The sequence below is a fragment of the Mesoplodon densirostris genome, chromosome 17 (genome assembly GCF_025265405.1).
Source record: "Mesoplodon densirostris isolate mMesDen1 chromosome 17, mMesDen1 primary haplotype, whole genome shotgun sequence".
NCBI lineage: Eukaryota > Metazoa > Chordata > Mammalia > Artiodactyla > Ziphiidae > Mesoplodon > Mesoplodon densirostris.
Genome location: NC_082677.1, coordinates 65454678 through 65526766, shown reverse-complemented (window position 1 = coordinate 65526766; position 72089 = coordinate 65454678). Strand labels below are relative to the sequence as shown.

At 39.7% G+C, this 72089-nt stretch overlaps 1 protein-coding gene across 1 annotated transcript; it reads right to left on the bottom strand.

Annotated features, from left to right (window-relative positions):
* Positions 1 to 31232: 31232 nt before the first annotated feature.
* Positions 31233 to 67757, bottom strand: RAP2A (RAP2A, member of RAS oncogene family). The gene is made up of 2 exons (XM_060080101.1): positions 67361 to 67757; positions 31233 to 34976 (listed from the first exon to the last, which is right to left on the bottom strand). Exons 1-2 carry the CDS (start codon positions 67672 to 67674, stop codon positions 34739 to 34741), a joined length of 552 nt encoding a protein of 183 aa, XP_059936084.1. The 5' UTR covers positions 67675 to 67757; the 3' UTR covers positions 31233 to 34738.
* Positions 67758 to 72089: the final 4332 nt, after the last annotated feature.

Genomic DNA, 72089 nt, shown 5'->3' with positions numbered 1-72089 from the left:
GTTGTAGAAACTAAAAAAGGCATGGATTTATAAAATAAACCATGCATGGAAATAAAATAAAGAGATGATACTGTGATGCCACAAGACCAAGTGATGACAGAGGTGTAAGCAGGAGGGCAGAAGGAGTTGTTTTCAGCATAGAAGACTTTTGTCTGGTGTAAATGATAAAATTTTAAAAGAGAAAAGAAAAACAAAAATTTGTTTATTTTTAAATTTTTTCTTTCTTTATTTAGTTGCACCACATCTTAATTGCAGCAGCTGGGCTCCTTTGTTGCATCTTCTGGGCTCCTTAGTTGTGGCATGTAGTTGCAGCATGCATGTGGGATCTAGTTCCCTCACCAGGGATAGAACCTGGGCCCCCTGCATCAGGAGCACAGAGTCACCAGAGAAGTCCCCAAAACAAAAATTTAAGGCAATTTCTGAGTGAGAGATGTTAACATTTTTTGAGGAAGAAGTGCTGCCTGGAGTTGTCAAAGAATGAAGAAAAAAATATTGAGTACAACATGTTGAGGATGTGAAGCTTTCTACTGACCTTTCACTGTAAGAAGGAAGCACACATTGTCAACATGCTAATCATTGCCTAAATTGGGTCTAGTATGGCTGATATTAATATAACTACACTAGCTTTCTTTCAGTTAATGTTTATCTGATGTATCTTTTCCCATCTGTTTGTATTCAGTCTGAATCATTTAAGTATTTCAGTGTTACCTCTGTAGAAAGCACACAGCTACATTTTGTAAACCCAACCTGGTCATCTTTTGCTTCATAACTAAATAATTAGGTCCATTTACATTTGTTATAACTACTGGGTTTATAAATTAGGCTTATTTTTGCCAGTTTGTTTTGTGAGTGTGTGTATGTGTGTGTGTGTGTGTGTGTGTGCTTGTCCCTATTCTGTTTCATTGCTTCCTTTTCTCACCTTCTTCTTCTTCTTCTTCTTTTTTTTTTTTTTTTTTGTGGTACGCGGGCCTCTCACTGTTGTGGCCTCTCCCATCGCAGAGCACAGGCTCTGGACGCACAGGCTCAGCGGCCATGGCTCACGGGCCCAGCCGCTCCGCGGCACTTGGGATCCTCCCGGACCGGGGCACGAACCCGTGTCCCCTGCATCCGCAGGCGGACTCCCAACCACTGCGCCACCAGGTAAGCCCTCCTTTCTTATTTTTCTTTTTCTTTTTTTTTTCCAGTACGTGGGCCTCTCACTATTGCGGCCTCTCCCATCGCGGAGCACAGGCTCCGGACACACAGGCTCAGCGGCCATGGCTCACGGGCCCAGCCGCTCCGCGGCACGTGGGATCTTCCCAGACTGGGGCACGAACCCGTGTCCCCTGCATCGACAGGCGGACTCCCAACCACTGCGCCACCAGGGAAGCCCTCTCACCTTCTTTTAGACTGATTATTTTTTTCTCATTCTGTCTTTTTCCTCTTCTAGTTTAGAAGTTACATACACTGTAGTCTAAAGTAAATCAGTATTTTTATACTTCTCCCCAAAAAGAAGAAATTTAGACTATTATTTACTTCCAACTTATATTTTAGTTCTACCATGTTTTTCTAACTTCACAAGATATTTTCATTATGTTTTACTCAGTCAGTATTAGCTCTGGTTTTCCTATGTTTGCCATGTCCTTTGTTCTTTAATCCTGATACCTCAGACTTTCCATCTGGGATCACTTTGTTCTGGCCAAAAAATATCCTCTAGAATTTCCCTTACTGGGTATCTAAATGGGGCAAAGTCTCAGGTTTTGCCCTCACTCGTGAGAGCTGCTGTTGCTGAGGCGTGCTCTTCCAATTTGGCCTTTATTTTCTCTCAGTTCGTTACCTGGTGTTTCCAGGTTTCCATTGTTGCTGTTGAGAAGTGAGCTGTCAAAGGAAGCCTCACTCCTTGGAAGGCTAAGTCTTCTCTCTAAGGAAGCTTTTAGCATCTTCTCATGGTTATTCAGTTTTCATGTTGCTGTGGCTAGGAATGGATTTCTTTATATTTATCCTGCTTTGTGTTGATCTTTTTGAATCTGTAGATGGATGTTCTCAAACCTTCTCAACTCTTCTCTCGTCAAATATTGTTTCTGATTCTTTTTCCTTCTGGTGCTCACCTTGGACCTGTGTTAATTGTTTTCATCCTACCATCCATGATTCTTAAAAACTCCTTCCTATTTCCCATCTCCTTATCTCACTATGCTTCATTCTGTGTAATTTATTCAGCTCTATTTTCTAATTCAGTATTCTTTTTTGGGCCAAATTTTACCTTCTGTCTCTGGAATGTAGGTAGTTCTTCGAGAAAAGAACTATATTTGGTTCTGCCAGGCAACTGGTACAGCTACATTCTGGGATCACTTTAAACTACATTTTGACGGTGGTTTTTGGGCAACATAGGTTGTATGAATTGGGATTGGAAACCATGTGAAGATTGCCATGTGGCCGCTAATTTTAGGGAGACTTTCCCCTTCTACTCAGTGACAAGGTTCCAGACAGTATTTGTCCTTACTGCCCCTGAGGAGAGGGGCAGAGAATAAGCTTACTTCTAGGGTATGCCTTTGGAGGATAGCCTTTGATGTCCAGGGTTTATGGAGGGGTTTTCCATTAAGTCACGCTTGGATGGGTCCCGGTCCTTGCCAGCCTTTTTTCCAAACCCTGCAAGATCTTGAACACCAAGGCTCAAGTTCATGGCAAATATGCTCAATGCAAAAACTATCTCTGCTTTTGTTCTTGGCTGCCTGTCTTTACTTAGTTTTTAATCAGAATTCTTTACATTTTGCCAGCTTGTGAATATAGTTAAGTTTTATTTGCTTCTTTATTTTCATTTTATCCACTGTATTTCGTTGTTTTAAATGGAAACTAGTCAAACTGGATGTCTAATCCATCATTGTTTCTTCAAATCCACAAGACCAATAAGAAGATAATACAAAAAAGGGGACATGATAGCTGCTGCTGTGGGAAATTTCAGAAACCAACCAGAATGGCCAATGGATGGGGTTAAGGCAGAGCGAAGCCCCCTGTTCACAATAACAGCCATTGCTAGGGAAGCCAGCAGCACCAAAGGAAGGTTCTGGGGAGATTACTGATGAATCTGTCAACAGGTTATGCTTTCTGATTGACATGTGTTTATAATACCTGCAAGACCTGTCTCTAAATAAGTGGGGATTATTATTTTATTCAGCGATCATTTAATAAGTATCCACACCACTCCCAACTCCAGACACTTAGTGACACAGGATAAATTTTCTGAATTAGCAGAGCTCTGAAAATAAAGCCTGCCAAGTGTGCAGCCTTGATTAGTTGATCGCCCATGTCATGGATTCCAAGCTTTTTAAAAATGCAGTGAAATTTGACAGAGGCTTAAATAATTACTCAATCCATAAGAAGGACTAAATTTGTAATAAGATTACATCAATCTTTTGATTTTCATTTTCTAAAATAGGAGGGATTTTTCACCATCCCCACAACTGAGAGATCACACTGATCCCATTTACTCTCTGCTTTAGACACAAGTAATAGACAAACTTCCTCCAACAAATGGATGTCATGGTATTGTTTTTAGCGATGTTGAACAGATGTGCCTGGATTCAACGTGTTATTTTGTCCAAATTATCATAAGAAGTGGAACTCCTGGTTTTGATGGTGAGCTCAGGAAACATTAAAAATTTCCTGGATGCTGTTGTGGGTTTCTCAGCTGGATCTTAAATCCAGTTATAGAGTGTGTCAGACTATAGTGATTTCCGGGTTCTATCTGGTCTGTAGGAACTGGCATCTTTTTGTTCATCTATCCCCATATGTGACATTTCCTCATGCCATCTATCTTGGGATTTTCTTTTCAAAAGTAATAACAATGCTTCAACTTTTAGGGACCTCACAAATGCTTCTGCCAAGTGCCAACAGATTTGAATTTATGGATTAAGGTTAGTATGTTTTGCTTCTTTCCTCCTTCTCTCCTTTCCAACCTCTCCCTTCTTCTTTCCTCTACTTTATTCTTCTTTCTTGTCCTTTTTTTCCTGTTGCTATTAGAAAGCTAATGACTCTTTTGGGCATTCCTGGAGCTTTTTTTTCCTTTTTTTTTTTTTTTTTGCGGTACGCGGGCCTCTCACTGTTGTGGCCTCTCCCATTGCGGAGCACAGGCTCCGGACGCGCAGGCCCAGCGGCTGCGGCTCACGGGCCCAGCCGTTCCGCGGCATGTGGGATCCTCCCGGACCGGGGCACGAACCTGCGTCCCCTGCATCGGCAGGCAGACTCTCAACCAGTGCGCCACCAGGGAAGCCCTCCTGGAGCTTTTAACTTCTTTCTCCTACTGAATTTTTATCTTATACCCTCTCCTCATTAAATTGTTTACTATTTTGCATATAAGAAAAATATTTCTATCTAATTTTCTTTTTCAATTCAGTAAGACTGTGGCCATTGTGTTTACAAAATAACTATTTTGGCTAATTTGATTAACGATTTTAGACAGTCTTTAAAAAATTATTATTCGTGGGCTTCCCTGGTGGCGCAGTGGTTGAGAGTCCGTGCCAATGCAGGGGACACGGGTTCGTGCCCCGGTCCGGGAAGATCCCACATGCCGCGGAGCGGCTGGGCCCGTGAGCCATGGCCGCTGGGCCTGCGTGTCTGGAGCCTGTGCTCCGCAACGGGAGAGGCCACAACAGTGAGAGGTCCGCATACCGAAAAAAAAAAATTATTATTTGTGGAGCTCAGCTGGCCAGTTGCTTTATATTGGGTAAATGTGACCATAGAAAGTGTAGGGAGAGAACTATCTGTTAATTTCATTATTTAGTCTACCTGAACTGTTGTTCTCTATTAATTTTTACTTGGTTTGATTTAAATAGATTTTGTGTTTTGTTTCATTGTGAGTCCTCTATTTGGTTTTCCCCCTTTCCTGTCTCTCCTTACCACATTGTTCAGACTCTAGGTCTGTGCTGTCTAATTAATTAAATTTAAATTAATTAAATTTGAAGTTCATTTCATGGGTCACACTAGCCACATCTCAAGTGCCCCATAACTACAGTAGGCTCATGGCTCCCATAATGGATGGCGCACATTATCAATGCAGAATGTTCTACTGCAAAGCCCAGTTCTATATTCCACCCCAGTTCTCCCTTTCACTACAGAAGGCAAAGTTTCAGTGCCAAAAAGGAGTCAACCTTTCCTGTGTACCCGCTGGATATTTTCTTCTCAGATCCAAGGCATAACGTACCATCCTGTTTCAGTCTTTGTCCAAGACAGCTTCATGGAAACCCCTTAAAGGGGGCAACACAGACATTACCCCCTACACTCTATTTCAGTGTAAAAAAGCAAGAAGAGAAATTATGATGCAGAAGGTCTAGAGAAGAGCTTCCATTGACAAGTCAGATCCCTGGTGGTCACAAATCAGATCAGTGTTGGAAGAGCAGAAGATCCATTCAATAGTCACAGTTCTAAGCCTTTCTTATAAGGAACATTCTGGAAGGTGCTGGCTGGAGGGCCCATTCCGTACGTTTGGCAGCTTGTATTCTGTATGATTTGCACTTTTCATCTAACAGATCATGGTGGAATTGAAAACTTAAGTATGGGAGCTGCATTAGTGTCCTAGGGCTGCCACAACAAATCACCACAAACGAGGTGGCTTCCAACAATAGAAATTTATTCTCCAACAGTTCTGTAGGACAGAAGTCCAAACTCAAGGTGCTGGTAGGGCTTCCTCTGAAGTCACCGGGGGCAGGTCTTTCCTTGCCTCTTCCAGCTTCTGGAGATGTTATCACCAGCATCAAAATTGAAAATGAGAGTTTGGATTTTTGGAGGGCATGCTTGACACCCTGGTGGATGAGACTTTGAGAGCAGGGCTTCCGTGGACAAGTGGGGTTGACAGGCACAAACTTCGTGGTATGAGAGCAGGAGGTGAGAAGCCAACTTGCTCGGTGAGGAGTGAAAAGCCTGTGTTTCAGGCTGATCACCTTCCTGCTCTGGCTCTATGACCTCTTACTAGGTGTTAAATGGGGAAATAGTATTTACTTAGTTAAAAAATGCAGGCAATTTGGTTATGTGTCAAAATTGTATGAAAATCTTGAATAAGGAGGAAAAAAAATCCTCCTATAGGCCAAAGAGGATTCACTTTTGGTAAAGACATTCTACAGAAAAAGACAATAAATAGATTAGCCTTGTCAGCCTGATGATTAAAAGAAACATAAGTCATTAAGAACAGTCACAAGACTCTTGACTGATGAGTCATCTGTGGTGTGGGTGATGATTCCCCTGAGCAAGTCATAATTTCATTAAAGCTCATCAGAAAACGGCTTAAGCATTTGATCAGTAAAATCCTAATTTCTTTCCAGAACGAGGCTATAAATTACATCAGGCAGACCAGGTTCAGGACAATGTTTTTCTATCATAACTTCATAGAGTTGTTGTGAAGATAAGCAAGATATTACAGGAAAGATGTCTTCGTCCAGCGCCTGGTCCATAGAAAGAGTCTGATTAATGTTCGTTGTTCTGTTGTTTTAGAAGGACCGACCTTCCCTTCACTTTATACCTCTCCCAACTTTGAATGGGCTCTTATTGGTCTGGTCAGGGGCCCTGCTGAAGAGTCAGATGCTGACTCACCTGATTACTTGTTGGTTGCTACAGAAAGAGAGCCTAGGTACAAGGTTTTTGTTAAGCAGGGTCTCCTTAATACAATTGTTGACACTTTTGGATATTTAAAGGTAAATCTAAAACTTTACTTTGAAGGGATAGGAAATTTAATGGAATAATGGAATAAGAATGTGATGGTTGAAGACCGGTAGTTAGAAAATGGAAAAGGAGGTGTTGGAAGAAGCAAGAGAGGCAAGGAGAGGGCAGTAAGCTCAGATCTAAGGGTTTATGTGAGAAACATTGTATTCTAGGAAATGGCCTCTTAATTCTCAGTACAATGATGTCCAATATTGCATTTAAAATCTTTGCCAGTCCTATGGTTTTCTTGGGGAGCAATCCCTTTCTGTTACTACAAGACTTAAAATCTGCCTCACTTATTCCAAATTATGGCTACCTGAGGCTGTGGATTGTAGCCTCCTGAGCTAGTTAACTTGTCTATGTTTGGCCCTGGAGAGCTCACCCTGTAGTACGACAAACATTTTCTACTGGAAGCCCTAAGGAACATGCTTGAAGACGTCTCCATTTGGGGACTGGGTGTTGTGGGCTCCTGGGACATACCCCCATTGGTGCTGGTCTTTTTTTTTTTTTTAGCACTTTTTTTTTTGGCTGCGTTGGGTCTTTGCTGCTGTGCACCGGCTTTCCCTGGTTGCGGCGAGCAGTCTTCTCATTGCGGTGGCTTCTCTTGTTGTGGAGCACGGGCTCTAGGCAGGTGGGCTTCAGTAGTTGTGGTACACGAGCTCTAGAGCACAGGTTCAGTAGTTGCGGCGCACGGGCTTAGCTGCTCCGTGGCATGTGGGATCTTCCCAGACCAGGGCTCGAACCCATGTCCCCTGCATTGGCAGGCGGATTCTTAACCACTGTGACACCAGGGAAGCCCCTTGGTGCTGGTCTTGAAGGAACCACAGTTTTCTGAGATCCAGTGTGGGAGAACTATGTCTCTTTGTTTTTTAATAAGAGGATTCTTTTTAAAATAAAATCAAGGAGTGAAGCATTGATCAAATAATATTGTGGAAGTCTCTAACCTTTCCATCATGCTCAATTTCATTTCCTAGTGGAAACTGATGGGTATCCCTTCAAATATTTCTATGCCTCTATAAACATATTTCCTTTATACATAACTGATGTATATTTTATATACAAATAAAATTATTTGCAAACTCTTTCACAATGGCTTTTTTTTTTTTGCTTTATCTCATTGACACAAATGCAGCATATTATCAGCATACAACCTTGAAATTTATTTTCCTTTGTTTTACTGGTCAATACAAAAAGCATGTAGTTTTGGGCTTACATTTCTTGATTGAATATAGGAGTGAAAACCAAACTAAGATTGGGAGACAACCAAACTGAATACAATGGAAATAAAAGAATGAACTGAATGTTTCAGGGTCCTAGGGAGTGGGTGAGGCTAGGGTGGGTCAAGGCTTGAAGGATGAGTTAGCATTCCTTAAATAGCAGAGAATTGGGGAGGAAAAGGAATCAGTGGGAACAAAGGCTTGGAAGCACATTGATGTTGCTCAGAATTTAGAGGTGAAAATTATGGAGGTTCTACAACCTGCAGCATTCTGACTGGGATTCACAGGGTTCACTCTTGGGTAGGTATTAACATTTACTAGGTGACCTACCTAATGACATCCTCATGTAATGCAAGGTTTGCTTAACAGTTTTGCTTAGCAGTGTTAAGTTTTCTGTTTGTTCCTAAACTCTGTCTTCAGTATGTATTATGGTGAAGGGAGCACAGGCAGAAAATGGACTCAGGGAAGATTTCATTGCAGGTATTTTTAATCTTTGCCAGTAACTCTGGAACAAATCTCCTGTTAAGAAAAGCCCCAAAGGGAGGTGTATAGGAGATTGTACATTGAAGTAAGTTACAATACCCTTCTTTAATTCCAAACCAAGTATTGGGCTTTCACTGACCTAAACCACTTTTCTCTGGAATTTTGCCCTAGGCTGAAAGCCATGGGGAAATTCTCTATCTCCTTAAGAACTGGGTCTTCTCTTTAAAACCTGCCCTCACCTGTCCCACTGCTAAATAAATGACTTCGTGCTCTCTTGTATTCACGGTTAATTTTTATTCCTTTTAATGTTATTTTGTTTGGGGTTATACTTTTCCTACAGTGGGATATTTAGGGGGACCTATTATAAAGTAAATGTGAATTTCACGAAATTACTGATTGTTGACCATTTTTTTACCTACAAAAAAAGCAGTTTCAATATAAATCTTGACGTATGTTGTTTCTTGTTAGTAAAGTTGGGTTTCATCAGTATTTTGTTTCTTACTCATTTTCTCACTTTTAACTTCACGGTGAGTCAAAATGAATTTTCATAAGCCTCAAAACATCTCCCAGCTCAGTGCCTTTTCTCCTTTTGACTGTTATCATACAAGTTCAGGCCCCCTTATCTTTTACCTTGACAGTATGAAGTGTGTTTCTACTTGGCTTCCAGTCTCCTGGCCAGTTTTTCTCAGTGTTATCTCCTAAAACACAATCCCTGATGACCTATCAATTTAAGACCAGGCATGGGAGGCTCCCACAAGAAAATCCAGCCTCCTCTCTTCCCTCTGTCCCTCTTCCTTTGCCCACGTCTTATATCTTGAGTTCATTCTGAATTCGTTTTTGGTTTTACTCCCATTTTGCCACTGAGCTTGCTTTGCCTGGTATCACAGCTGCTTCTGTAGCAATCTTTTCATCCCCCAGGCTACAAGCTCTCTGAAGGCGGAGAGAGTCCTCCTGAGGCTCTGATACAATTGCAGCGTCCAGCGTGCACCCCGGGTGGCTGTTGAGGCTTTGGACAGCACGAGCCTGGGATGGCTGTTCTTAGACACTAGGTTGCGAATGTCTTCCACAGGAGCCGCGTAGCGACACAGCCGTGGTTAGCACGGTGGCTTATGTAGAGCAGATTCTCCAAAGGTACTCACAGAATTCAGCTGAGTCTCAGTTTAGATCTGGCCATGAAAAGTGCTTCCGAAGCACTGAAATCTCCCACCTTCTAACCTGGAGTCCCGCTCTGATCTTACATAGAAACAGACAAGCCTGGGAAGGAAAGAGATCCTGACCACAGCATCTCCACCTGGTCCAGCAAGCTCCCGGATCTGCAGCCAAGTCTGTTGACAAAGTCTCCAAGATTGGAGGATGTCTCTTCACCTCCCTCCCCAGCCCCCAGGCTTAGGCTCCCCAAAACAAAGGGCTTCCCTGACACCACCCTCTGTACTCATTATCTGTCCTGCAGACATTTTGCACCATTTTCTGCCTCACAGGGCTGCCCCTAACGACAATGTGAAGCCAAGAATTTCAGCGTATGTTTCCCTGGCATATTCTGATGGCTGACAAGCCAGATATAAATTAGTTGATTATATATATATTGGGATATTAGTTTCCCAGTCAGGGATTGAACCCGTGCCTCCTGCATTGGGTATGTGGAGTCTTAACCACTGGACCATCAGGGAAGTCCCGAGTTGATTATATTTTTTGACTGGGCTTTTCATCCCCTCAAAATAAAGAATAAACCCTGTAAAATGATCCATCCCCCAGAGTGTTCTAACTGGAAATTTTTCTCTGTGACCATCAGTCACTTCTAGTTTATCTTTATCGAATCTCTATTTCCTTTTGCCGGGGTACTTTATATATAACCGGGAAGCAAACTGTTACTGACTTGGAGAGTTTGATGGGGCTTGCGTCTCATGGCCAGCCCCACAGGGAGCCCTTGGAGCTGTTTTCAGGAGCAAACCATGAGTTTGAGCCTAGGAGAAATGAAAACATAAGGGGGTCTGATCGGCTTTCGGAGATGCTTCTTACACGCGAAGAGGAGTCCTGAACAAGGCAATGGCTGAGATTTACCGAACAAATAAGAAAACTGGCTGCCATGGATCAAAGCACGCAGCACAAGGGAACATATCTCGTGCTGCTGTGAGGTGTCACATTGGCAGAAACGTCCATGATGAGCTGCCCAACGATTTGCTAAAGAGGGAAACGCAGGGAGGAAAAAAAATAAAAAACAATCGATTTAGGAATGCACACTAAGTATAAAGTTTCCTGTGGGAAAAATAAGCAAATATTTAAAACATCAGAAAGAAAATACCATGGGGAATTTCCACCCTTCTTAAATACAGTATGTCTTGGCACAAGTACAAGAAGAGGACTGCAGTTATTACTGCTCCCAAGCAGGGCAAATGTAGCCCAAACGGTCAACACAGGCACCAGGTCACATCCCAACTGTTTAATGGGTGGACGGAAGGGGTGATTTTCTTGATCTACATCTTTAAAAATCTTGAGAACAGTTTTAGGTAACTTGTATTCAAATTTGGAGTCAAGATGAGGAGAAATGAGGACTGGCACGGAGCTAGGGATAAAAAGATTTTTTCCTGCCTCGAGTGTGGGAAAGGGCAGCGACTTGTAGGAGAACAGCAGGGCCCATGCTGTGGAGGGCCCCGGAGGCCGCTCTGTGGGACCAGCTGACCCGAGGAAACTCGATTGCAGAGGCTGTAGGAAGTCCTGACCTTACTGGTGTTAACTTCTGGACTGCGTCCCAGGCCTGGGAAACCCGTGCTCCTGCCCTCACGCTGTGGAGACATGTCGGCTCCAAGGCTGACAGAGGAGGTGGACAAGAGGCCCATGCAGCTGCAGGGAAGGGACTTAGGAACCAAACCTTCAACCAGCACCCTATAGACTGTAAGAACCAGTTCTCCTCCATCCTGCTGAAAAGTGCCCCCAGGAACATCATGGAGGTTTCTGCAGCCCTTCTCCAATCCCACCTTCACCCCACAATTCAGCACATCACCTGGGGTTCTTGGACGGGAGAGTAGGTCATAGAGCATCTTCCCACCCTCTGAGAGATGGAAGTTTGGGTTTAGTTTCAGCTGATACCGACAGCAGCGCTCATAGCCCAGGGCCGGCCAGTTGGTGGTTAGATGTTTATGGTGTGTCTCTGCCTCTGCACAACGCTCTTCAGAATGGCTTTGTGAACCATCCAATCCAACTGGCAAAATCCAGTAAGTTTTCAAGAAGATCATTTCTCATGATTTTCAGTGTCTTCAGAGTCTGCATCAAACTCACAGCCTGTCCCCGGGTCCTGCTTCCTTGCAGAACTTAGCACTGCTGGGTGGGCCTTGGCAAGCACACAGGAGTATTTTCATTGTGGTCATCTGAGCATTCTGATCGGAATTTCTGAAGCACTGGGTCCTTCTGTCTGGCACTGGAAGAAGCCTAATAGAGTGAAGGGAGTGTGAGAGGATAGTTTCCTGGCTCACATGGGCTTCTGGACCTGATAAGAAAATGTCTACGTCAGTGTGGCTGGTCTATCTCCAAATAGCCAACATCAGTCAACTTCTGTGTTCTGTTTCCTGATTTTCTGCGTGAACCAAGGTATTACTTTCACTTGGCCCAGTGTGTTTTATCAAAGGTGCACATAAAGAAGTTCATGGCCGGGATAAATTGCCACTGTAACAGCGCTCACAATTTCAAACCCTAGCAAAGCTGAGTCTTCAATAAATGACTTTTTCCCCTTTCCTCCCTGAAGTGAGGATCAGATAGCCAACTACTTTTCCTAGTGCAATGATGATGCTTCTTCTTATAACGTTGAATGTTAAGAAAGGAATTTACCCACCACATGAGGCAAAGGGTATATCGAATTTCAGATTATCAATAGATATTTCAAACACATCAAAAGATAGTCTACTTGACATTTCCCCATCCGCAGTCTAGCACTCTCTATCACCTTTCCTTGTTTTATTCTTCTCCATAGAACTTATCACCATTTGACCTACTGTTTGTTTTATTGTTGTAAACAAACATTTTTGCCTCTCTCCTTCTCTCTTACACACACACATGAAAGAATGAATGAATGAATGCCTTAGAAGACAGTGTTTCCTCTGAAATGAAGCTTTTCACCTTCTTTCCCAGCCCACACACTTGCAAGCTAGATCAACTGACTTGCAGTGAGGTCTCACCCTTTTTACAGCAAGATCCGGAGAAAGACCCAGCAAATAGCTCAGGGGCACAGTCCAGCCTGAAGGTTACAACCGTTGAGAGACTTTTGGTCAGCTCTGGGGTCAGTCTTCTTCATATACAGGAAACATGCCTGGAGAACAGAGACTGGATGAGAAATGAATTCACTCTGTACACAATTGCCAAGTGCCCCTTTCCTCCTCTTCCTCACACAGTTCAAATCAGGCTTTTCAAATGAAGCGAGGGAGACAGATAAAGAAAAAAATCCCAAACAAAGCCAGTTATGGACAAATACTATAAAATTCCACAGTAAGTAAATGTTCCCTGTCTCTTTAAGGGGAAGTTTCTTTGGAGAATGATGGTGTTGGGTCTAACTTCCTCCCTAAATGCGTATATACTCTGCACACATTTGTTGGACCCCATTCTGTCCTAAGTCCTGTGCTATGAACAGGATGCAGCTAAGAATTGGATATGAAAAACAGATGTATTCGCTGTCTTTTCCCAGTTTGAGTCCAGTGGTAAACATTAACGGGCAGTCACCTCAAACCCGCTGGTGATGTTACCATACATCACATTCTACTCTTAAAACTGACTCTAATTCGGGGCTTGCAAATGTTATTGTCAAGGGCCAAATAGTAAATCAATATTTTAAGATTTGTGGACCATACAGTCTCTGTCACAACCACTCAGCTCTGCTGTCGAGCACAGAAACTGACAGTGTTCATGAATGACCATGGCAGTGTCCCAATAAAACTTTATTTATAAAAACAGACACAAGCTGGATGTGGCCCTTAGGGTATTGTTTGCTGGATCCTGCTCTCATTGCTTTGTTGCATTTTAGTCAGATTCTAGAGATGTGATTCAAATAAAACTATGGTCTTGGTCTCAAATTTCCATAGAGTTTGTATACAGAGATTTATAAAAATACAGATTGGTCAAAGAGTACAGACTTTCAGTTTTAAGATGAGTAAGTTCTGGGGCTCTAATGTACAGCGTGGTGATTAGAGTTAATAATACTGTAGTATATACTTGAAAGTTGCTGAGAGAGTAGATTTTAAATGTCCTCACCATAGAAAAGAAATGGCAGGTATGTGACGTGATGGAGGTGTTAGCTAATGCTAAAGAGGTAATCATTTTGCAATCTATAAATGTATCAAATCAACACGTTGTATATCTTAAACTTATACAACGTTATATGTCAGTTATATCTCAACAAACCTGGAAAAAATTAAATTAAAAATTTTCTTTTAGTTTTCAGTTTATAATTGTCACCTGTGGAAAGTTTAGTCTAATAAAAGGTACCGAAACATTTTTAAAAAGAAAAGAAAAGAAATTATGAGTTTATAAAAGTACTTGCTGTTCACCTACAGCTTTTCAGCGAGCATTTCTGTCGGGGTAAAGGATACAGGTTATACCACAGCTTTGCCTCTGTGATGATGACTGTCAAATCTGTCTGCTTATCCCTGGGTCCCAATGGAGATGGCTTTGTTCTGTTTCCAGATGTTTCCTACATATCATTTAGAGTAGTAAACAGAGACCAGAACAAAATGGCCCTCTGACCCCTAGCCACAGGCCGAGATGCCATGGCTGTTTTATGACTCTCAGCTTGTTATTGTGGCAAAGAGAACAAGGCCATTTTGTCATGGCTCTTGGTCTGCCATGCCTATCTCCTGTGCTGGGTCTCTTCCTCGCCTTCTATCCCTGGGGTGGTCTCTGCCTCAGCTTCAGTCTATTGAGCATCTAGTTGAGCCCCATATCAGATGTTTGCTGTTTCCCTCTCCAGATCCACCCTCCCTCTTCTCCATTCCCTGTTCTCTGCCCTAGAAGGCTGCCTTGTATGGACTTTATCAAAGGACTCTTCATCCCCCTTGCTTCCTTTTGGGTCCAGCCAAGGAGGATTCCTGGCGAGAGATCTGAAGGAGGGAAGAGAGTGAAGATGGAGTATCTACTCCCCTCCTTCTCTTCCTGTAAGCTCACCTCAGGCTGGCCGCATCCCTTAATTGAAGGCCTGTGCTCCTCTCAAAGCAAACAACCGCTTAGAGCCTTCTAGATGCTGTAGCCACTCCCTCTCCTTGTTCCCTGGGTCTAGGGCAGGGCACAGCTCCACTGTTGCTGCTCTATCAGGTTCCTGCACTATCCCTGTATCCTTGTGCTTCCCCATGTCCCACCTTCACCTTTGTACCACAGTCACTTTAAAAATAAGCCCTTCCTGGGCCTCCCTGGTGGCGCAGTGGTTGAGAGTCCGCCTGCCGATGCAGGGGATACGGGTTCGTGCCCCGGTCTGGGAGGATCCCACATGCTGCGGAGCAGCTGGGCCCGTGAGCCATGGCCGCTGAGCCTGCGCGTCCGGAGCCTGTGCTCCGCAACGGGAGAGGCCGCAGCGGTGAGAGGCCCGCGTACCGCAAAAAAAAAAAAAAAAAAAAAAAAAAATAAGCCCTTCCTGGATTATCCTAATTTGATGGTGCCATCTGTTCCTGTGGGGACCCTGATGGATGCAACAGATTTGGGCTCTTGGCTGCATCATTACTGTACCCTCTGGCAGGGAGCAGAAAGGCTGTGGAGGGACTTCTAGAAGCTTCTTAGAAAACCTCCTCCAATAAGCATCTGTGGATAAAAAATGTTGCTTGCCATATCAGCAAACAAAGGATGCTGTGGCCATCAAGCCATCAGCCACTATGCTGCCCCCGATGGTGAGCCTGAGGGAACTCAGGATGGGAAAGAACAGGGTACCCACCCTAGATCGCGAAGGTGCGTATCAAAGGAGTGATTTCAATGAGCCCAGACTCATGCATCTCCCCATACATAGATAAGCGCTAAATTCACACACTTGAGATGTCTGGTTTTCTTTAATTAACAGTAATCTTTTGATGTTCCAACTACCTGGTCTTTGTTGCAAAACTCCTATATATCCTGGTTCCTCCCTTACCTCTTCGGATAAGTCCCTCAGAGCTGTCTGAGAGGCTGTATCCTGGGCTTGAAGTCCTCAGAAAGTCTGCCCAATATTAGGCTGGCCAAAAATTTTGTTCGGGTTTTTCCATAACAACTTACGGAAAAACCCAAATGAACTTTTTGGCCAACCCAGTAAACCATAATTCTCAGGAATGCTGTGGCGGTCCAGTGGTTAGGACGCTATGCTTTCATTGTCGGGGCCTGGGTTCAATACCTGGTTGAGGGACAAAGATTCTGCAAGCCGTGGCCAAAAAGAAACCAAAAACATAATTCTTAAATTTTAGGTTGTATATTTTTCTTTCAGTTGACACATCCCTAATTATTAAATCATCCAAACATTGGATCCTCTTGAATGCAGTTTTTTCCAGCAAGAGAAGTCAAGCATAAGCCTTAAATGAGATGTCATGGAGATCTGTAGGGCTGACTCATGGTTAGCCAGTCTACAGGGCTGTGAATGTGACCATGTATCAAGCAGCCCCAGGAGTTTCTACTCATGAGGCTGAGTTTATAAGCCTCAGCAACTCAACGACCCTGAATCTTAGAGCCAAACCGTTCTCAAGCAGCTTTGTAGACCCCAGTCAGTGGAGAAGGTAGATCCTAGAACAGTTTCTGAAAACAACTTACAGAGTTCAGTTTACTGGGAAGAACTTAGCACCAAGTACCCTTTAAAGAGGTAGTCTGTGTGGTAATTAAGGTGATTAAGGATAGCCTCTAGACTTAGCTCTGTATGATGTGACCTTCAGAACACACCAGTGATGTGATGGTAAGTAACATGGCTTAAGCATTGTGGGTCTCTGTTTCCTCACCTCTAACATAGGAGCTGCTGTGAGAATTCCATTGGCTAATATTTTTAAAATGTTTAGAACAGTGCCTGGTACATAGTTAAGTATGATAGGCATTAGCTATTATGGCTATTGAAGGAGACATCCTCCTTGCTATCTTTTGTGTTGGAATCTGCTTGGTTATGCTTGGAAGACCCCTCACCCCAGAGGCACCTTCTTAAAAAAAAAGGCCCCATTATAAGGCACAATGACCTGCTATGCTTTGCAGAGATTTTTGTATTGGGCCATAATATCCTAGTTTAATTCAACTCTCAGTCAGTGGGAGTAGAATGTGGCCATCTTCACTGTGTGTCTTGCATCACGCTAGCTATGAGAGACTGCAGCTCTGAACAAGAAAAACCAGTCCCCACCTTCATAAAAGTGCTACAGAAATCTATAGCTCAGGCTGGGAGTCAGATGTCCTCACAACTACATTTAATTTAAAATCAAGCCACTTGAGAAAATTCAGCTGTAAGCTTGGCCTTCTCTCAGCTCCATGAGCACAAGGCAGCGAGCGCAGTCAAGCTGTGAGTTACTCAGGCTTTTCCCATCAAGACCTTTAAGTTCTTTCTGTAGATTGCCTTGACACGAGAGTAAATAGAAAATCACATGTCCTTACACCAAGGGGGGAAAAGGGTGGGTTGGTGGGGTGGTGGTGGTGGGATGAATTGGGAGACTGGGATTGACATGTATACACTAATATGTATAAAATAGATAACTAATAAGAACCTGCTATATAAAAAAATAAATAAAATTCAAAAAAAAAATCACGTCCTTAGCACCTCTGTTCCGGAAGAGTCTTCTGGCAGCACAAATGGATTTTCAATTTCAATTGAAATCAGGTGAAAAGGGCTTCTGACTGCTTTTTCTACAATGAACCTGTACTGTTTTTGTAATGAGAGCTAAAGATGTTTTAATTTTTTAAAATTTTACAGTTGCAATAGAGAGTATCCTTGTGAAGCACATCATAAATTAGACACACAAGTTAACACTAATCATGTTCGAATAGTGTCTAAAACAAGTAAGAAAATTCTCAAGTGTTTATGCTTCTTTTTCAACTTTAAGCTGAGAGTTGGGAGCCCCAGGATGACGGGGTAGACTGTTGAAGGCCATATAGGCAGGTACATATAAGGAGTAAGAATATCTCTAAGAAAGTGAAAGGATGTCAGCAAAAATAATTTGTTTATAAATCAAGTCGTAAGACATGCAGAAAATACAGTTAAAATTGCATGACTACATTTCTCACTTGCTTGGTTTGGGAACACCTTGTAGAAAGGTGAAGTCAACACATGTAATCTAACTAACCTTGATCCATTTCACTTCCACCTTTGTTTTCTAGTAGAAGTGAAATTTCCTGCTTCTACCAAAGGGACTGATAGTGGGTCATGCTTGGCTTACCTGGAACTCTGGGACGACTCTTCTCCCTCTTGTCCAAGGTCTGGAGAGCAGAGATTGTATTCTACTTACGCTTTATATCCAAAGGGCCTAACTTAGTATCTTTACATAGTCAATGCCAAATAAACATTTGATGGATAAATAGGTGGATGGATGGATGGATGGACGGATGGGGGTGATATAATTTGGGGATAAGTAAAAGAGTTAAGGTTACTAAGAGAATGCTTCCTCTATTATTTGGAATAGAGCGTATAGGAAAAGGAAGAAGTTTGCTGTACGATTTTTGGCTCTGTGAAACATCTATGGGTCTTAGGCAGTTGTAAACTTCTGGCTTCAGTATCCTCATGGATAAAACTGAGGGTTTGGAGGAGCTGATCTCTAGGTTACCTTCAAGTCTTAAGGTAACTAAGTATGATACTAAGTATAATGCTTAAGGATAAAGAAAAGTAGAATTTACCAAGGTTTAACAATGCCTTAAAAATGTGAGAATGCTCTGTCATCAGCAAGAGGGCAACTGGGTGATGGGTTTTTCTGAAATGTTTCATTTTCTGATACATTCTTCCACTCTTTAAAGTGATATATACCATTTCTGTTTAAAAATAAAGTGAATTCAGCTTGATTTATTTTTAGCAGATAATTCTTGAAATACTTGTCCAGCATGTTGCAAAAATTAGGCTGGCAGTTATTCTTTTAATGTTTGGAGCTGAATTCTAAGAGAGGTTGGAAATGGCTTCTGAGAAATCATTCAGCTAGGGCAGGGCACAACGTTGGGTTGATTAATTAGCAACTACCTTTTTTACTGAATTGAACTTGGATCTGCTTACCTGATGCTCAGCAAAGCCAATCTATTGACATCCAGTTGTGGTGAAGCAAAGTGTAGAATTTATTGCAGGGTGCCAAGCAAGGAGAATGTGCAGCTTAATGCTCAAAAGACATGAACTCCCTGATGGCTTTCAGGGAAGGGGTTTTAAGGGCAAGATTAGGGGTGTGGGTTGCAGGGTACCTGATCAGCTTGTGTCCAATTCTTTGATTGGCTGATGGTGAGGTAACAGGGTGATGTGCTGGGAATCTCAATCATCCACCTTCTGGGTCCAACCTGTCTGGGGTCTACATGCCAGTGGTCTGCATGTAGTTAAATTCTTCCACCTGGTGTGGGCTTTAGTATCTGCAAAATAATGCAAGGATATGGCTCAGGATATTATCTATAGCCCTTGAGGAGGAACTAAAAGTCCTTGACCTTGTTTTATAGCTAAACTATTATTATTTTGTCTTGCTTGACTGCTTTCCTTTGTTTCTACATTTTCTCACTTCTCTGATTAAACTTGCTCTTTGGAACTCAGGGAAGACCTAGGTGGCTACAATTTATTTCCATAGCCTCTTTTCCCAATCAGCAATAAGCGGGGGACATCAAGGCATCTGTCATTGGGAAAGCCCTGCAGAGTCCTGCTCAGTTTCACTCTAATAAACAAGGTCTCTCAAATCTCGTTTAACACTTGGATTTTTTGGTTTTATGGTCTCCACCTACTACCACTGAGCCAATGTTTTCATTGTCCAGGCCCACTATTTTGCAAACTCTACAGCTCTTTCTGACAGAACCAAATGCTATCTCTTTTCTTCTCCCAATATGATTAACTCACACAACCTTGGACAAAATCATACATCCACATGCCAGCAGTCAATGTTTTAGCTTCTCTTCTATCAACATTGTCCCTCTGCCCAGGGCCAAAAAAGTCAGAAAGATGAGTGCCAAACAGAAATGTGCTTTTCTTTTTTAAAATTTTAATTAAAAGAAAAGTTTAGTTTTCTAAAAAATAAATTTTATTTATTTATTTTTGGCTGTGTTGGGTCTTCGTTGCTGCACACAGGCTTTCTCTAGTTGCAGCAAGTGGGCGCTATTCTTCCTTGCGGTGTGCAGGCTTCTCATTGCAGTGACTTCTCTTGTTTCAGAGCACAGGCTCTAGGCACGTGGGCTTCAGTGGTTGTAGCATGCGGGCTCAGTAGTCGTGGCTCTCGGGCTCTAGAGCGCAGCCTCAGTAGTTGTGGCACATGGGCTTAGCTCCTCCACGGCATGTGGGATCTTCCCAGATCAGGGCTTGAACCTGTGTTCCCTGTGTTGGCAGGTGGGTTCTTAACTACTGTGCCACCAGGGAAACCCCAAAATGTGCTTTTCACATTGAACCTCCTGCTTAAAATTAATTTCTTTATAGACTTTTGAATATTTTATTTATATTAATTGTTTTCTTTTTTTTCCTCTTGAGTTCTCTCTCTAGCTGCTTTTTACTTTTTTCAAATACTTTAAAGACAATGGGCTTGGATTTAAAATATGTTCTGCTATGTTCCACTTATTTGTCTAGGCCCTGGTAATTTCTGACTTTCAAAAGGTCAATGTGTACATTTACAATACTAATAAACAAAATAGAAATGCCACAGTATTTAATTTTTATTCATTTTCCAAGACAACTCTCTAAATGTAGCCATTGTTAATATCTAAGTCCTCTATGTATAGCCACATAAAATCTGCCCCAATTTGCTCCTGGTCCAATACAAGAGACTCCCAATGTACTGTAATTTATCTTTTTCCATAGCTATAATTATAACACTTGTTGTCACAAACTCCTATTCAAAAAGTGCATAAAAAGTAGACAGAAAGCCGTAAAGTGAAAATAATCAGGCTTTTATTTACTGTATGTATAAATGATGTTTAAATGGACAACCTGAGACTGTAAGATCTTGAGCTAAGGTTTGAATCTACAGAGATTCAGATACATCTATGATTCCCAGTCTATGATTATGTTCAGAACAGTTTCAGATGAAGTATATTTTATTAAAATGTTGTAGTTATTAGGGAATGTGTAAGCTGTCTTTGGTAGTTATTGTAATATCAATGAATCAGAATATTCAAATTACCAGAAAATTCAATTTCTTAGAGAACAAACATGGACACCAAGGGGGGAAAGTGGCAGGGGGAGGGTGGTGGTGGTGTGATGAATTGGGAGATTGGGATTGACATGTATACACTAATATGTATAAAATGGATAACTAATAAGAACCTGCTGTATAAAAATATAAATAAAATAAAATTCAAAAAAACACAAAAAACGAAAAACAATTTCTAACACTCCTTGATATAAAGGAGAAAAAGGGAGGAGCAAGGTAGGGTGGGGCTGTCCCCCCAAGAAACCAAACTAGCGAATCTAGCTTCAAACACACCCTCTGGTCTGTTATTCCAATTTTAGCCATTTGTTTCTGCTAACTCTGTCCTAAACTTAGTTTTTTCTGTGCTGCTATAAGAGTATGCTCTTATCTTCTAAATACAACACATTTTAAATTTTCACATTGTTTTCTATTTTTTATTTAAAATTTTGTCCTCTAACTTTAGTTCTCTGGGGGCAGAGCCTGGATTTTTAATCCTAGCCACAGGTGTGTCAGGAATTATCTCAAAACAACTCTTAAAATTGTCCCCATTGTTTAGTTTCGATTACTGAAGTTGGTAGAGGTGAAATAATTTGGACAAAGTCAAGACCTGCAGATAGCAAGTGAGTAAATTAGAATTTTTACCAAGATTTGCCATGTCCCAAGGGCCATGTTCATTTCCTTAGTAGTACAGAATATAGGTACTCTGTAATTTTCATTATATAGAGAATCTCCATTAACAAGAATCCAAATACCTGTGATCCTGATTTTTTAAATTGAATTTCTTTTTTAAGAAAAAGAGAAAAATTACAAGAGGGGTAACTCTATTAATAGCAATTAAAATATAAGCATATATATATATATATATATATATATATATATATATATATATATATATATATATACACAATTCCAGGGAGTATTCTGTACTTCTCCTAAAACATATGAGGTGTCTAGGGACTTCCCTGGTGGTCCAGTGGGTAAGACTCCATGCTCCCAATGCAGGAGACCTGGGTTTGATCCCTGGTTGGGGAACTAGATCCCACATGCATGCTGCAACTAAGGGTCTGCATGCTGCAACTAAGAAGTCTGCATGCCGCAACTAAGAAGTGTGCGTGCTGCAACTAAAAAAAAAATCTCACATGCCGCAGTGAAGATCCCACATGCTGCAGCTAAGACCCGACACAGCCAAAATAAAAAAAGTATATTAAAAAAACAAAACAAAACAACATATGAGGTCTAATATTCTACTCTTTAATATTATAAATATTATAGAATGATTAATGTTTTCAGAGATAACTCCAAGGCTTTTAAATAACTCAAATCAATGCCAAAATATTAATTGCTAATTAAACAATACTAACTCAGGGAAGTAGACTTACACATTTTATTCCATTTAAAGAAAGTTTAAATCTTATACTTTAATTTCTTGATTTACAGCAGCTTAACTGTTCTCTTAGATATGCTTTTTTGGGGATTGACATATACACACTGCAATATTTAAAATAGATAACAAGGACCTACTGTATATTGAACTCTGCTCAATATTCTGTAATAACCTAAATGGGAAAAGAACTTGAAAATGAATAGATACATGTGTATGTGTAACTGAATCACTTTGCTGTACACCTGAAGCTAACACAACATTGTTAATCACCTGTACTCCAATATAAAATAAAAACTGTTTAAAAGTGACACATATTTCTAAGTGCTTATTGTAGAATATTTAGAAAACACAGAAAAACATAAAGAAATTCAACATATGCATTCTTTATTCTGCTGTGAGCATTTTACCATGTCATTTGTAATCTTTACTTGCATAAATATACATAACCTAAAATATTCTCATATGAGTATATCCTATATTACTTTATAGTTTCTCTGTTGAATATCTGAATTGTTATTTATGATGAGGTAATTAATATATTTGTGTTAGATTCCTAGAAATACAATTATTGGGTCAAAGGGTAGAAACATGTTTGAAGCTCTTGAGAAGTATTGTTAGATTACTCTCCAGTAACTTCACACCATTTTTCACTCCAGGATGCACCTTATCACACCAGTACCAGCAGTGGGTATTACTGTAGCCCGTAAAGATTCATAATATGGCTTCATTCTAATTATTTGCTTTATCAGGTTTGAAAAATGACCCTTTTTTAATTCATGGAACACATTTCCCTAATGGTTCTGTTGTCTATATAATAACAGTAAAAATGTAGCAGGTATTGTGCTAAGAGATAAAATTATCTCTTAATTCTAATCACACTTCATATAATAATATATATTTATATTAAATATAAATTATATATAAATATAGACTATATAATGTAATATATAATATATAATGACTATATATTTATACATAAATAAATTATATATATAACTATAATGATTTTCTAGATGAAGAAACTGTCTTAGAAAAGTTTAGCCCCCTGGGACTTCCCTGGCAGTCTAGGGGTTAAGACTCTGCGCTTCCACTGCAGGGGACGTGGGTTCGATCCCTGGTTGGAGAACTAAGATCCCACATGCCAAGTGGACAGCCAGGAGGAAAAGAAAAAAAAGAAAAGAAAAGAAAAGTTTAGCCCCTTGCCTAAGATAACCCAGCCAGTAGTAGTTGGTACAGCTTCAATCAGGTCTGACTCTGAAGCGTATATAAAATTTTATTTATTTATTTTTCATCACACACTTTAAGATCAGACACCCAAGATCCACCCCACCAACATTTCTCTACATTATTAAAATGTTCTGATCTCTTCCTTTCCATTTATTTTTCAGATGAACTATATACAATCATTTTATCAGTTCCCTCAAAATTGGCAGTTTGATGTTGCATTAAGGGTATACAGTAAATTTATGAAAAACAGCATCTTAAGACTATTGGATCTACCAGCAGCATGATGTCCTTAGGTGTCTTATTTAATTTTGTGGATCCCTCCAATGTAGCTTCTTCACCTCTCTTGTTAAGGTGTTTTTATTTGCTTGTTTGCTTTTTTTCCCCAAAATCAACAGGAGCTTTTCTTTTTTTTTTTTTAATTTTTATTTATTTATTTATTTTTGGCTGTGTTGGGTCTTCGTTTCTGTGCGCAGGCTTTCTCTAGTTGCGGAGAGCGGGGGCCACTCTTCATCGCGGTGCTTGGGCTTCTCATCGTCGTGGCTTCTCTTGTTGTGGCTTGAGGGCTCTAGACGCGCAGGCTCAGTAGTTGTGGCTCACAGGCTTAGTTGCTCCGTGGCATGTGGGATCTTCCCAGACCAGGGCTCGAACCCGTGTCCCCTGCATTGGCAGGCAGAGTCTTAACCACTGCGCCACCAGGGAAGCCCAGGAGCTTTTCTTTACTATATTTTAATTGAGTGTAGTTAGCATTGATTTGTGTACATTTATTTGTGTTCCTTTTTAGTTATAATAGTTTTCTATTTGATTTTCTAAGGTTTTCCAAACAAACAATTGTGTATCTGCAATATTTTTTCTCTTAATTTCTTAATTTCTATTTCTTATCTCTATCTTTTCCTTGTTTCAATGAATTAGGCAAAACTTCTAGAACAGTGTGATGACATGGTAATTATAAGGAACATCACTTTTGTCCTTTACCATACTGAAATTATTTCTAGTATTTTGCCTTTAAGTTAATGTAGATGTGTGTGTGAGGGTGTGTGTGTATGTTTTAAACTGTAGTAAAACATAGGAATAATGCAGTTAGTAGAAATCCTACCTTGACTTTGGCATTTTGTCAATTTTTAGTTTTCAGTATTTTCATGGGCTGTTTAATGGGGACTTGGAAACAGGTACATGGACTTCAAAACTTGCTGCTACTTTAACTCTGAAATTAAACACATACTTTTTAGGAGGATTTTCAACAAATGATGCAATATATTAATGCCTAATTAACTTATTTTTAAAATAAATAAATTTATTTATTTATTTATTTATATTTTTGGCTGCGTTGGGTCTTCATTGCTGAGCGTGGGCTTTCTCTAATTGCGGCGAGCGGGGGCTACTCTTCCTTGTGGTGTGCAGGCTTCTCATTGTGGTTGCTTCTCTTGTTGTGGAGCACGGGCTCTAGGCATGTGGGCTTCAGTAGTTGTGGTACACAAGCTCAGTAGTTGTGGCTTGCGGGCTCTAGAGTGCAGGCTCAGTAGTTGTGGCACATGGGCTTAGTTGCTCTGCAGCATGTGGAATCTTCCCGGACCACCTGGGCTCGAACCCGCGTCCCCTGTATTGGCAGGTGGATTCTTAACAACTGCGCCACTAGGGAAGCCCCCCTAATTAACTTTAAAATTTGATTCATTTCCTTAAGCATCTCAGTCTTCTGAGGTAAGATTATAATCAGCTTTTCCTAATAAGATTTATCCCACAGGCCATTATTTTCCATTACACATGTTCTTTTCACCTCCCACTAGAATGTATAGTTTTCCAGACTAGGACTAGAGAAAGTCAAACTAGGAGTCAATAAGGAAAAATCCCTTGAGATGAAAGTCTACCATCCATCCCACTTCAGTGCCCTAGAACCCAGTGATTTCTGCTGAGGACCAAAAGCACTTGGTTCTGGCTGTTCTCATATCCTGAACTCAGAATCAGGTAGGAAGAACTCAGCTTTCAGAAGTACAGGGCCATCAGGCATACATTGTGAATAATAACTTCACCCCCCCCCCCCGCTTTTTTCTTTTTTTCTAATTTTTCTACTTTGTATTCTGTTTTCCCTTATTTCCTAGTCAATTTTGCGGTACAATTTTCCAAGGTATAGAAAGGAGAGAAAAATACTTTTAATGACAGTTCAATTCTCAGTATGAGTGTTTCTGGCTTTGCAAATTTTTGTTGGCCAGTTTAATCACATAACTGCCTTCTCTCTGCCATTTGGTACACACTTGAATCACGTAAGCTCACGGAATGCAGCATCAATGTGAATGTTAGCTTAATTCAAACATAATAAGCAATCAAAATTTTCAGAAAAGCACCTCATGCAATGAATTCCCAAAGTAAGTGAAAATGACTTTAGTATTTACTGTATTGTTATTACTAACACTGCTTTTATCTGTGCCATTTTTTTCTTTTTTTGGCAGGTACACTGTACCTACTTAAAAAAAAAATTAACCAAAATTTGGTTTGGAAGAAAACTTTCCCCTTCATAACACAATACACAAATCAGTCAGAATTGTTGCTATATTACTTTTTATTGTTCTTGTTTTAATGTGACCATGGAAACATGGACAGTAGCTAATAAACCCTTGATGATACTCAGGCTGCTTTTGATTTTACTGTCCTCCTGAATCTATCGTTAATCTTGGGTTAATTGAAGCACATAATTTACCAGATGGTAACAGTAGGTTTGTGCCATATAATTTTTTTATTCAGAGCTGTAACGGTGTCCTGTATATAATAGATGCTTCGTGTTTGCTGAATGATTGACAGTGAGAATAAAGGAATGAAAGAATGGTGAATAAAACCAATCAGGCTAAAGCTTAAACATGAGCCCTGGCAAGGCTGTTGAATGGAAAGGAATTCCACTGTGGGCAACTCAGAATCCTTGTTAGAAAACACCTGTTCAAAAGAGAACTCAATTTTCCCTTAATAGTGAAGGTGCCAGGACACAACTGTAGGCTTCTGGAATTCCTGGGAACAGACATTATTTAAACTGAATCCCTGACGAGGGTCTCTGATGAGATGGCCTAAAGGATTCCAGGCACCTAAATTTTATCCCATGTGCCAAATGTTTTTCCTCAGTCTCTAAAGATTATAGGAGAGGAAGTTGAAAAAAACCTGTTACAAGGGAAGGGGAACCAAGAACTCAACATCCAAGTGCCATCTCTTCTGCACAGGACTGGCTATATAATTTGAGGGGAGTCCAGTGCCTAAATGCGAAGTCCCTCAGTCATAGTTATTAAAATTATTAATTTCAAGATTGTGAGAACAGAGCATTAAGCCATACATGGGGTCCTCCTTAAGTGCAAGGCCGTTTATGACACAGTTTGCACACCCATAAACTAGCTTTGCATATGTTTTAAGTCTCTTGTTGTTTCTGAGCAAAGAAAATTGAATAGATCTGATGCAAGCAATTTTTATTCTAATGTAGTGTTATTGAATAGAAATTTCTGTGATGATTGAAATGGTCTATATCTATGCTAATACATAGCCACTAACTACCTAAGGCTATTGAGCACTTAAAATGCGGTTAGTGGGACTTGAAATTCTAGTAATACCACTGAAGAATTATATTTCAATTTTATTGAATATTTAATTTTATCTAACATAAATTTAAATAGCTACATGTGAATGTGGCTAATGGCTGCCATTTTGGACATACAAGTTTAATGAATCAACCAACCTACAGACAATAAAGAAAATAGTTCCATATAGAATTTATAGCAATTTTTGTAGCAATGAAATCTGTAACAGTTTGTAACAATGAAAAGCAAACAATGCCTTTTACGTTAACTGCTCTGAGCAACTGACAACAGATAAGTTTGCCTTGTATCCTAATGGAAAGTTGCAGAGTATCTTCTAAACTCATAAATAGAGCGAGAAATTTCTTTAAGATACAGAACTGTGAAATTTGGAGAAGATCCCTGCCTCTCAAATTTCCTAAGGATAGAGAGTTTCCATGGCAACGAAAAATCCATCCAAATGTAATTAAAAGTGAACGACTAGTGTATCTGTATCATTCAGTTCTAGTACATTTTACCTTTAATTATATTTTTCTAAGCTACTGACGTGCTAATATGTCAGACGATATTTGTTCAGGACTGAGGCTGACAAAGCTTTGTAGGAAGAAAAAAAGAGGACACTGTCATCCTGAAGGAACTCTGCAGACAGAATAAAACAAAAAGAAAAGATGTGTTCCTTTGCTCCTCTTTGGAATTCCTTCAAGTAAGAATGAGAGGGCCAGCCATTATTTTAGGGTTTTCCACTTCTTACTATCATATTTCTCCATCTCGGACTCCCGCCAGGACTTACCCTTGAAAAGACTCTCCCTTGAGTCCCAAGAAGCATCTGTCCTTGTTCCCCAGCTGGTTCCAGTATCCCAGCCAATCCTGCCCCTGGCCCTGAGGCTTCTTTCCGGTCCTTCCCACCTGGCCCCAGGCCATGGCCATGGGTGGCTTTGGGAGGTCCTAGAGGTCACAATCACTAGTGTCCTGCTTTAAAGTAAATGTTGAGAAATCAGTTTTGTTATGTGTGATTGAGGGGAAAAGAAAGTTTGTAATTAAAAAAAAAATTACACAATGAATACTAGAGGTATGAGTGAATGAGAAGAGTTTCTTGTATCTTTGTTTTGTTTTAGTTACAAAGCACAGGTCCCTGATTGGGGAATGAAAACACCGGAAATTGCTGAAGTGAGATAATTTATTGCTAGAAAAAACAACAAGAGCAACCACCAGACCAAAATCATTCTCAAAAGGAAATAATGTGAATGCTTTAAATAGCAACTGTGTTTAGGATGTGGAGAAAATCCAGCCACACAGGGCATGGAAGATATGGTGACAAATGAGGCCAAAGGGAAGAATGAAGGAAGGAAGGAAGAATGTGATGAAGCTCTGAGCTGGTGTAAAGCGGACAACTGACGTCTATCCTAAATCTTCCACTCAGGTTTCACAGGTAAACTCCAAATTTACTTACATGCTCTCGTTTGGCCACAAGGCAACAGTACCCTGGGTTTTCTTTAGTTTGTATTGTTCAGCCATAAAGGTGGGAAAAAAAAAAACCCCACAAGTCCAGCTCTTTGGGCAGCAAGTGTTAAGAGTATCACTCATGTTAATGGAAAAACCTTAGCTAATTCACGGATTCTCAGCAGGAAAGGAGTGGAATACAATCCACAGTGGAAGGAAGTTCCTGAATTTCCAGATCAGGGGAAAGACTGGCTTTTTCTACAGAGCCCAAAACATCGCTTTTGATGTACTCCCTTAGGGGTGGGACCCCATTTTCCTTCTTTTGAGGCGTTCCATATGCAATACAATTTTGTCTGTGGAACCACATTGCACGTGGGAAAGACGAGGAGGCTTTCCCATGTGCAAAGAGTGGAAAAAATGTTTCCACTCTTTAAAATGTCTCTTTAGTTTCCTTAAATCTAGAAAACCCCCCTCTCCCCATTTCTGTCTTTTGAGACAAACCTTCTTGCAGCATTCAAAGTTATTTTTGTGGAATGCCTGTGATGGGGATTTGTCTCATTTCTTCCCCATGATTAGAGGCAGGGTAGATGTTTTTGGCAAGGATACCACATAGGTGAAGCACATGGGGTGCTTCTCACGTGTCACAGCAGAGAACCATTATGGACTTGAGTCTCACTGTGGGTGGTACTAAGTTTGATCACCTGGTTCAGTTGGTGTCAGCCAGATCTTTCCACTGAAAAGCTACATCTGTCACTTAGCAATTAGGAAGTAATTTGTGGAATGCTGTATTGAGACCATGAGAATGTTTCATGTTTCATGAGAATGTTTCCATCTGCAACCCGGAAGAGGGCCTGCTCCAGACACCAAATCTGCCAGAGCCTTGGTCTTGGACTCTGAGGTCTCTAGAAGTGTGAGAAATAGTTGTTTGTTGTATAAGCCACCCAGTCGATGGTATTTTGTCATAGCAGCTTGAAGGAAGCAAGACAATTAAATTGTCTTTTTTATCAGGGGTTATGTGTATGTGCCTATCTGTATGGCTGCACCATGCCAGATGTGAGTAATCCTCAAGGAGTAACAGGTGAATGAGCCTGGAACGAGTGGATACCATATATAAAAAGACATAACGGCAGGGAAAAGGTGATTTAAAGTTAGAAGAGTCTGCATCTCAACTCTGCCACTTTTATTAGTTGAGTGACCATGGGTGATTCATTTTTAGTACTTAGAGCCAGTTTTCTTATAAGCAACATAGAATTATTTATCTCACTACCTGTGTATGTGTATCTGTATATGCAGAGAAATATGTCTAGAATGGTTTACATCAAATGTTAACATGGTTGTTTAGGGAATTTGGAAATTGGGTGGCTTTTCCCTTTATATTTTGTGCTTTTCACTAATATTTGATCTTTTTTAAGATAAAAGTGTAAAGCATACCCCAAATACTGTCAATGTAAAATTGTAATCATATGATAAAATGGAATCTTTCATATTTTTAAGTTTTTGAAATGGGAGAGTCATAAAAATTCCCATAAATCCAACCAAGTATCATTCCTTCAGTTTCTTTTTTCCTAACTTGTGTGTATAAATAGGTCTTCATATTTAATCCTTCCAGCAGACAGTCTTCTACCTTTTTCTCCATTAATCTTGGAGGAATCTTTAGAAGGTAATATGAAGACTACTGTTTTAAGAAAATATTGAAAGAAATAACAAACCACCTTACCTGGAAGAGCAGCAGATCTTTTAAAGCCTAATATTTCAAAGGGAAAGACAAAAACAAAAAGCAGGGGAAAAAAGTTAATATGGAAAAATGTAAAACCAGTTTAAATTATCTGTTTAACAAATGAAGTGCCACTATGTTTTATTCCTAGTTACATGGAAACATAGATATTTTGAATTAAAAAATAAGAGGTTAGCAGCTTTTTTAGGGAGTGTGTGACAATTTTCTCTGCTTCACAGGTCCCAGAGGTCAGATGGGTTCCCAATTGGTGGCAGTTTATTCCTTCAGCTATTTATATTTTTATTCATGAACCTCTAACAATCAATAAATGGTACAACTTGTGAGAATTTCAAAATACTATTTTCCAGCCGCAAAGAAATTCTCCCAACTGAAATTAGACTTTGATAGGCTTAAATACTTTACAAATGTTTCAAATGAGATTATGAAGCCAACCAGTAGATATTTATTTTACTAAAATATAGGCATGTTTTCCTTTAAATATTTGAGATTCTGTCTACAGTGCCTCTGTTATATTCATTCAAATTATTCTTATAATCCAAAACAATGAGGCTTCTAAACTGGTGGAATGTTGCCAGGAAATTTCAACAGAGTTTGAAGGCAACATGACCAAAAGGCACAGTTTAAATTGGCTTAGGGAATGAATGGGCTCCTTATCAGAGCAGCTGAAGGCTGTATATAATTAACAGCATCTGTCAACATTAACAGGGCCGTATATAGAACAAGCAGGCCCTACAGCCCCACTAAACAGCAACCTCCAGCTTCTGGTACCTTAAAATCCACAAGACCTAAACAAAGACAGCCCCAAGCCATGACTAGAAGGACACTGATACATTTTAGTGATACTAGCAGGGCTACAAAGCAACAGCTAATTAATGTTAATTATCTAGAACAATTCTGCACAAGAGCATTGAGATTTCAAATTAGCCAGCTATCATCAAAAATATAAAATACCATTTATGAAGATAACTTTATATTTGAAATTACTGATTTAAAAATCTTTCTCATGTTATTTTAATTTTTAAATGGTGTGAAAATGATCTACTAACCTCCCTTTTTACATGATGAATTTAATTCAATTTAATTCAGCTTGACTATTTCTATAAGAAGAGTATTAAATTCATTCTATGGCAATTTTTAGGTTTTTTTTGAAAAAATACATTAAATACGTTTCACTCATGAACATGTACAAAACAACAAGAACCAAAAAAAACCCAAACCCAGAGGTAATTTCATTAAATAAATTTATTTGTTAAAATAATTTAACTCCAAATACAACTGTTGAATTTGCATTGAGTTATAACTACAATTCATGTTTTAATTGAAATGTCAAGGTTTAACAACTGACATTGTTACAAAACAATAAACTGTTGTTCAATTTTAAATGGTCAGTTGTATTAGAGCTCAACAATTAACTGTGAACTATATTTATCTCTGGGAAATCCCAAATCAATAAGGATAAGTCTGTTTCCAAAACCCACTGCAGTCATTCTTGAAACCCTGATCAAGATTTAAGAGATGCACAATGACACGTTAAAAAAAAAAAAAAAAAAGACCCCCCCAGTCTTTAACATTTGATTGGCTAAGGAGACAATTAAAGCTTACCCAAGTGCTAACACAAGACTACTGAGAAGAACAAAAAACTACAAAACAAACAAAAAACCAATGGCAACAAGCAAAATAAGCACTTTCATATTCATACATATAGACAATACCCCCAGCGGGCAACTCCTGAAAACAAACAGCAGACACCCTTAGGCAACATTTCTTTATACAGAAGAGCAAATATCAGTAGTTTTACCACAGAAAAGTGATGGCAACTGTAGCGATCAGAGTCAAAATTTCAGTCCTAATTCTACAAACCAAAGGAGAAAATCATCAAAGCACCTTTCAATAGTTTAAGGAAGATTTTATGTAATACTTTTGATCAGATGCTGGCTTGTTTTGTATAAGTTGAACAAAATGAAAGGCATCAGTTACCATCACTATCACAGCTTAAAATAACCAAAAAAAAAAAAAGTTGCAATATAGAACGAAAAAACTTAAAAAATGCTGCCTTTGTAGAAAAGTAAAACGAGATGAAACAGAAAAAAAAAAGAAAACCTTATCATCATAGTAGCTAAAGAAAAAGTGGGTCTTTGGATCAAACCATAACATTTTTAAGGCATGTTAGAAAAACTTTCACTTATCTAGTTGCTAGTCTGATCAGGGCATAAAATAAATAGCGACCCAAGGTCACCAACTTTTAGCCACTATTATTTCATGTGCCAACAAATTTCATCTTCCTGTTCTTAAGCTTTGTATTAACATCTCAACAAACACATTCATTCAAGCTGAGTTATATCCATACCAGATGAAATACCAACAGTAAGAGCACAAAAGTGTTTCCACATTTCTGTGTATCTTTGATGCTTTGTCACTAAATATTCAGGGCTGTGTGGAAACACTGATCAGGCAGCCAAATCAGTTATTAACATCTTTACAGTAAAAAACCACCTTATTGTCTGACAAACACGTCTAACTACAACCCAAATTTTTAGATAACCTTTTCCACCTTATATCTTGCCATACCTTTCATATTATTTAACTTATTTTTCTTGTCTGCATAGCAATCCACAATGTAAAACTGTAGAATCTTTATAGGTGTTTTTAATATGTAATCTGTTGCCATAAATTGCTACCAAATATGGAATTCTAAAAACAGAATCGTTCTTAGAAGTTACAGGCTTCAAAACTCAAACAGTGCACTAACAAATATCTCTAATTCAGTTGATAAAATCATACTTCTTGAATCTTTGATTTCTCTACGTGATTGAGTCAAATCACCTTTTACGTGATGAAATTTATTTCAATAAAATTGGTTAGAACTTTCTGTCCTATAAACAAGGTGCTTCATAATTGGGGATCATAAAAAAAAACTATATTGAAGAATGCAAATATTCACAATTCAAAGACTTCTGACAACCACGGCCTGGTTTTACCCACAGATCTGTTTTCTCATCTGTGAAAAGGACTATCCACCTTTTTTCTCTCCTCTAACCTTAATGTCAGGTTACTAAACACTTGGGGGGCTACCAATGATTTCAATAATGTATAAAAACAAATAATTTAAAAGAAAAAAATGGTTTTGATACACTATATTCTGCAGTACAGATTCTCATTATAGGCAATTATCTCTGACTTGTGCCAAATTCACAGGAACAATGAACACACATGCACACGCAAACATACACTCTTCGCTCAGTTACACACGTAAGACCCGAGCTTACTTGCACAACAGCGTGAAACCAACAAAATGTGGGGCGGTATGTATATCACAGGCTCAGTGATACTGAAGTTCTGAAGGCCAAATTTATCTCCAGAGGATCAGCTCAAGATACTCTCTTCAGCATTTGTAACTCTGAAGTTAGTTGAAAACCCTTCTGCACTTGATTGTAAAACTTATGAATAGGTTTTTCATGTGCCTTTAGTCATGCAAATGATAAATACTTTACGGCTATGAAAACCAAAAATGTCAGAACTTGAGCACCTTTTCAAAACAAAATATTCACTCTAGCTTTATTTGCCACTTCAGTAATCAGGGCAAAATTGTTATAAGAAAATCTTTATATAATTCTCCAGGAAAATTAAAGTTTTTTTTTTTTTTTGTCTCTTAACTTCCACTCTATAATTTATGTTCTACTTTTAAGCCCAAATCATTTCTCATGGTTATTCAACTTTTTAAATGCCTGCGATAAAGCTCTGCTATAGAAAACTTGATTTCGAAAGCAGGTTAGCCAAGAATCACACCACAACCATAGCCCTTAAAGGCAAGAAGGAATTTGCTGCTTTAACGAACATAAAAATGCAAGATATCTGTACTGTCCTGTGAGGTTTCTGCAAACGGGAACATGTGGATGCAACATGGCTTCGTTTTCCTTACATGATGGTACTAGTTAACCTACTAGAACACTTCTCATTAGTAAGGCTACACAATCTCTTTCCGTCACAGTTGCTTCCTTCTTGTTCAGTAAAGTAATAAAGACCATCCCTGCTTAGTTAACAGAGGGTAGGTTTGGGGTTTTAATTCGGCTCAAACCCTTGTAAGAGTCTCCACTTTCTGGGCAAAGCAGGTGATGACACATTCTAACACTAGGCTGTATTTTTACACAACCCGTTGTGACTTTTGCTCTATCAAGGACCGATGTGTGAGTTAGTTCCGTGTCACAAATTAGGATAACATCTACCATTAAGCATCGATTTTGAAAAACAAATATGTCAGCTGAGCAAAGAATCTCTCCCTGTAATGCTGTTGGCAGGTCAGCTGTTGTTAACTTACTTGACGTGATACATTGGTTAGAAGCACTATCTCAGTTCCTGAAATTCAGTACTCTTGTAGGAAAATATTTCTCCTTTACTTAATTTTTTTTTTAACAGAAGACAAAATATTTTAATTGTAAGTGGTCACAGGAATTCTTCTGGTTTCTTGCCCATGATTATTTTTAACATACACCATAGTTGCTTCTGTCAACTCGGTGACCATGCCATGATAGCTTTCAAAGGAGAACACTCTGTAGATCGACTTGGCTATGCCTGAAGCTGCAGGTGCCTAGAGAAGACTGAGGACCACGGTGAAGACTGGAGTTACTGAACCCACGTTACTCAGAGACATCAACCGACCGTCACTGCTCCACTCTGAACAAGGACTGCTATTTCACTGGAGGTTCACACCACACATCCTGCAAGCTCCACTGCTGAGCAGACGAGGTGGGTATCGCCTACGATTCAGGGCAGCTCCTGACCAGGACAGCCACGTGTGAATGCTACTGGATGTTACATGCAGAACAGCACGGGTCATCCTTGTCGGGCTGCGCGGCATAGTTCATTTGCCTCACGATTTCTGCGAAGAGTTCGTCCACCATTGTTTTACTCTTGGCAGACGTCTCCATGAAGGGGCAACCCCACTCTTCTGCAAGGGCTCTGCCTTCACTGGAGGACACTTCTCTCTCACTTTCCAGATCTACTTTGTTCCCCACCAAGATGACTGGCACTTTCTCATACCTACGAGAGAAGAAACAAAACACACAGATATTGAAGTTAGCACAAAGTTAAACAGGTAAAGTGTATTTTCTCTTTTTTCACTATATTTTACTACAAATATACTTTTTAGTTACATGAAAAATTATTTGCTCCAGTTGGTTTGACATTTGCCAGAAAGGCATTTAGAAGCAGCTCTCATGGTAGGTGATAAATGGGTTTTTCAAAATGATGTTTTAAATTAATCAATTATACATCTTTTAAAATCAATTTACCTTTCTAGATATACTTGGAAAATTATTCTCAGAATCTCAGAATAAATCCCTTTATATGGATTAATTTAAACTCTTTTCATTATAAGAGATGCTTACAAAAATTCAGATGAGGTAATAGCTCTTGTGACTAAACGAATAATTTATAATTTTATATAATTTCAGCATTTTACTATGTTCTAGAAGTATACACAACTGATCATGTTCTAATAGTTCCTAAATAAGAAAAAACCTAGTAGAACTCATTAGGATGAAACCCACCAAACACAACTACACTCTATCCCTTTATACAAACTGTTATAGATTAGCCTGTTGAAAGACAATCACGGTTCTTTTCATCCTGACAAGGACTTAAACAAGGTTGGGATGACAGAATTGGTCCTCTGTGTGGAGGGAAGCTCTGGAGAAACCTGGATCCTCCTTTAGGAGGATGAGTGAAAAAGAAAAGGGAAAGCAGCAAAGGATGAGCTTGACAGAATAAAGTGAGGCTGTGAGGAAAGTGGTCCTGCTCTCCACTGTGGCTATACGGTACATTAACAAGCAAACCCAAAACACCCAGACCAGGACTCCAGTTCTAGAACTGCCTCTCGCCAGTGCTGTGAATTTAGAAAATTAACTTAATATCTATGTTCCGTGGTTTCTTGGACTATAAAATGAGCTGGACTAGCGAATTTCTAAGGGGTTCTTAAGCCCTGAAGTTGAAAGTCAGCACAGACACAGCAGGTCACTCCCAAGACGACACGTATCACTTACTGAGTGACTGCTGAGAGCCCAGCACTGCTCTAAGGGCAGCACCCAACAGGCTGAGCTTCACAAGAGACGCGGATGGACGCCTCAGGAGTAAGCCCAACGTGCAGGGGTAACCTTGTCAGATTCAGTGGGGCGAAGGCCCCAGGCGGCAGAGCTTTCCGACTTGGCGAGTGGAGCGGGTGCAGTGCACTCCTCCTCCCAGGAAGGTGGAGATGCACTCGGGGCCCCGGCAGCTCCATCTCACTGACGCCACTGTTAAAACCGGAAACGTGGGATGCTTTGAGCTATGCAAGCACTGAAGGCTCTACGGAGAACTGCCTGCTGCTGCGTAAATAACTGGTGATAAGCAATCAATGTGTTGTATATTTCTTCATCCATTTAACACGTTTATCTGATAAGGGCCTACTATGTGCTAGATACTATTCTAGGCACTTATGATACATCAGTGAATAAAACAAAGAGCTCTGCCCTAGAGTCTAGGAGAGGAGACGGTCATCGATAATACACCTAAGTAAATACGTAAATTATTGGTTTACTGAATGGTGTTAAGTGCGATGGAAAAAAACTGCAGAACAGGGAGCACAGGCGCTACTTTAAACCCGATGAGCAGGGTAGGCCTTGGTGGGGATGGTGGCATGAGAGCAAAGGTGTAAGGGAGTTTGCCAGGCAGGTATCTGGGGAAGAGCATGCCAGGCAGGACTCAGGCCAGGCAGTGTGAAAGCTGGTGCGAGTGTGTGTGATGGCTGGGGGCCCATCTGTATAGCCTCCTGCCACTCCTGCAGCCAGAAACCCTGCAGCACAGGAAACCTGTTCATTTCAGGCTAAACAGAACTTTGGAACCTGGGTGGCAAAAGTGGCCTCAGAAGACAAACGTGATGTCTGTGACAGGGCCAACTGGATTATCTAGGAAGACTAGGTGCTTGGTTGGCAGGTGACGGTGGTACTTGCATTTCATGCTCTATATTTATAATAGTTTCGTGAGTTGTCTTCATTTTTTCCCTTTTCTAAACACATCACTTGGGAACAAAGGTGAGCAAAATTCCGAAAATATTTGATTTATGTATTATTGTTAACGTCAAGAGCAGAGTACCACGCTGTCCACGTCTTAAACAGCAGCTGGTTTCTCATCAGCTTCAGCATAACTTCCTTGATGTTTCCTTTGAGAGCAGGATCATATGGTGGCTTCTGCATCTCACTTTTATTTTTGTTTATATTCTGAGAACTCTTGTTTTATTAACATGAATGTTCGTGTTGTTTACTGTATCATGAGCATGATTACATAATATATTAATAAATAAAATTAGTTCTTTTGAGCAGCTCTGCTTAAGGTATTGAATGAAACATCAGAAATACTGGCATGGAGAGAGAGGCATGGACATATATACACTACCAAATGTAAGGTAGACAGCTAGTGGGGGAAGCAGCCGCATAGCACAGGGAGATCAGCTTGGTGCTTTGTGATCGCCTGGAGGGGTGGGATAGGGAGGGTGGGAGGGAGATGCAAGAGGGAGGGGATATGGGGATATATGTATACGTATAGCTGATTCACTTTGTTATAAAGCAGAAACTAACACACCATTGTAAAGCAATTATACTCCAATAAAGTTGTAAAATGAAAAAAACCAAACAAACTTACAGAAAAAGAGATCAGATTTGTGGTTACCAGAGGAGGGGGGCTGAGGGAGGGGGAATTAGATGAAGGTGGGCAAAAGGTACAGACTTCCAGTTATGAAATAAATAAGCACTACGGATGTAATGTACAACATGATAAATATAATTTAACACTGCTGTATGTTATATATGAAAATTAGGAGAGTAAATCTCAAGAGTTCTCATCAAAAAAAAAAATACTGGCATGAGTATCACTTAACTGTAGAATGTGGATGGCTTCTCAGTGAAGGCAGCTTTATAAATATGAATAGTTCAAAGCATTTGATGTTTGTCAACAGTCTTTATGTAACTGTCTTGATATGGGTATATGTGTATGTATATTTTATTCTGGTTGTGTCTAAACTTGGCTGATCACCAAAATAGCTTGAGAATTAAAAATACTGATTCCCAGGCCCAACTCCAGAGCTACTGAATCTGAATTTGTGGGATCAGGACTCAAGACCCTATTAAAAAATACCTATCTAGATATATAAGTTCTGAAGACCAATTGTGAGGTTCAGCAGGGCTTAGGAATCACTCACCTGATCTACTACGTTGTGACCCCAAACAATACTGTATGTGCATAGTTCATGGTTTTATACTGTCGCAAGTCCAGGATCAATTCCTTCATCCCTGCATTTATTCACCAATGATAAGCTGTAGACAGATAGCACTACACTCAGTTCCTTTAACTTCCTTTTGAGGGTGTTGCATTGTAGCATATTGAAAGAAGGCTATGCTTCACGTGAATTTGACCAGGTTGCTGTCTTCTCAGTCACTTTTTCAAGAGCAGGTTGAAATACAATTCTCTTTAAATTCAGCAATGAGAATCGGAAAGATTTTTACTTACAAGGTCCCCTTGTTCAACCTTCCACCCGTTGTTAAAAATCTCACCTACCAAGCGGGTCTCAAGGCAAAATGTCAGAATACCTGATGCTTTAATCATTTCCATGACAACCTTACCAAATGGTTATATTTCAACCTCTTTAGTGACGTGGAAATCATATCTCAGGCCACCCATTTTGTCCTTCCTGTCAGTTCTGTTAAGTGTTAGTGTTAAAAAGTCAGTGCTAAAAAGTTGATCGCTATCTAATGAGCTGTGATCTGTAACACCTTGTCCCTCCTTTTACGCTTGAGAACATAGAAATCTTTTCTCCTCCAGCTCCCTGGTCAAATAAGTAACACATAATGATTTAAAAAAAACCATGGCAATATTTAAATAGGTAAAAAGGAAATTGAAAAACATTCTTAATCTCACCTCTATGAGAATAATTGCTATAACTATTTTGGTGTATTTCGTTTCACTATTTTCCTATACATATCTATATAAATGTAAATTTTTATGAAAGGAGATTATACCAGCTTCGATTTTCACTTATCATGGACTTTGTATATCAATAAGTGATATACATCATATTAATGGCTAAACAGTATTCCGTTTTATAGTCTCCACGATAAACATACCGTAATTTAATGACTCCTCCATTTGTGCATGGAGAATTCCCCTCTAGTCATTTTTTTCACCAAAAAACAGCAATCTGATGAACTACACCTAGAGGTATAACTTCTTTCTCAAAGGTATGCATAATGTGTGTGTGTGTGTGTGTGTGTATGGCATACCATTTAAACCAGAAAAATCACATTTCTAGATTAGATAACCAGATTGCCATGCACACATACATGTAATCTCAACTGACATGCAGAAATTTATACTACAACCAACAGTGCTCAAGACTGCCTGTTTCCCCACCCTTGGGATTGATATTTTTAATCTTTCAATAAAGTATTATAGCAGTTCTGGAGAAAGAGAACGGTTTTGGGGTAGGAGTTGAAGGCTCCTACCACAGCCTGCCAGCATAAAACATCAATACTTCTCGTAAGGATGGAAAACATAAGCTAAATAAGGCTTCCGTCTTCCTCTAAACTGATTTGTTTTGAGGTGACTAAATATTTCATCTTAAAAGAGCACTTCTGGTAATTTAGCTCGAGTAATGAAAGGAAACCACAATTCTATGCTGCAACTTTCTCTTGGTTTCAGACTGCATACTGAAGAACAGAGAGAAATTTGTAAATGTAATGTAAAAATTAAGTTAGGAGCATAATAACACTAAAAAGATACTCAAAACTATCACGGATACTCCAAACCAATGTAGATAAAAATAATCTGTTTTAATAGAAATTAAGAGCTGACACTGTATCAGAAGAACAGTTTGATGGTGAGGGACCAATTGATCAGGACAATGCAACTCAGGCATTTTGAATGTTGTATTAAAAAACCATTTGAGGGAGAAAATATTTGCAAAAGACATCTGATAAAGGATTGTTATCCAAAATATACAAAGAAGTCTTAAAACTCAACAAGAAACAAACAACCCAATTTTAAAAATGGGCGAAAGACCTTAACAGACATCTCAATGAAGAAGATATACAGATGGCAAATAAGCAAGTGAAAAGATGCTGCACATCATATTTTGTCAGAGAAATTCAAATTAAAACAGAGATACCACTACACACCTACTAAAACGGACAAAATCTAGAACACTGACAACACCAAATGATAGACAGGAGCAACAGGAACTCTCATTCATTCCTGGTGGGAATGCAAAATGGTACAGCCACTGGAGGACAGTTTAGTGGTTTCTTAGAAAACTACACATACTCTTATCATACAATCCAGCAGTCCTTGGTAGTTACCCCCAAAAGTGAGTAATTATGAATATACAAAACCTGCACATGGATGTACATAGCAGCTTTATTCATAACTGCCAAAACTTGGAAGCAACCAAGATATCCTTCAGTAGGTGAATGGATAAGCTGTGGTACATCCAGACAATGAAATATCATTCAGTGTTAACAAGAAATGACCTATCAAGCCATGAAAAGGCAGGTAGGAAACTTAAAGGCGCATTAAGTGAAGGAAACCAATCTGAAATGGCTACATACTGTATGGTTTCAATTATACGACATTTTGGAAAAGGCAAAACTATGGAGACAGTTAAAAGATGAGTGGTTGCCAGGAGTTGGTGGGGGTGGGGAGGAAGGGGTGAAGAGGTGGAGCACAGAGGATCTTCAGGGCAGTGAAAATACTCTTTCTGATACCACCATGATGAACACATGCTATTGAACATTTGCCCAAATCCACACAACGTACACCACCAAGAGTGTACTAAGGTAAACTACTGACTTTGGATGATTATGATGCGTCAGTGTAGGTTCATCAGTTTAACCAACGTACCACTCTGGTGGGGGATATTGCTTATGGGAAAGGCTATGCACGGGTAGGCTCAGGGGCTATACAGGAAATCTCCGCATCACCTCAATTTTGCTGTGAACCTTAAAGTACTCTGAAGAAATAGTCTTTTTTTTTTATTCTGTTATTTTATTATTTATTTATTTATTTTTCTGGCTGTGTTGGGTCTTCGTTGCGGCGTGTTGGCTTTTCTCTGGTTGCGGCGAGTGGGGGCTACTCTTTGTTGCGGTGCGCGGGCTTCTCATTGCGGTGGCTTCTCTTGTTGCGGAGCATGGGCTCTAGGCTTGTGGGCTTCAGTAGTTGCAGCACGCGGGCTCAGTAGTTGCGGCACGCAGGCTCTAGAGCGTAGGCTCAGTAGTTGCGGCGCACGGGCTTAGTTGCTCCACGGCATGTGGGATCTTCCCGGAGCAGGGATCCAACCCGTGTCGCCTGCATTGGCAGGCGGATTCTTAACCACTGCGTTACCAGGGAAGTCCAAGAAATAAAGTCTTTTAAAAAGAGCTACTTGAGGACTAGGGTAGCCAAGTTGGCTTAAGTCCACTAGTCTTTATATCCCACTAATCACAGGTAAAAACTCAGGACAAAATACAAACAGCAACTACCAAACAACTCTGAAAAGTAAAGAAAAGCAGGCAGATTGGGGAGGAGAGCCAATTCTTAGAGAGAAGAGCCATATGGAGGTTGAATTTCCTAGTTTTTCCTCTTTTCTCTTGTGGCCTTGAGCTGAGGGTGGGCACTCAGTGATATGCACTCAGCCAGAACTATGGGAGAAATTCTGTCTTTCTACCCAGAAGATCAGGGTAAAGGGATCTCTGTGAGCTGGATTTTTTGTGTGGGTGGGGAAACCTCCCTTTTTTCTTTTCTTTTCTTTTTTTTTTTAGGTTTAAAAAATAAATAAATTTATTTATTTTATTTTTGGTTGTGTTGGGTTTTCATTGTTGTACGTGGGCTTTCTCTAGCTGCAGCGAGTGGGGGCTACTCTTCATTGCAGTGTGCATGCTTCTCATTGTGGTGGCTTCTCCTTGTTGCGGAGCATGGGCTCTAGGTGTGCGGGCTTCAGTCGTTGTGGCAGGCGGGCTCAGTAGTTGTGGCTCACAGGCTCAGTAGCTGTGGCTCGTGGGCTCTAGAGCGCAGGCTCAGTAGAGGTGCTTGGGCTTAGCTGCTCCGCGGCATGTGGGATCTTCCTGGACCAGGGCTCAAACCCGTGTCCCCTGCATTGGCAGGAGGATTCTTAACCACTGAGCCACCAGGGAAGCCAAAACCTCCCTTTTTTCTTGTTTTTCCTTTCACAACTCACCTACAGTGGGCCCCTAGCAGAGCTGGGGTAGTGGGCAATGCCAACAGCTAAGACTTCATTAGAAATTCCTGGTTAGAGGAACTGAAAAAAGGGCTCCTTAAGGTCCAAAGAGAATGAGAGAAATCTTTAGTTTTTTTCCTTCTTTTTTCTCTGCCCACTATACTAGGAAGATGACCCCAACTGTGAGAACTGTGTAGCAATGCAGAAGGATATCAACCAACTTTATCTAATTAATATTTATAGAACACTCTACACCATAAAAGCAGAATACATATTCTTGTCAAGTGCCCCTGCAATATTCACTAAGACAGACCATATCTTTGGCTATAAAAACTGTAGCAAATGTAAAAGAGCTGAAATGATACAAAATATATTCTCAGACCATAGTGGAATTAAACTAGAAATCAGTAACAAAAAGATATCAAGAAAAATCTCCAGATATTTAGAAACGGAACCATATACTTCAAAATAATCCATGGGTCAAAGAAGACATCATTAAAAAAATAAGAAAACACTTATTTGAATGAAAATGAAAATAGAACATATCAAAATCTGTGGGATGTAGTTAAAGCACTGCACAGAGAGAAATTATAGCATTAAATGTTTATATTTGAAAAGAAGAAAGGTCTTAAACCAATGATCTGTGCTACTACCTTAAGAAACTAGAAAAAGCACAAAATAAATCCAAATTAAGCAGAAGGATGAAATAATAAAGAACAAAAATAAAAGAAATTGAAAACAGAAAAACAATATAGAAAATCAACAAAATTAAAAATCTAGTTCTCTGAAAAGACCAATAAAACTGATAAACTTTTAGCCAGATTGATCAAGAAAAAAAGATGACACAAATTAACAATACCAGAAAGAGGAAACTTACTACACACCCTACAGACATGAAAGAGAATATGCTCCTGAAATAAAAACTTAGATGAAATGCACCAATTCCTTCAAAAAATTTACTTATATGATGTCATTCATGCTCCTCTTCTCAGGGGGTGATAACAGCTCTCCACTACTGATCATTTTATACCTAAACCCCTCTGTTTAGCTTCTTCAGGTTTCCAAACTCTAGCCCTTCATATCTAATTCAACTTTATCTCCTACAACTTTCCAAAGAGAATCTTCTGTTCTAAATTCTGTTTCCTTGTTCTTGATGGTCCTCTAACAATAGAAGTCCCTACCAATCAAAATTCTAACTACCATTCGAAATTTAGGTCAAATTTCATCTCTTTTAAAATCTTCCTTTTATAAATAGCTCATTTGTCTGAACTCTTATCTACATTTTATATCATTAAGAATTTGGGGTTCATAGGTTTTCATTAATTTATTTCTTGAGTATCTACTAGGCATTGTGTGAAGGACTGGAGATATAAGACAAATAAAATCCTTGGAGTTTACTCTCAAGTTGAAGGTAACACTATAAACAAACAACCAATGTAACTAAAGACTGTGATAGCAGTTTCAAAGAAAACCAATATTGATTAATGTACAGTAACTTGGGCAGGCCAATATTACATGAGGTGATCAAAGAAGGCATCTCTGGGAGATGAATTCTAAGCAGAAACTTGAAGACTGAGAGTTGAGTCAGCCATGGGAGAAAACCAGGAATCAAACATTTTAGCCAGAAGAAAATAAAAGGATAGGTTGTAGAAGAGTGCTAGGCTCATTCAGGGAACAAAAAGGAGACTGGAACGATTACAGCGTAAAGAGCAAGGGGGGAGAAAAGCATGAGGGATGATTGAAGAAGGACCTATGGCCACTATTTTAAGAATAGGAGAAAGTCACTGAAGGTCTTTTAACAAAAAAAAATTAGGTGGTCTATGTGTTAAGAGATCAGTGTGGTTAATGTACAGAAAATGTTCTTTAGGGGCACAATAGTAGCAGGAAGACAGGAGATGATTGTACTGTTCCAGGCAAAAGTCAATGATGACTTGAATTGGGATGATGGCAATGATAGTATTAAGAAATAAAACTTAAAATATATTTCGGACGCAGCACCAACAAAGACATGATAATGGACTGGTCGAAGAAGACAGCAGGTAGTTGTCTGACAAAAAAGAGAAATCAGTAAGATTCACAGGTAAACTATTGCTTTTACTCGTTTTTTTTTTTTTTTTTTTTTTTTTTTTTTGCAGTACGTGGGCCTCTCACTGTTGTGGCCTCTCCCATTGCGGAGCACAGGCTCCGGAAGCACAGGCTCAGCGGCCATGGCTCACGGGCCCAGCCGCTCCGCAGCATGTGGGATCTTCCCGGACCGGGGCACAAACCTGTGTCCCCTGCATCAGCAGGCGGACTCTCAACCACTGCGCCACCAGGGAAGCCCGACAGGTTTTTGATAATTTTGTGCGTGTGGGGTAACTGACAGATGATTTTTGGAAATGCAAAGAATTCTATGGAAAAGCAAAATAACTAGAATAGCCAAAGTAAATCTGAAGAATTAAAACAAAGCTTGAGTATTAGAAACCAGATATCAAGACTTATAAAGCTATAATAATTAAGACGGTGTGGTTTACACATAAGAAGAAATAGAAAAATGGAATAGAATAGAGGGTCTAGAAACAGACCTACACATATAGATTTGCCTGATTTATGACAAAGGTGCATCTACAATTCATTGGGGAAATGGTCTCTTAAATAAATAGCACTAGGTCAACTGGATAGTCATATGTGGATAAAACCCAGAAAACAAAACCCAAAAAAACCTTGAACCACCCCCCCATCTTACACCACTAACACAAATTACAGATGAATCATAGAATGAAAGTAAATATACCTTCTAGAAAGAAATATGGAGGATGAATCTTCATAACCTTAGAGTGGACAAAGATATATTAATTAGGACACAGAAAAGAACCATAAAAGATTAATAAAGTAGACTTCATTAAAATTAAGAATTTATGCTCATTAAAAGAAACTATTAAGCAAGTCAAAAGGTAAGGCAAGATTGGGAAAAGGTGTCTGCAATACATATATCTGACAAAGGACTTCTATCCAAAATGCATAAAGAATTTCTACAAAATGTAAGACAATACAATTTTTAAGTGGACAAAACACTTGAGCAGGTATTTTTTAAAAGAAGATATGCAAATAGTCGTTAAGCATACAAAAAGGTGTTCATCATTATACACCAGGGAAATAAAAACTAAAATCAAAATGAGGTACCACTAAAATCTTATCAGATAAGCTAAAATTTTAAAAGACTGACTATATCAAATGTTGACCAGGATGTGGAACAACTGAAACTCTTATTGTGCGAAGAGTAAATCAGTACAACTACTTTGGAAAATCATTTGGCAGAACAGTTGACCCTTTAACAACCTGGGGGTTAATCTGCATATAGCTTATAGTTGGCCCTCCGTATCCATGGTTCCTCCACAACTAACTATGGCTTCAACAAACCATGGACTGTGTGGCACTGCAGTAATTTAGTTTTGAAAAATATCTGCATATAAGTGAACCTGTACAGTTCAAATCCATGTTGTTCAAGGAACTGTATTTACTAATGCTGAGCCTATGCATTTATGACCCAATAATTCTACTCCAAGGTAGAATTCTACTACCAAGGGACAGTGTACATATATGCACCAAAAGATATGTACTAGAATGTTCACAGTAGTGTTACTCATGATAGCCCTGATCTAGAAACTACCCAAATACTTATCAACAGAATAAATAATGAAATCATACAAGAGGACTACATACAAGGGGACTACTGTACCTCAGTGAAGAATCAGCTACTGCTACAAGCAACATGGATGAATCTGACAAAGAGGATGTTGAATGATAAAGGCCAGAAGCTTAATAACAGACAAAACTAATCTGTGCTGGTCTTTGAGCATGGAAGTGACAGGGATGAAACATGAGGGAACCTGCTGTGTTGCTTGAAATGTTTGTCCCACATCTTCATCTGGGACTTGGCTACCTGGAGTACACATCTATCTGTCTAATCTTAATTTATGTACTTCACCACATAAAAGTTATACATCACTAAAATAATAAATTGAAACAGAAAAAATCAATAAATGAGATAATTATCTAAATGATTTCCTCATTGAAATAGAAATGGTAAAATAACCTTCAAGACAAACTGAGTGAGCATGCATGTTGGTTATGGGGTGCAAGTCACACAAAGTGCATGATAAAATCGATCAGTTAGTATATTATTCAGCTGAATACTGCTAATCCATTTTAAATTTCTGTCCACGTCCTATGCTGTTTATTTTATATTCAAAACTGGCTAAAGACTGAAAGCATAAGGAGTACTATACTAAAGTATATGTTTTTGGAAATAAAAATGATAATAACTCTGAACATTTTCTTCACCGTCAGATCTATAAATTGCATCCATCTGACCACAATTCTTTTCAGGCATATCAAGATGCCACAGTATGCCAGAGAACTTCAAATATCCATGTTAGAAACAGAAAATATAATCATGACCACATTCAATCTGGCTTTTTATTTATTAGAAATGAAGATAATCTGCCCCAGTAATGTGTCATATGTGAGGAAGTGTTTGCAACTGGAAGCCTTAAACCTTGTTACTTAGAAACTAATCGCAAAAATATCTGAATAAACCAGTTGATTCCTGCCCCCCCCCCCTTTTTTAAAAAGCACAATATCCAAGATATCCAAAATAAGGCAGAGGAAAGCAGTTGTTGGTCCACATTTGATACTTCAACGTGTAGTTAAATTTCAATCTGCATTTTAATGTATATTCAGTCATCAAATAACCTGTCAACAAAGTATGCATCTTCTTACATAATTTAAATAGCAGGGAAAGTTCAAGTTTGGACACCTATTCGAAAAACACATAGCTTTCATCTGTCTAAGGAACAAAGGTCTTCAGACATAAAACATGCTTTTTATCTATAGTGAGAGTCGAAATCTAAAAACCTCTACATTAAAAAACAGGTCCAACTGTTGTACTTGAAAAGACTAAATTGAGTCAATTGCTCAGGAAAATGCAAGTTATTTGAACTGTTATCTAAATTTATATCAAATTATAGGATATATCTTCTCAGCATCCCCTCATTTCAAATTCTTGGCAAAAATGTTGATGAATGAAAATTCATATATATCTGATACACAGTTAAAGTTCAGTTACAAGTACTTCTTAAAAGTTACCTCCGACTGAAGAAGATTTAAAGATGTATCAAAGCTAGAAAGAGCTAAGACTTTTTGGAAACTTTTAAATTATGACCAGAAGAGTATTTTTCCTGGGGTATTTTCCTACTGTTGTAGTAAGATCTTAAAATATTTATTTCCAAATCACTAAATACAAACAGCACCAAACAAAACTAAAAACACAAAAACACACGGAATCTCTAGAAAATGCAGGTTATCAGACCAGCAGAATTAGCTTTTCTTCTCTCCAGCAATAAGCAGCTCAGGGGACGAGCATATCAATTATGCATGACAGGCTGTAACTGGTTGGTTCAACTGGCATAAGTTTGACTGGGGATGTCTATTAATAAGGTTTTTCTCATTGAAGCGGGAGAAGTAACAGGTGACAGATGGCAAAGGCAAAACAAAACAAATGCACAATGAAGAAAGGAGCTGGAAACTATCATTATTGGCAAAGATTATGGTGCCCAACAGCAGCCAATGGAGAATGATGAGTTACCGATATTTTGACAGGATTCAAGTCAACAGCGAATTAAAAGAAGTTAGAAACAGTTATAAGAAGTCACTGTGAGAGTGAGGGAGAAAGGGTGGTAAGCAAAAGTCTTCACTAGTCTCTAAAGTAATCAGGTTTGGGATGAGAGACCGTTAACAATAGGTCTGGAACAGTAGTGATTACAGGGGACAGGCAGGGTGAGAATTATTGGATGTGAGAAAATGTCCCTTCATTTTCATTCCCGCTACAAAACCCCTTACATTTCCAAAACAAGTCATACCTGAGCTATGCAATAGTCTCCTAACTGGTCCCACCTCCAATTTCTCACCCCTCTATTCTATCCTATATGCCACTTCCTCAGTAGTTATCTTAAAGCCCTGCACACGGTTCTCTCCCCATCCCCCCAAACCACTACCTAAGAAAAATATGTGATGGCTCTACAACCACTTGATAAAGGCTATCTCTACGTTAACAGTCAAGGTCAAGCCCAATGTGGTCACTGGCTAAAGAGAACTGGATGTGGATTTAGTGGACCTAGAAAGTCTGGCTGTGCGCCCTCAGATATGTCATGTGACCTCTCTGAGCCTCCTGTTCCTTATCTGTGAAACAAATATCACTGATCCTTAGGTATTACATTATGGAAGATGACGGTGATGACTTTATTAATAACAGCTAGCATCTGTAGAGGGCTTCGGAGGTGCCAGACACGGCACTAAGCAGTTTACATGAATTATCCATTGAAGTATTATGGATACTGTAAAATACTATTGTTACATGGTAACAAAAACTGTTACATAGTTACCTTATTTTCTATCTCCAGCTTCCATTCCCTGGCAGGATGGCCAAACCTAACTTTCTACAGACCATTAGTTCTTATGGGAACAATGTAAGAAAAACAGGATAGATACTATTGCCTCTGATATCAGAAGCTGACAATTTACCATCTTCTCTGAACAGAAGTATCTTTCCTTACTCTATTCATCTTCTTGCTCCAAGCACTGCTAAGTCAAGTTACTATTTATGAACCATGGCTCTCACGTCCTATAAAACAATGTGGGATAATAAAAAAGAAAACGGAAACCAAACAAAACTGAAGAGAATTAGGTGTTCTGAGATAAAGTCTTGCTTCTGCTTTAAAACAGCTGTGCCACCTTTAAAGTTAGATCTGGGACCTCAGGAAGGCAAGGGCCATGAATGTTTTTTTATGTAGCTGTATCTCCGGTGCTGGAATCAATTCTTGACGCTCAGAGCCATACAAAATAGCATGAGTCAACGAAGTGATTATCTTCAAATATGACAGTTTTTGTATGTAGCCCATAGTGAAAAATGTCACAGAAACAATGCAAACATATCCATGGTCACTAGGCTAAAAAAGCATTTTGGATGTACACCATCTAGAATTGTTTATTTTTTATTCTTTATCATGCTTCCCATTAGGTGCCGAAATGCTTAAAGTGATTTGCAATATAAGGGTTCTCCAGATATTCAGAAAGAAAATGGTCAAAATCCATAAGGTAATGAACTGAAGGGACCTTTATTCCTAATTCAACATTTACTGGATGCTTTCTCTGTGCCAGGTGCTGGATATCAAAACGGAAGCAGACGACCACCAAATACATACATGGAAGAAGCTTTCTTTAACATAAATTAGATGGTATATGTCAACTACTTTTAGAAAGAATATACACTGTGGGTAGAGTGAATGGGGATGGGCAGTACAGACTATTACAAGCAGTTCCAAAGTGTATATACATATATGCAGATTTTTCTGCTGAAACTAAACTTTAATATGTTATATTCTAATAAAATTAAATATCATCTTCAAAGTGCAGTTAATCACATGTGGGTGTGAATGGTAAAATGACATGGGACAGATACAGTGTGAAGGCAGTTGGTAGATGCCTGTGTCAATCTGCTACCTTTTTAAGAGCTAAAGTACATCCTTTCACTCGTCACTCATCCTCATTACACATTCTTTAAAGATCTTAACCGAGAAATCCGAAGGATCAATAGTACTCTTATCAAAATAATTTCTAAAATATCAACATGTTCGCCTAAAAATGTTTTATTGTTCCAGGTAACTATTACTGCACAAAAAACCAGCCCCAAACTAATGGCTTAGCATAACCATTGTGTTCGATTTCATGGTGGTGTGAGTCAGGAGCTTGGGCAGAGCTCAGGCGGCCGATTCTTCTGCTCCACGTGGCACTGGCTGGGCTCGCTCAGTGGTGTTCAGCTAGGGCTGGCCTGGGAGGAGTCTCAAAGCTGGCTTCACCTCAGGTCTGGCCCGCTGGTGGCCACAGCTGGAAGGGTACCTCCGTCTCTCTCTCCACACAGTCTCAGGGCCTTTTCATGTGTTCTCCAGGAGAGTAGCTGGACTTCTCATATGGCAGCTCAGGGCTCCAAAAGACCACGGTGGAAGGTGCTTTGTCCTCTTAGAGACTAGGCCCAAAACTTGCTTAGCATCACTTCCACCATACTTTTTTTTTTTTTTTTGCGGTACGCGGGCCTCTCACTGTTGTGGCCTCTCCTGGTGCGGAGCACAGGCTCCGGACACGCAGGCTCAGTGGCCATGACTCACGGGCCCAGCCGCTCCGTGGCATGTGGGATCTTCCCGGACCGGGGCATGAACCCGTGTCCCCTGCATCGGCAGGCGGACTCTCAACCACTGCGCCACCAGGGAAGCCCCCACCATACATTCTTGGTCAAAGTAGTTACAGGTCGGCCTAGATTCAAGGGGAGGGGAAATAGGTCCCACCTCTCTCTGGGAGTCACGTGAAACAATCCACAGCCATCTTTAGTCTAGCATGTTTAGTAAAAAAGATGTCACCTTTTTAAAAAAAAGTTAATTAATTAATTAATTTTTGGCTGCGTTGGGTCTTCCTTGCGGTGCACAGGCTTTCTCTAGTTGCAGTGCGTGGGCTTGTCATTGTGGTGGCTTCTCTTGTTGCGGAGCATGGGCTCTAGGCACGCGGGCTTCAGTAGCTGTGGCGCACACGCTTAGTTGCTTCGAGGCATGTGGGATCTTCCTGGACCAGGGCTTGAACCCATGTCCCCTGCAATGGCAGGCAGATTCTTAACCAATGCGCCACCAGGGAAGTCCAAAAGATGTCATCTTTTAAACTGAATAAAATTTCCAGTTCACGAGGATCTGCTGCCCCAAATTCAGAAATGTAATACAGAAGGACGCTGGCCAAGTCAAAGAAAGAGACTGTTTATACAGACTGGATATCACAAAAATACAAGTAAAAATGGGATTGAAATTGACATAATTCTAAAAACAGGGAACTTAAGGTAAGCGCCTAGAGGGACCATATAATTTTTGCCAAGAGCCACTTTTTTTTTTCTTTTTTCTTTTTCTTTTTGCGGTATGCGGGCCTCTCACTGTTGTGGCCTCTCCCGTTGCGGAGCACAGGCTCCAGACGCGCAGGCTCAGCGGCCATGGCTCACGGGCCCAGCCGCTCCGCGGCATATGGGATCCTCCCAGATCGGGGCACGAACCCGTATCCCCTGCATCGGCAGGCGGACTCTCAACCACTGCGCCACCAGGGAGGCCCAAGAGCCACTTTTGAGACGGAAAGGGGCGTTGTAAATAAATGTACCAAGGCAACAGGTATAAACCTGAACTGTCCCAGGTAAAGAGACATACGGCCACCTTTGGAGAAAAGGGAACAGATCAAAGCAGTGGTACTTATTCAAAGGAAATATTTATGGGATTGTTAGAAGCTAGTCAGTACGATCTAGAAAAGCTTCAGTACTTATGATTTTAACAGGATGTGCTGATGAGAGCAACAGAACAAATCTTCTTCTCCCAAATAGTCCCTTCCTTCATAAATGTCCAAGTATTTCTTTCAGTAAAACCAGATGATGTGCTCAGGGTAGCCTGAGGAATGAACAGTGTCATCAAGAGTGGACTTTTCAAACGGCTGTACCTCTGGGAGGCCTCCAACCACCCAACACTCTGTTTATATCCTTCCTCCCTGAAGGGGGCAGTATGCCGACACTGGTTGATGGCCATTTGAGAGCAAGAACAAGTAGAGTTCATGCAAACATTAAGCTCTTTAATGCAAGACCACTGAAAAGAGTTTCATGCCATCAGTATTATGCGTAAACTGATTAATCATTGAAAAGTTATTTTCTCATCTCCAGCTCTTCTAAAATAAACTTAAAAATTGTCTGAACTGTCTAGTTAGTGTTCATGTATGTACGCACTTGTCTTACCACGAGCACCCAGCTCCTCACTATGCCCACATGACTATGACTGATGGACAAAGTCTGGAGTGTTGGTTCACGAAGCAGAAAACAGTTCAAGTGTATGTGGGTCATCTGGGTGGGTGGCTGGAGGATTATATTTTGGGTAGCATAGTTTTTTTTTTTAATTAATTAATTCATTCATTTTTGGCTGCGTTGGGTCTTTGTTGCTTGCACAGGCTTTCTCTAGTTGCGGTGAGCGGGGGCTACTCTTTGTTGTGGTGCGCGGGCTTAGTTGCTCCGCGGCATGTGGGATCCTCCCGGACCAGGGCTCGAACCTGTGTCCCCTGCATTGGCAGGTGGATTCTTAACCACTGCACCACCAGGGAAGTCCTGGATAGTATAGTTTTATATGTACCATATTTGGATATTTCAGCTTCACTAAATGCAAAGACAAAAAAATTGATATTAAGATAAAGCTTATTCTTTGTTTCTTAATCTATATTAAACTATCCCTGATAACGAACTTTTATCTTTAGATAATCTCCCAGCTATCTTCCCTTCGTACTAGCTAATCTATGCTGTTTTCTCTCAATTATCCATAAATCAGTTTATTTTTTTAATGCTTTCTAAGATAACAATTCTGCTCAAACCATTCAACAACCAAATACAAAGTAAGATTTCATTTCCAGGGAGGATCAAAATGTACTAAATATAACAAAGCAAATATATAATTGTTGGCATTAGTCTTACAGACAAATTTTGACCTTCTATAATGAGTTAGAATGCATCAAAAAACCTTTAGAAAAGGTGAGAGAAACAAGTGAGGGGGATTAAGAAGTACAAACTTCCAGTTACAAAATAAATGATTCAGAGGTATGAAATATACAGTATACATTTGTACAGGGGAATATAGGCAATAATAATGCAATATCTTTGTATGATGACAGATGGTAACTAGACTTATCATGGTGATCATTCTGTAACGTATTGGGTTGGCCAAAAGGTTCGTTCAGATTTTTCCGTAAGGTGGGTCCAGTAGCACTTAGTTGTCTTTAATTTCATTCGAAACAACTCTGTTAGACTGTATGTGACAGCTATCGTATCAGCATGCATTTTAAAAAAGACATCAAAATTGGTGAATTTTTGTGTAGCCATTTCAACGTTGAAGATGGAGGAAAAAGAGCAACATTTTCGGCATATTATGCTTTATTATTTCAAGAAAAAACGCAACCAAAACGCAAAAAAAGATTTGTGAAGTATATGCAGAAGGTGCTGTGACTGATCAAACGTGTCAAAAGTGGTTTGCGAAGTTTCGTGCTGGAGATTTCTCGATGGATGATGCTCCACGGTTGGGTAGACTAGCTGAAGTTGATAGTGATCAAACTGAGACATTAATTGAGAACAATCAGGATATTTTGAGTATGTCGGCAGGAGATAGCTGACATACTCAAAATATCCAAATCAAGCACTGAAAATCATTTGCACCAGCTTGGTTATGTTCATCGCTTTTATGTTTGGTTTCCACAGAAGTTAAGTGAAAAAAACCTTCTTGACCACATTTTCACATGCGATTCTCTACTTAAATGTAATGAAAACGTTGTTTTTAAAACAAATTGTGACGGGCGATGAAAAGTGGATACTGTACAGTAATGTGGAAAGGAAGAGATCGTGGGGCAAGCGAAATGCGCCACCACCAACCACACCAAAGGCCAGTCTTCATCCAAAGAAGGTGATGTTGTGTATATGGTGGGATTGGAAGGGAGGCCTCTATTATGAGCTCCTTCTGGAAAACCAAATGACTAATTCCAACAAGTACTGCTCCCAATTAGACCAACTGAAAGCAGCACTCGATGAAAAGCGTCCAGAATTAGTCAACAGAAAACGCATAATCTTCCATCAGGATAACACAAAACCGCATGTTTCTTTGATGACCGGGCAAAAACTGTTACAGCTTGGCTGGGAAGTTCTGATTCATCCACCATACTCACCAGACATTGCACACCTTCAGATTTCCATTTATTTTGGTCTTTACAAAATTCTCTTAATGGAAAAAATTTCAATTCCCTGTAAGACTGTAAAAGGCACCTGGAACAGTTCTTTGCTCGAAAAGATAAAAAGTTTTGGGAAGATGGAATTATGTAGTTGCCTGAGAAATGGCAGAAGGTAGTGGCACAAAAGGGTGAATACGTTGTTCAATAAAGTTCATGGTGAAAATGAAAAATGTGTCTTTTATTTTTACTTAAAAACTGAAGGCACTTTTTGGCCAACCCAATACAGAAATACCAAATCACTATGTTGTGCACCAGGAACACACATAGTGTCGTAGGCCAATTATGCTTCAAAAACAAAGTAACTCATAGCAAAACAGAACGATTTGTGGCTACCAAAGGCAGGGGTGTCTGGGGGTTGGGGGAGAAATTGGATGAAGGTAGTCAAAATGTACAAACTTCCAGTTATAAGTACATGATAAATACAATGGACACTGCTGTATGTTAAACATGAAAGTTAAGAGAGTAAATCCTAAGAGTCCTATTGCAAGGAAAAAAAATTTTTTCCTATTCTTTAATGTTCTATCTGTATGAGATGATGGATGGTCAGTAAACTTCCTGTGGTCATCATTTCATGATGCATGTAAGTCAAATCATTATGCTGTATACCTTAAACTTATGTAGTGCTGTATGTGAATTATCTCCATAAAATAGGAAGAGAAAAAAAAAGTTGTGCCAAAAAAAAAAATTCCTTAAAAAAAGTGGCCTAGCAAAAGCAATGTTTTTGGTGGAATAATACTTTAAAACTTAGAAATCAAATTGTTTCAAAAAATGTATTCTGTCTCTCTCTCCATATATAATAAACTCAACACTGTCAAATATATATTCATTTGTAGTACATTTTGGCATGCCAGATGGACAAAGATAGTATCTTGTACTTATTCTGCATAATGCTCAGGGCAGTGTTATGCAAATAAAGTGGTTTAAACCATAGTATTTGATGTTGACAGTGAAGACTTTTACACAAAGACAAAACTTGTAGAATCAACTTATTAAAAAGCTCTGTCAACACATTTCCCTCCATTGCCCCCCTATATACATATATACACATATATATGTAATTAGCCATAAACACTATTAAAATTTTCTTCACCCCATGTATAGTTTTGGTATTCATAAAAGGTCTATTATCATTATAAACTTTTTAAAAAAGAAAAGTGTTACTTAACAAATACTTATTATATGCCTGATCACTTTCTATATTTTTTATATTTTAAATACATGTGCTAAAAAAAATCACAATTGTGAGTCACAAAATCATACTGTCACCATTTACAGGCAAGAGAGTCTCCTGTGGAAGGCAAAGACACAAAGTGCTCAGGGTCTATGCTGTAAGTTCTGTAATACACACACTGTACGAGCACTTCAGACACGGGCAAGAAAGCAATGGAAAAATGGAAATGCAATACTAGATTAGCTAATATATAATTTTTCTAGATATGGGAAGGCAAGTGAGTCTAATGCCTAAGAAATCATGTGGCAGTATACTGATTTACAAAGTCAGAAAATGCTTGGGTCTCATTTCTATTTCTGTGATTTTTGGTGAAACTTTATTGTTGGTATTTTAGAGTTACTATGTAAAGAAACTTTACATTCATTACCTCACTAGTTATTATATTATACCCATATTCCAGACGAGAAAGGTGAGATGCAGAGAATGCTAACTTGCTCCTAAATCATATGACTAGTAAGTACTGAAGCTCAGCTTTAACCAGATTAACAATTAATGGTCTTCATAGATAAGATCAGTATGCCCAGTAAAATTAAATACTGACTGAGAGCAATTATAATATATACAGTGTTTGTTATGTTCATTGTAAACCTAAGGATGCACGTACTTAGAATTAAGAACAAAACAAAATTTTCCATCCAAAACCAGAGAAAAACCCTCTAAGATTTCATTTGCAGAAGATGTAAAGACATCTGGTAAGATGAAAACATTAAGATGTACTGAATTATCAATATGGTGTAGGACTTCCACATTCGAATTACTAATTTTTAAGGGCTGCTCCTAGAAAAGCATGAAAAACAACACTCCTAAATGTTTTAAGTAAAGGTTTATAATGTTTCTCTGGGGTAATTTTACTAAGTAATTTTAAGATAGCTGTAATTATGGTCGTCTTCATCTATTTTTACTGTCTTAAAGGCAGAGCTGAATCAACATCATCCTAGACAGATGCAGCAAACCTCTCATAAAGATCAGTCTCCCAAGTCCCCACAGCAACTTGCTGTAGTAATGAACACATTCTGGTTGGGATCCTACTGCAACATCCCTTTCTCTGTTCTAAATTTCACAAGGCAGGAGCTATCCTGCCTTACCAGAACAAACAAAATCACAAGAGAAATATGTCCTCATATTTGTTATATGCCCAACAAACAGTAATAAATGCTTCCTCAAAAGATACACTTTATGTATCTCTTTGTTCCTTGACTAAATGTTATCTTTCTCTGTGACAGAGGTAACATTTACTAACTCATGTTGGGAAATTCATTTCACTTTCTGATCATTTACATAGCATTGTTGGAAAATGGAAAAGCAGGAAGAGAAGATAGAAGTTGTTTCAAAATATGAAAGAGGTAGTTCCATTTATTTTTCTTAGAGTAAAATGTTCCAGGACAGCAGTTTTCAGATTGTGTGTGATGAGATCAATTTAGGGGATCAAGAGGAACACTTAAAAACAATGAAATAAAACAGAAAAGAATAAAACAGAAAATATAATACCAGCAACAGACCAAGTGTAACTGTTGTTTCACGAAATTTTGGTTTCAGTTATATGTATTTATGCCTGTATGTACAATGCAAAATGTATTCCTGAGAGCCATGATTCAGAAAATGTAAAAGCCACTGCTAAGTGAATACAAAGAAGTAGAGTTATTGTTTTTAATATTTTGTTTTTTCACAGATAATAACAATTTTAAAAAATGATAAGACAGGGCCTCCCTGGTGGCGCAAGTGGTTGAGAGTCCGCCTGCCGATGCAGGGGATATGGGTTCGTGCCCCGGTCTGGGAGGATCCCATATGCCGCGGAGCGGCTGGGCCCGTGGGCCATGGCCGCTGAGCCTGAGCGTCCGGAGCCTGTGCTCCGCAACGGGGGAGGCCACAACAGTGAGAGGCCCGCATACCGCAAAAAAAAAAAAAAAAAAAAAAAAAAAAAAATGATAAGACAGGGTTTCCCTGGTGGCTCAGTGGTTGAGAGTCCGCCTGCTGATGCAGGGGACACGGGTTCGTGCCCTGGGCCAGGAAGATCCCACATGCCGCGGAGTGGCTAGACCCGTGAGCCATGGCCGCTGAGCCTGTGCGTCCGGAGCCTGTGCTCCACAACGGGAGAGGCCACAACAGTGAGAGGCCCGCGTACCGCAAAAAAAAAAAAAAAAAAAAAAGATAAGACATTGATGAAAGAAACTGAAGAAGACACAAATTAATCAAAGGCTCTTCTGTACTCATGGGCTAGAAGAATATTGTTAAAATGTCCATACTACCCATAGCAATCTACAGATTCAATGCAATCCCCATCAAAATTCCAATGGCATTTTTCACATAAATATAACAAATAATCCTAATATTGTAAGGGATCACAAAAAACCTCAAATAGCCAAAGGAATCTTAAGAAAGAAGAACCAAGCTGGAGGCATCACACTTCCTGATTTCAAGCTATATTACAAATCTATACCAATCAAAACAGTATGGTATTAACATAAAAACAGACACATAGATCCATGGAACAGACTAGAGAACCCAGAAATAAGCCCATACATATATAGTCAACTAATTTACAACAAAGGAGCCAAGCATATGCCAATGGGGAAAGGATAGTTTCTTCAGTAACTGGTGCTGGGAAAACTGAACAGCCATATGTAGAAGAATGGAACTGGAATATTACCTTATACCACACACAAAAATCAACTCAAAAATGGATCTAAAGCTTTGAACGTAAGACCTGAAACCATAAAACTCCTAGAAGAAAACATAGGGAGTAAGCTCCTTGACACTGGTCTTGGTAATAATTTTTTGGATTTGACACAAAGAGCAAAGGCAACAAGAGCAAATAAAAACAAACGGGACTACACCAAACTAAAAAGCTCCTGTACAACAAAGGAAACCATCAACCAAATGAAAAGGCAATCTACAGAATGAAAGAAAATATTTGCAAATCATATATCTTATAAGGGATTAATACCTGAAATATAAAAAGGACTCATACAACTCAATAGAAAAAAATCCAATTAAAAAATGGGCAGAGGATCTGAACAGACATTTTTCCAAAGGAGACATACAGGTGGCCAAGAAGTACATGAAAAGGTGCTCAACACTGATAATCAGGGAAATGCATATCAAAGTCACAATGAGATATCACCTGTTAGAATGACTATCACCAAAAAGACAAAAAATAAACAAGTGTTGGTGAGAATGTGGAGAAAAGAAAACCCCTGTGCACAGTGGGTAGGCATGTAAATTGGTGCAGCCACCATGGAAAACAGTATGGAGGTTCCTCAAAATATTAAAAATAGAACATCTAGCAATGTCACTTCTGTATTTACCCAAAGAAAACAAAATCACTATCTCGAAGAGATATCTGCACCCTCAAGTTCACTGCGGCATTATTTGCAATAGTCAGGACATGGAAACAACCTAAGTGTCCGCTGATGGACGAACTGATAAAGAAAATGTTATATATATATATAGATCAGAATATTATTAAATCATAAAAAAGAAGGAAATCCTGTCATTTGAGACAATTTGGATGGACCTAAAGGGCATTATGCTAAGTGAAATAAGTCAGACAGAAAAAACACAAATAACGGTATAATTCCACTTATATACAGAATCTTAAAACAAACAAACCACAAAACTGAACTCACAGATACAGAGAACAGATGGGGTGGAGGGTGAAATGGGTGAAGGCAGTAAAAAGGTACAAACTGCCAGTTATAAGATAAATGATAAGTAAGTCCTGGGGCTGGTGTACAGCACAGCGCCTACAGGTAACAATATGTTATTGGATGCCTGAAACCTGCCAAGGTAGTAAATCATAAATGCTGACATCACACACACACACACACACACACACACAATTGTAACTGTGTGTGGTGACAGACGTTAAATAGACTTACTGTGGTGACCATTTTGCAATATATGCATATATCAAATCATTATGTTTTATGGGAAATAACTCCTAAATGTTTAAAGTAAAGGTTTACAATGTTTGTCTTGCATAATTTTACTGAGTGAAAAAACCGTAAAACTATTACAATGTTATATGTCAATTGTATCTCAATAAAAATGAACTTTAAAAACCCGCAAAATAATTAATTACCACATTTCTCCATAAAATATCAATTTGGTTTGTTTTCAAAACAAAAAAACAAAAGAAAACCAACAATCTATCCAATTCCACCAGTGAATATATTTCAGCAGTTTGATTAAAAAGAATGTATAATTTACAAGTATACTTTATTCACATGCTGTAATCTATTTTAAATAGCTTATTCAGATAGAGCTTTTAGCAATGTGTGATAAGTACATTTCCAACATTAAGTAATAAAATGCATCAAACTCCAAAGAATTCCAATGCTGCTTTATTATTGGATTTCCCAAACCATGCCTTCGATATAATATGCTGCTGACATTTGATTCGGATACCCAATAACCTTATTCTGACTCACATGCTGGAAAAAAATCTTATTTCATAGCAGTGACCTTTAATTTAAACTGAAATTTATTAAAAATCAGGCTAATGTGATGTGTTTTTTAGTAGAATTTTCCTACAAGAATAAAAGATGAATAGTTGAAATACTAGGTCCGACATTTCCAAAGAGGTTCCAATCTTTTAGAAGTACATAAACAGTATTTAGTATATACCATGTCAAAATCTTAGCAACTAGAAATATGCTCTTTTAATATATTTTGATAAACTTAAACTTTATCAATATACTTATATTTTACTTATATACTTTACTGAAATGCAAATGTCTAAAATCACAGATTGCGTATGGTGTACATAGTTTTATGTAAAGATCACTGCTTAGAAATGTGTAAATATATAATCTATGCATTTTAATGTGTCATATATAATTTCTGAAAAGATGGCGTACAGAATTAAATCACTCAAGTGTACTGTTACTGGAAAATTTTAACAAATAAAAAGATTCCAACTTTGTTGGCTCTTCCTGTTGGTTGTGTCATCCAGAGATATTTTATTAGTTCCTCCTTCTTAGTGTTTATCTGTTAATTATCTGACTTTTTCCTAAAGGAGAGTTAGAAAGTCAATGTCATCCACCTGCCTGGGGCCTAAATACTTCTCTTTCAGTGGTCAGTCAAATCACCTTTCAAATCATCCATCTGTTCCATTTGTCTGAGGATTTATCAATATTCAGGGATAGCTGATATCTTTTGTCTGTGTGCAGCGGAATTGTTGGCTGGCTATTTAAATCCTTTCTGCCCCTCCACCTTTTTAAAAAAAAACAACATTGTAATGATTCCCCTGATTAGAGATTTTATTGATACAATTATCACAAACCCCTAAATAGATAAGATTTGCAGGTCACAGGCTGCTGATTCTTTAAGGTTCATACTCAACTACTTTTCCCCTTATTGTGCCAATGAGACAGAAGTGTTCTCAGAACGTAGGGTTGGTGGGAGATCATCTGCTTCATCTACAAAGTGAACTTAAAAAATTCTAATCCTGGGATGGTAAAAGGAAATGGCTCTACTGTAATATTCTAATTTTACAATGCAGCAAAACCAAGTTTCCTTTTCAGGAAAAAACTCTGGGCTATAAAAAGTGACTCACAGCTATTAGGCTCTGTACCTTGGAGGAGCTTTCAATTACAATTATGGTCTCTGGAGGTATCAAACTGGGAAGGAGGTGTTTGGGGAAGAAGGAATTGGTGGCAGACTCCAGAAATCACTCATTGGGACAAACATCATTGGATGTATTTCCTGGTTTCAGCTCCACAGTGCCAATCTGCTGTGGGTCATGATCTATGTGTTAGCAATTGGCAATCTGCCTCTACCTTAGATTGGGCTTTTAGGGCAACTTACTGTGAGGAGAAAATGTGCAAACGATCAGCTGGGTCTCTTAAAAGTGATCACTTAAATGATACAGAAATATGAAATAATAATAGTAAAAAAAACCCCAGTAACTTATTCACTTTGGGTAGTACAAATAACCACCCTTTCCCCATTTTTCTTCTCAGTCTTAAATGCACCATGCCACATAAAAATAAGTAATGAAATGGCTATCCTGAAATGAAAAGGCCATCTAGTGCAGTATTTATGAACCTTGAGGGAAAAGAAATGCCCGATCAGAAAGGACCCAAAGGTAGGCTAATGAGGTAGATACGGTGCAGGTTCTGGGAAGCCAAAATATTTATTGTTGCATAACTCTTAAAATGTCCAATAAAGGACTATTCAAGAGTCTGTTGTCCATTAAAGGACATTGGCTCCTAAAGCCTGGATAATGAAGGTGCTTTTAAATGATTAGGGTATTAAAGTTTTCAATGCTTTACCTGATGTAGAACTTCTTCATAGAAAATTAGTAAGTCAAAAGTGTTTAAGAGTATTTTAGAAGTAGTTTTGTAAATAGTTTTTTCTGCTGTTGTTGCTTGTTTGCCTTTTATTGCTCTGTGATTAATAATAAAAGGGGGCTTTGAAATAATGCAAAAACAAAAAAATAAAAAAATAAATAAAATGCACCATGCCTTCTAGCCTAATGCAATGTATAAACTCTCCTCTAGGTTCCTTACAAATGTCAAGTTCTATCCTTGGCCATATTCATTTCTAATTTCTATTCCTGGCCATTCACTTCTACCTCTCTACACACTACCCAGCAGGGTTCATCTGCTCTCCACATGTGAATTATACAGATGATTTCGAGCCTTTACACTCATACATAAACTGAACTTTCAGGCTTTAGTCCAGTATTCTAATTGCTTATTAGGTGCATCTATCTGGATGATTACAATCTCCACAGCCAAAACAATCTCCCCCAGCTATTCCTCTCTAATCCTATTCACTCGTGTTCAAAATGTCAAGGTTACTTTTGACCTTTCCCTCTTCTTCTTCCACTAAGATTGATTAATGGATTCTTTACAACATTATCGGCATCCATGCTTGCCATGCCAATTCCGAATCTTTCTCCTTCATGTAGAAATGAGATGATGACAAGACAACTCTTTCTTCTGACTCTGGTCTATTACCACTAAGCCATCTATCATATCACCACCATATTTCTATTCTTATAACAATTCTGATCATGGCCCTTGACTGCAAGAGCAAGTCCAAAGTCTTTAACCTTCTGTAATTTAGCTTTATGTATTTTACCTCTTCTCACACTTCTATATAAATTCCTGGTTTGGCCAACCTGGTCTATTTAACAGCCAGTGAACCCATCCTATGCATTTCCCATGCCATGTCCTCCGTCTGGAAGACACCATGCTTCTGATTCTTAAAGTCTGTTATTAAACTTCACCTCTTCCCTGGTCGCCCCTAGTAGATAGAAGTACTCTCACAGAACGTTAGAGTGGAAGGGAGGTCGGCTACTCCAGCTGCAAACTGGGCTTTAAAGAGTCACCTCCTCCATCTATAAAATTCAAATGCTTGGGGAAACTGAGGCCACTAAAATAATTTTCTCTTTGAACACTAATATTTTTCCAACACATTTTTCTTGATTGATTCCTATGTGCCAGGAGCCATTCTAGCCACATGGGATTACAGTTGAATAAGAAAGACGGACTGTACTTAAATTAAACTCTGATGAGCACTACCAGAAGAGGGGAAGCACAGGGTGCCACTGATGTCTGAAACATGAGTGGCTGAGGGAAGGGGTGAGGCATGAGGTTAATACAGTGTGGGAAGACAAGATGGAATAAAGTCAGTCTGGGAAGATGAGGAAGGCTTCCCTGAGGAGGAAATCTTCTAAGCAGGGGCCAAAAAGTAGGAATTAACTCTGCAAAAGGTGGGTGATTTCTGCATGTAGAAGGAAAGCCCAGAGATAGGCACTTTCATGGAACTAAAAGAAGGTCTGGGTGCTGGAATCCAAGGGGCGAGGAAGGTTGCCAGAGGTGAAGGTGGAAAGGCAGGGAGGGATAAGAGCATTGCTGGGCCTGGGAAGGTCATGTTGAAGATTTCTGGGTTTTATCCTAAGAACAGGCATTGGGTTGCATGTTCCAAGGTACTTCAAGTCAGGACCATGGCTTACCCTGGGAGGAATGGGAGAAGCAACTATGAAATTAGAAAGAACTTGCGTTTTATTTCAATTGAAACATTTTCTGTATCCTTGTCACTCTTCCCTATGTGTCTGATCTCATCCAAAGTCAATTTAAAAAAAGAAAGCATGTGAATTTATAAAAACCACCATTTTAGCTAGCTGGCTTGGCTTGGACAGGAGCTTGTGTAGGTACAGGTAACCTGTGCTTTTCAAAAGTTGCTTCGTGACACTTCACTTTTAGGAAGGACCTACGTTAGTACCTGTTTTTGATAACCAAAAGAAATCAGAAGATGATTTTTGCTTTTATGAAAAAAGGCAAAAAGTGAAAATAGCATCCAGCATTTGGTTTGTTGTGAGCAGTTGAGAGGTAGCACGTACCCCATCAGGGAGAAAGGCACCTCCAAGTTCCTTCCCCAGGAGCCACACTCAGCACCTCAGCATCAAGCTGCCATAGCTTTGAACTGTGTCTGTGAGCATCTACGCTTTATCTAGATTTTTTTTTTTTTTTTGGAGCATCTGTAAGCAAGATGCGTCCTAAGGTAATTGCTTCTTCACTTTATGCCATTTTGGCTTAGGAAAGGTTCACAGGAACTCTCTACTTTCAGATTGCAGGGGGGAACCTGTATATGGATGTCCGTGAACCTACAGACACTTAAGGGAGGAGGGACCTGTGTTATACTTTTTATAAGCAAAACATTCCATACAAGAACAATCCAGGGAAAAGCTCCATTTCACTGTCAGCCGTGCATTGGTGCTACAGTTAAAGTTCAATGTTCATTCTCTTGCCCTTTCCCATAAGATCTTTAATAAGAGAAAATATTTTAAGAGAATACCAACAAAATTTTTCCAAGGACTGTTTTAGTCACCACTGCTTTTTTAGTATCACCTTGTCTATACTAGGTAATGACTTTCAAAATGCAATCAAATTTAGTTCCTCTCAAATTACATTTATATCAAGGATAAAACTTTAAGCAGACAGGGTGACAAAGTTAAAGAACAGCTGGGATTTTGAAGCAATTTTTGTGTTCAAGGTATTGTGTTGGACACTTTAAAATATATTACCTCATTTTATCCTAACAAAGACTCTTGAGAAGTGCATGCTATACTCTAATTCACAGACAAGGAAGATGGAGCTCAGAGAAGCAAGCATTTCCCCAAATATATACACCTTAGACCTACACTGTCCAATATGGTAGCCTGGAGCCACATGTGGCTGTTGAGCAACTGAAATACAGCTAGTCTGAACTGAGATGTGCAGTAAGTGTAAACTGAACACCAGATTCTGAAAATTTAGTATGAAAAAGAAAACTATTAAAGTATCTCAATTTTTGAATACTGATTACACATTGAAATGACAATATTTTAGATAGAGTAGGTTAAATAAAATACAATATTAAAATTAATTTTACCTGCTTCACACTTTTAAAAAAAAATCAGCTAGTAGACATTTCAAAATTACACACATGGCCCACAACTATATTTGAATTGAAGAGCGCAACCCTAGACCTGGATTGCTGAATTTGCCAATAAACATCAAGGTCAAAGCCAGAGTGGTATAGAAGAAAAGAAGAATACGTGGATTCATGCAGATCTTGGTTTAAATCTCTTCTCCACCAATGACTAGTTTTGGGTGAAATATCAACCCTCTCTGCACTTCCCTTATGTCATCTGCATTATGGTGATATTAAATATCCCCAAACAACTCTTGTATATAATATGCAAAGCAGTAACTGGCAGAGGGGAGGGAGCAACTACGAATACCTCCTACAGCAACTGATTAATTTAAAAACTGATTCCCAAAAAGAGAAGAAAATTCACTTATTTGAAAATCACATTTTATTCTCTTTAAGTGGGAAAAGTTAAAGAACCAACACATTGAATGCCTGCTTTAGCATAATATGTGCATAACATACACTATATTGTAAAATACATAGTATACACAGATTCCTTCTTTCTTTCAACGTTGTTTATAATATGCTATAGGCCGGGAGGCCAGATGATGAGATTAGGGTGAAGTAAAAAATATCAGGACACAGAATGGCCCAAGTGGTTCTTAAGGACACAATGGATGAATTCTAGTGAAAGAGTTTATAAACTACACTTCAGCTGGTCTTTTCAACTTTCACATCAGGAACTGAGACTAGTGAGTAAATGACATCTGGGCAAATAGAATTTTACTCTTTTTTTCCTTCCTGGGTCACAGTGCAAACAAATAAATTGTTCCAATACACTACGTTTAGACTAACTCATTATTAGTAATCTCTACTAAATCATAAGAAACTACAAAATCATATGCACTACACTATCCAATGACATTTTACCATATTCTGTCCCCTAGGCTTGTGTCAAGAAGTTCGCCCTGGGCATGTGACTTTTATCAATGCACGTATTATCTGTATATGTTTAAATATAAAGGGTGGAGGAGTTGGGGCAGTTACTTTATTATTTGATGTATGTATATCGCCTAAGATTGACATGTGACAGTGTGTTAGATTGTCCTGTTTTGTATGTTTTTTTTTTTAAGTAGTATGAAGGGGGAATTAAAGATTTGAGTCACTTGAATGTAGCCTCTTAAATATCAGATACTTAGTAAATTTAACACCAAAATTGTTCCTATGTTAACTATAACAATTAACTGTCAAGAAAATGAGACTGAAGAAGTAAGAAGCTATCAGATTCACAGATCTCAGAACACCATGAGAGGCTATAAAAATATTCACTTTATTCTAGTTTGAAATTTAATAGAAGAAGTAACATACCAAATTTTAGGTTAGCTATTAAAGTGCATATTCAGTGAATTAAGTGGGGAGAGCTGCAGGAGAGGGCCTCCCCTTTGATCTCATATGTGGCATTAAAAATGTGCTTCTTCTAATGAATTTTTGAGCAACCCCTGAGTATATGTGCCTTAGTATTTGCTCTTTCAAAGTGAGTAGACTCAAACTGACTAAAAATGAGACTACGTCTACAGTACACTTACAACTAGTTTTCAGCAAATGTCTGCAAATTTAGGGTTATAGGTAGAATTGGGTAAGAAAAACAAAATTACACTAAATCAAAATTATTAGCAATTATTAACTAATAATAAGAATGAGACAAAGCAGTAACACGTAAACAGTAATTAGAAAAATTTGCTAAAACTCTGAACTGAGATATTACACTTCTGATTATTGAAATTATAGGAAAAAATATACTCAATCAACTTAAAACAAATATCATAAGCCATTTATGCTACCAGCCATATTTCCAAAATGCACACTTTAGAAAAAAAGAGTTCATATCAGGAAAGAGCTTATTTGCATTAACTTTAAATTAGCTAATATCTGAGTCACACCTTTGAAGAAACTTGCATTATTTCCAGGAATGCCTTTTTCCCTCCCTTTTCATTCTTTCTTTTTTTGTTTTTGAGGGGAATAAGGCAGCTGGACTAAAAAGAAAAAAAAAAGTTAAGTCGCATTTTTTAATGTGAATGGTATACTTGTGCTTCTATATACTAACTCAATCCCACTGAGCCATGTCTTCAAATAATTTGATAATCTGTCTTTAAAGTTTCATCTTAATTGGAGAGTTCATTTTTGTAAAACGCCTTGGCACCATTCAATCTTTTATGAAATGAGAAAGGTCTCTTTCCTTTGGACTTGACATTTTTAACCACGTACGTGTGAGCAATTTTTGCTGTCAAATACTGCAAAGGTAGGTTTTCTGTTGTTGTTCAATCTGAAAATGTCTCCACTATACTTGCACAGCTGCCCTCTTCCCAGCAGAAACCTACCCGCCCCTCTCCACCCCCCCCCCTGCAAGTTTTAAACTTTGTTTCCTTTGGGGTTCTGCACAAGCGCTACTAGTAATATCCAAGAGACAAAGAGCTGTGCTGTGGGTTCACGGGATGCCAAATTTGAGTTGTGAAACAAAGCACTCAAATTTGAGATTCAAGATGAGGAGGAGGAGGATGCTGGTAAAAAAAAAAAAAAATCATAAAGCGTAAGATCGCAGAGCCATCTCCCTAGACACCTCCTCCTGCCCACGGCCACCTTAGAGCGCGCGAGAGGGAGTTCTGGCCCCGGGACAGGGGCTGCCGGCCGCACCGCGAAGCCCCCTGCCCGCGCCCCCGGCCCTCTCACCGCTTCACTCGGATGATCTGGTCCCGCATGGGCTTGATGTCCTGGAAGCTCTGCTGGTTGACGAGGCTGTAGACGAGGATGAAGCCCTGGCCGTTCTTGATGTACAGGTCCCGCATGGAAGCGAACTGCTCGGTGCCCGCCGTGTCCAGGATCTCCAGCACCGACGGCGACGAGTCCACCTCGATCTCCTTGCGGTAGAAGTCCTCGATGGTGGGGTCGTATTTCTCGATGAAGGTGCCGGTCACGAACTGCACGGTCAGGGCGGATTTGCCGACCCCGCCCGAGCCCAGCACCACCACTTTGTACTCGCGCATCGTCCCTCCGCGGCCGCCGCCGCCGCCGCTGCCCGCGACATAGACCTACGCCCGCCGCGCTGCGCGCCCGGACCCTGCGCCGGCGGCCGGCCCCGCCGCCTCCCGCGGCCGCCCCCACCTCACGGCCGCCGCGGCCCCCCGGGCGCCGGCGGAGGGAGCAGCAGCCCTGGGCATGGGCCGAGCCGGGCGGCAATGCGGCACCGCGGGCGCCGGCAGGCACTGAGGGCGAGCAGGGAGTGTGAGCCAAGGAGCCGACGGAGCCGCCCGAACCGCGGGCCCGCAGTGCCGGCGGCCCCGCCCCTCGCGCCTCCACGCCCAGCTCCCCGCCCGCCGCCGCCGCCTCTCTTCCCGGCGCCGAAGCGCGCGCCCGAGCCCGAGCCGCTGCGCTGCTGGGGGCGGGGCCCGGCGGCCCGGGGCGGAGCCCGGCGGCGCAGCCCCGCCCCTGCTCCCTCCGTCGCCTAGGCGACCGGCCGCGCGCGCGCTCCCAGGAAGCTCGGCGCGGCGCGGAAGCCTCGGCCCGCGTGTAGATAAACAGCCACCTGGGTTACCCAACAACACCCCATCTCGTCTGCCCCGTTGAACCCCGGGGCCTGCGTACTGAGCATGCGCAGTTCTTCCTCCGGCGACGGGAGCCGCTTCTACCTGAGAACGCCACGTTCAGAATTTGGCGGAGACAAGATGTTGGAGGGGCCAGAGCAATCTCCGGGCTTTAACATGAGGCGGGGAGAAGAAGATACTGGCAAGGTCCAGAAGGAGGCCTTGGCACGAGGGCCTTGCTGGGCACCACCCAGTCTGTCAGCATTCCTGAGAGCTTTGGTTTTATCTTGTATAAACATAAGAAGCTTTAAGGGAGGAGCATAAATACAACGAAATGCAGCTTTGTTGTAAGCGTCAGGACACTGAGGGAGAAGTGACAGACACCCATCCAGCCCACTGCCCGAGGCGGCGAAGGCCAGAGACCAAGGAAGCCGGGCCCACGCTCTGTGACGTCGCCGGGGGCCCACCCACCTTCCCCAGCCCCGCCCTTCTTCAGTGCCTGATAAAAGTCGAGCTCTTCCCACGCCCTGTCAGCTACGGGCGCTTGGAAAACCGGGAGAGCGGATCCCCCAGCAGCAGCCAGAAGGCCCAGGGACAGACACCTCATAGCAACAGCCAGCCGGGGCATCTAGTAGGAAGCTGGGATTCATTCCAGCCAACCAGCCCGCGTTTTTGGACCCCGTGGTATTATTCTCGACCAATAGAGAGCCGCTTCATGCCACGTGACACTGACCCATCAGCCAATGGAGGAAAACTCTAGTCTCAGGCTCAGCCATCCCATCTGCCACTGTTGGCCAGGCTGGGCGTTTGCCTCTGCGCATACTCTGCCAGCCAATCATAGGTGAGCTGAAGAAAGACGGAGACTTGCGCTGAGCCAACCAGAATTCGTGGTTTCCTTGCCACCAAGGGCCGGTAGTAAGGAGACAAGGGCAGAGCTGGTGGGGTCTGGGAGGGGTCAGTGATTGAGGGGTGGGTCGCGGCACCCTATTCGGGCAAAGAAACAGGATGTGTTGCGGGCGAGAGTGATGGATTTCACTTTTAACGTCGTCTCCGTGGCATTCTGCCTAAATGATAGACACGGAAATAGTGCTGAGGGATGTGGGCTGAAAAGTGGGGTGAACTGACAAAACAGGGACTCTTTAGGGTGAGAAAATTTCGGGTGCTTAGACATACAGCAGCAGTTGCATGGGTTTTCCATGCGTGCCTCCTAAAAGGTTTTTAACAACTCAGTTTTGAAACTTACTGTTCTCTCTGTGGCATTAGATCTTAATTACACACTCTCTCCCACCTATAACGTCAAATTTAGGAGAAGTTATGTCCCTAAATATTCCTGGATTATATTTTGCAATAACTGGTAATCGGATTTACCTTCCTTAAACTATGTCCTTCTCGAACTAGTCTACACCCATCCATTACCATCTCACATTTCTTGGGAATAATAAGTTTCTATAGTTCTAACTAAGGTTTGATCATGGCATACCTTTTCAGCCTTCCTCTTCTGCACAAGGTCATCACGTAGAGAGGATTTTGGTCTGAGTTCATCAATAAAACAGATGTTCTTTTATCATCTTTTTTTTGGTCAATTATCAAACTACTACAAAGATGTACTCAGCTTTAGCAGTGTCCTACAGCCCTATCGCTCCATTATCTTAAAATGAATAACTTACCCTTGCATTATCTTGCTATAGTATAACACACCAAGTTTTTGCTTAAAATAATTGCGGGCAAGTGTCCTGTCAAAATATGTGGTAAACTATAACTCAATCATTATTTCTTGATTACTTATCAAAATATGAGTGTTATATTTGAGCCACCAGAATCAAGTGAAGTGAAGGCAGATTGCAAAAGAACTAAGAATCAAGAGGAAAGTTTTATGAGAATTGAAACCAAAGAGCATCTGATACCTCATTGTAAACTACTAATGTGAATAAGTGAATTAAAATTAAGAGCTCACATGGATTTGAAGTGAAGCTTCATATCTGAGCTTTTTTGGCAGGCATGTTTCAAGAGGATTTTGTTGGTGAATACAGTGTTGAACTAGCTTTTTAGAAGTCTCATATACTGTGTAAAACTTATATGCTTTTTGTGGTTTCTTTAGTAACAGCTACACTTCTTTCACGGAAAAAACATACTGTCTCTTTTAAGATCCAACTTTTGTATTGTAGTCATAAGAAATCCCTAGGTTTGTTAGGGGTTGAATAGCGCCAAGAAGCATCAAACTTCCTCTCTTTGTATGGATCACTACAACCTGTGTAGTACCTTGTATTACAGTGGAACTGAAAAACCATTCACTTTGCAAGAAGTAAAGGCCCAGTGACTTTTTTTTTTTTAAGAAATTTGCATTGGGATTGTGGGTCCAAATGTGGGTCCAGATTGTGGGTCCAGAATGTATCTTTAAGCAACTGCTTTCACTTTTTAGGTCCCCAAAAGTTGAGAAGCTCTGGACTGGAGTGCATCTGATAGAAGTTGTCACAAAAAAATAGTGAGTTGGTGCCCAGTTACTCCACTTAGCATAATAGAGAGAGGAGAGGTTTTTAAAGACATTTCTCAGTTTATTTTCCCTGACCTTTCATCAGTGCCAACTTTCTTGATAAGGAGAAGTGTAGAGACTGCAGCTCTTGGAGTAGTGTAGCTCATTTATATTTCTCATAATGACAGGCCTCAATTTTCATTCTCAGTGCTGCTATAAAGGTAGATTTTTAATCAATAAGACTCAAAAAAAACATGTTAAGTAGGAGCACATTTTCCTACCTATTCTGTCTTGGTAGTGACCTGATTTGAGGCTCTATGTGAAAGAGAAGAATTAGCTGCTAAAAGAAAGGATGTTGGGATGTGCAGAGAATTTTGAAGATTTGGGTGGGAATTGGGTGTGTATCTCCTGATCCCTTAATTGTGTTCATTGCTATGCTAGCATGAACTATCTATTCTGAGAGTGATTTTAGAAATAAAATGTCTCCATTCATTTGTTTGTGGGAAAGACAAAATAAAAATGAGATAAAATAAAATTGAATTTTCCCCAAGAGCTGTAAATCTGTATGATAGTGAAAGCTTAACAGTGTACACTGACACTTCAGGGTCTCTTTAGCTTCAGAAGTACATTGCTGGGAGAAAAAAAAAAAAAAGAAAAGAGGAAAACTTCATTTCTCCTCTCCCCTCTGAATCTGAGAATTATCTCACCTATGCCCGTATATCCTCAACTGTCACACTTGTGTTACCATGGAAACCCAGCTCCTTTCTTTGCTTCAGTGAAAGATGTTGGAAAAGGTGGGATGAAGTGGGAAATACGCTGTATTCTGGGACTTTCTGACAATAGCAAGAAGCAAGTATGCAAGGAATTTAATGTAAACAAGTTAGTAGAGGGCATTCATAATATGACCAGTGCTTTGCTTGGCTATAAGACCCTGATTCCTTTTGCTTCCTATAAAAGCCTACATATCTCTGATTAACCATAAAGGGGAAGGACAAGTCAAATACGTTTAGCACCTATGAAATGCTACTGGTAATTATAAAGAGAGCAGAAAACATTTTCTTGGCCTCTCAGGCTCCTAATACAGTTGAGAAACAGAAGTATATATGAAGAGTGGAAAGGAAGGGGCAAAATAAACGTGTGTCTCTTTTGAAAATGTGATACGTCTCAGCACTTTAGAAAAGAAAAAGAATTAGAATGCAGAAATTGAGTATGTAAACAAATCAATGAAAAAAACCTTTTAATAGAGAAAAGAAATTTTTCTTTTTTTAAAAAATTAATTAATTTTTGGCTGCATTGGGTCTTTGTTGCTGAGTACGGGCTTTCTCTAGTTGTGGCAAGCGGGGGCTACACTTCATTCTGGTGAGCGGGCTTCTCATGGTGGTGGCTTCTCTTGTTGCTGAGCATGGGC

Excerpts from the sequence above, each read along its gene's own strand:
- RAP2A (XM_060080101.1), bottom strand. The coding sequence starts at position 67,674 with ATGCGCGAGTACAAAGTGGTGGTGCTGGGCTCGGGCGGGGTCGGCAAA. Across the intron at positions 34,977-67,360 it reads CAGATCATCCGAGTGAAGCG|GTATGAGAAAGTGCCAGTCA; the intron begins GTGAGAGGGCCG and ends CTTCTCTCGTAG.